This window comes from Rattus norvegicus, chromosome 11, assembly GCF_021556685.1.
Source record: "Rattus norvegicus strain SHRSP/BbbUtx chromosome 11, alternate assembly SHRSP_T2T, whole genome shotgun sequence".
Lineage (NCBI taxonomy): Eukaryota > Metazoa > Chordata > Mammalia > Rodentia > Muridae > Rattus > Rattus norvegicus.
In genome coordinates this window covers 14,595,147-14,667,235 of record NC_141544.1, presented here as the reverse complement: position 1 = coordinate 14,667,235, position 72,089 = coordinate 14,595,147, and positions in this window count along the sequence as shown.

Sequence of the window (72,089 nt, the reverse complement as noted above, 5' to 3'; positions counted from 1 at the left end):
GTGACTTTAACCAAGCAAGTGAAATATCTGTATTTTAAGAACGTCAAGCCTCTGAAGAAAGAAATTGAAGAAGACCTCAGAAGATGGAAAGATCTCCCATGCTCATGGATTGGCAGGATTTATATAGTAAAAATGGCCATTTTACCAAAAGTGATCTACAGATTCAATGCAATCCCCATCAAAATATCAGTCCAATTTTTCAGAGAGTTAGACAGAACAATTTTCAAATTCATCTGGAATAACAAAAAACTCAGGATAGCTAAAACTGTCCTCAACAATAAAAGGACTTCTGGTGGAATCACTATCCCTGATCTCAAGCAGTATTACAGAGCAATAGTGATAAAAACTGCATGGTATTGATACAGAGACAGACAGATAGACCAATGGAATAGAATTGAAGACCAAGAAATGAACCCACACACCTATGGTCACTTGATTTTTGACAAAGGAGCCCAAACCATCCAATGGAAAAAAGATAGCATTTTCAGCAAATGGTGCTGGTTCAACTGGAGGTCAACATGTAGAAGAATGCAGATCGATCCATGCATATCACCCTGTACAAAGCTTAAGTCCAAGTGGATCAAGGACCTCTACATCAAACCAGATACACTTAAAGTAATAGAAGAAAAACTACGGCAGCATCTCGAACACATGGGCACTGGAAAAAATTTCCTGAACAAAACACCAATGGCTTATGCTCTAAGATCAAGAATCGACAAATGGGATCTCATAAAACTGCAAAGCTTCTGTAAGGCAAAGGACACTGTGGTTAGGTCAAAACAGCAACCAACAGATTGGGAAAAGATCTTTACCAATCCTACAACTGATAGAGGGCTTATATCCCAAATATACAAAGAACTCAAGAAGTTAGACTGCAGGGAGACAAAAAACCCTATTAAAAATGGGGTTCAGAGCTAAACAAAGAATTCACAAGCTGAGGAGTGCTGAATGACTGAGCAACACCTAAAGAAATGTTCAACATCTTTAGTCATAAGGGAAATGCAAATCAAGACAACCCTGAGATTTCACCTTACATCAGTGAGAATGGCTAAGATCAAAAACTCAGGTGACAGCAAATGCTGGTGAGGATGTGGAGAAAGAGGGACACTCCTCCATTATTGGTGGGATTGCAGACTGATACAACCACTCTAGTAATCAGTCTTGAGGTTCCTCAGAAAACTGGACATTGAACTACTTGAGGACCCAGCTCTACTTCTCTTGGGTATATAGCTAAAAGATGCCCCAACATATAACAAAGACACAAGCTCCACTATGTCTATAGCAGCTTTATTTATAATAGCCAGAAGATGGAAATAACCCAGATACCCTTAAACAGAGTAATGGATACAGAAAACTTGTACATCTACACAATGGAATATTATTATCAAAAAGAATGACTTTATGAAATTCATAGGCAATGGATGGAACTGGAAAATACCATCCTGAGTGAGGTAACCCACTCACAGAAAAACACACATGGTATGCACTCATTGATACGTGGATATTAGCCCAAGTGATCAAATTACCCTAGATGCACAGAAGACATGAAACTCAAGAAGTATGACCAAAATGTGAATGCTTCACTCCTTCTTTAAAAGGAGAACAAGAATTCCCTTGTATTCTTGGAGGGAATAAGGAGGCAAAGTTTAGAACATAGGCAGAAGAACACCCATTCAATGCCTGCATCAAATGTGGCCCACACATATATAGCCACGAAACTAGATAAGATGAATGAAGCAAAGAAGTGCAGGCCGACAGGAACCAGATTTAGATCTCTCCTGAGAGACACAGCCAGAATACAGCAAATACATAGGCGAATGCCATCATTAAACCACTGAACTGAGAACAGGACCCCTGTTGAAGGAATGTTAGAAAGGACTGAAAGAGCTTGAAAGGGCTTGAGTCCCCATATCAACAACAATGGCAACCAAACAGACCTTCCAGGGACTAAGCCACTACGCAAAGACTATACATGGACTGACCCTGGGCTCCATCCTCATTGGTAGCAATGAATAGCCTTGTAAGAGCACCAGTGGAAGGGGAAGCCCTTAGTCCTTCCAAGACTGAACCCCCAGTGAATGTTGATTGTTGGGGGGAGGGTAGTAATGGGGGGAGGGTGAGGAGGGGTACATCCACAGAGAAGGGAAAGGGTAGGGGTTAGGTGGATGTTGGCCTGGAAACCGGGAAAGGGTATAACAATCGAAATGTAAATGCAGATGAAAAAAAATAAAAGAAAAGAACCAATGGCAACTTTTTATAGGAAGTTAAAGTGCTTTTTTTTTCATTTATCTTTTCTTTGATAAGATATTCCATTACATATTTAAGAACATTTCAACTGAATATTTGCAAGCAAGCCTAAATACTGTCACACAGTCAATTTTATTCAGAACAATGATGGAGTTACAATGAGGGTATCATTATCAATTATGAACATTGCCTTTCAGCTCTGCTCCGGAAATGTGCACTCACAGTTTATAAAGATGTTGGTAATTTAATTTTTTTACAAATCCTAAGAAACAATTTACACACAGAGCTGGAGTTTTAGACATTTCTCCTCAGAGGGCATTCATGTTTATAAATTGCTGATAGAAATTCAAGGCAATTAAGTTGTGATGACCTTGGCAACCAGGAGGTGTATTTTTCATCAGCGTAATATCACTGCTTTATTATATCCTGTATACGAGATAGCAAGTCAGACTACAATCATGTGTCGTTTCTTATCTTTCAAATGCATGTTAAGATTTTATTTCTCCCTGATTGAATTTTTGTGACAGCTTGCTGTTTATTAAGCCAAACTGAATGCTTTCTTAAAATGTCTGCTTTTCACTGAAATAAAAGCCTCACAGTTGCCAAATTCAAAACAAGCATACACGTATGCACTGGTTTTATCTCACTTTTTCTATTTTAGATGCCATAAATCAAATATTCTATTGTATTCTACAGTCTACTACCTTTGAAAATGTTTTATGCACTCTTCCACCCATCACCATATTGATAGAAAACTTTCATCCTGCATGCACTCTCTCTTTTTTCAGAGGTAACCTTTCCCAGGAATTATTGTGTTTACCTGCAAGCCTCTCTTTCCATTTCTATACACAACTCACAGGATGGTGAATGGAATTCTTGCTCTTAGTGCTCTGCCCTCCCCCAACACCAGGTTAAGACCTGTAGGTTAACACCTACAAGAAACCTAGCATATACTGTTTATTCTCAGAAGCTTAGCAATTTGGAAATGTTGTAACTTACCTAATATTCTTTAATATATTATTCTTTTCTACTCAAGCATCTAGAGCTTACCTTGTTATTATCATAAATGATGCTGGATGTTTCTTCTTTCTTGATTATGTTCCTTCAGATGATGTCTGTGGATAGTAACTCCCATAAACTGGCATCTTTTGTTCGTCACTTTGTAGCTCTTGCATCTCGTTCACTGTTTTGATGCTCAATAGAGCAGCCCAGTATCTATGAGTCACTTCTTCTCATTACAGAAACATTATGATCAGGGGAAAAAAGGACCAGTGGACTACAATTAGAGAAGAGCACATTCACCTAACAATTATTGTAGCAAATTATTATTTTTTATTTTAGTTATTGCAGGTAGTCACTGTACTTAATATATAAAATGAAATTTATTGTAGGTCCATATGTATAAAATCAAAATACATGCATAGTTTGCTACTATATGAGGTTCCAGGAATCCATCTGAGGCCTTGAAATATATTCCCTATGGGAGAGAGAAGACTGCAGTCATATTTCAGTCTATTAGCTGTGTTAATGTTTCTGTTGTATTCACTTTAAAACTTAGGACGAATTTTTTTCCAAATGACTTTAAGAGCTTCATAGATGGACTGACATCTTGAATAACTAAGCTGATTGCTTCTCAATTTCTACCATTTGGCAGTTTAACCTTTTCAGGCAGGAGTAAACTGTCTCATTCCTCTGATGTAGTGTGTTTTAGATCACAGTGACCTTACAAGCTTCTGCCTGTTGTGCCTGAGTTTCATTACATCTAAATGTCCCCTTCCAAGAGGCCTGAGAGACAAGACAAAGAAATAATTATGTGTTATACACACATATTTCAAAGTAAGAGAAACTAAAGTTTATATTTTGATAATTATTGTTGTCATGGGATAAAACCATAGATGCTCTCATACCAAAAGGCTGTCCCTTGGACTGTACCATCTTGTTCAAATAATATGTTCTAATATAAGTTTTAGATATCTCACAATGATGATTTGCAGACTAGCTATGTTGCCTTTAGTCTTATAATCAGTGCTAATTATGTAGGGTATTGGTAAATAACATGTAATTATACAACACTAAAAATGGCAGAATAATACCAGTCTAAGAACTATGTCTTTACATTTGTTAAGAAACTTATACACTGGGAAGTCCCACACCCGCGGATCCCAGCCCGCAGCAGCTCTCTGCCCCCAGACCCTGTGAGAGAGAGACCCAACCGCCTGGTCAGGTGGGCACTCCTGAGGCTGCAGAGCGGAAGAGACCACCAACACTGCTCACCCCTGCCCACATCCCTGGCCCAAGAGGAAACTGTATAAGGCCTCTGGGCTCCCGTGGGGGAGCGCCCAGGAGCGGCAGGACCCCTGCCTGAGACACCACCAGAACCTGAAGGAAACAGACCCGATAAACAGTTCTCTGCACCCAAATCCCGTGGGAGGGAGAGCTGAACCTTCAGAGAGGCAGACAAGCATGGGAAACCAGAAGAGACTGCTCTCTGCACACACATCTCGGACGCCAGAGGAAAAAGCCAAAGACCATCTGGAACCTTGGTGCACTGAAGCTCCCGGAAGGGGCGGCACAGGTCTTCCTGGTTGCTGCCGCTGCAGAGAGCCCGTGAGCAGCACCCCACGAGCGAACTTGAGCCTTAGGACCACAGGTAAGACCAACTTTTCTGCTGCAAGAAAGCTGCCTGGTGAACTCAAGACACAGGCCCACAGGAACAGCTGAAGACCTGTAGAGAGGAAAAACTACACGCCAGAAAGCAGAACACTCTGTCCCCATAACTGACTGAAAGATAGGAAAACAGGTCTACAGCACTCCTGACACACAGGCTTATAGGACAGTCTAGCCACTGTCAGAAATAGCAGAACAAAGTAACACTAGAGATAATCTGATGGCGAGAGGCAAGCACAGGAACCCAAGCAACAGAAACCAAGACTACATGGCACCATCGGAGCCCAATTCTCCCATCAAAACAAACATGGAATATCCAAACACACCAGAAAAGCAAGATCTAGTTTCAAAATCATTTTTGATCATGATGCTGGAGGACTTCAAGAAAGACGTGAAGAACTCCCTTAGAGAACAAGTAGAAGCCTACAGAGAGGAATCGCAAAAATACCTGAAAGAATTGCAAAAATCCCTGAAAGAATTCCAGGAAAACATAATTAAACAAGTAGAAGCCCATAGAGAGGAGACACAAAAATCCCTGAAAGAATTCCAGGAAAACATAAATAAACAAGTAGAAGCCCATAGAGAGGAGACACAAAAATCCCTGAAAGAATTCCAGGAAAACACAATCAAACAGTTGAAGGAATTAAAAATGGAAATAGAAGCAATCAAGAAAGAACACATGGAAACAACCCTGGATATAGAAAACCAAAAGAAGAGACAAGGAGCTGTAGATACAAGCTTCACCAACAGAATATAAGAGATGGAAGAGAGAATCTCAGGAGCAGAAGATTCCATAGAAATCATTGACTCAACTGTCAAAGATAATGTAAAGCGGAAAAAGCTACTGGTCCAAAACATACAGGAAATCCAGGACTCAATGAGAAGATCAAACCTAAGGATAATAGGTATAGAAGAGAGTGAAGACTCCCAGCTCAAAGGACCAGTAAATATCTTCAACAAAATCATAGAAGAAAACTTCCCTAACCTAAAAAAAGAGATACCCATAGACATACAAGAAGCCTACAGAACTCCAAATAGATTGGACTAGAAAAGAAACACCTCCTGTCAAATAATTGTCAAAACACCAAACGCACAAAATAAAGAAAGAATATTAAAAGCAGTAAGGGAAAAAGGTCAAGTAACATATAAAGGGAGACCTATCAGAATCACACCAGACTTCTCGCCAGAAACTATGAAGGCCAGAAGATCCTGGACTGATGTCATACAGACCCTAAGAGAACACAAATGCCAGCCCAGGTTACTGTATCCAGCAAAACTCTCAATTAACATTGATGGAGAAACCAAGATATTCCATGACAAAACCAAATTTACACAATATCTTTCTACAAATCCAGCACTACAAAGGATAATAAATGGTAAAGCCCAACATAAGGAGGCAAGCTATACCCTAGAAGATGCAAGAAACTAATCGTCTTGGCAACAAAACAAAGAGAATGAAAGCACACAAACATAACGTCACATCCAAATATGAATATAACGTGAAGCAATAATCACTATTCCTTAATATCTCTCAATATCAATGGCCTCAACTCCCCAATAAAAAGACATAGATTAACAAACTGGATACGCAACAAGGACCCTGCATTCTGCTGCCTACAGGAAACACACCTCAGAGACAAAGAAGACACTACCTCAGAGTGAAAGGCTGGAAAACAACTTTCCAAGCAAATGGTCAGAAGAAGCAAGCTGGAGTAGCCATTCTAATATCAAATAAAATCAATTTCCAACTAAAAGTCATCAAAAAAGATAAGGAAGGACACTTCATATTCATCAAAGGAAAAATCCACCAAGATGAACTCTCAATCCTAAATATCTATGCCCCAAATACAAGGGCACCTACATACGTAAAAGAAACCTTACTAAAGATCAAAACACACATTGCACCTCACACAATAATAGTGGGAGATTTCAACACCCCACTCTCATCAGTGGACAGATCATGGAAACAGAAATTAAACAGTGATGTCAACAGACTAAGAGAAGTCATGAGCCAAATGGACTTAACGGATATTTATAACATTCTATCCTAAAGCAAAAGGATATACCTTCTTCTCAGCTCCTCATGGTACTTTCTCCAAAATTGACCATATAATTGGTCAAAAAATGGGCCTCAACAGGTACAGAAAGATAGAAATAATCCCATGCGTGCTATCGGACCACCACGGCCTAAAACTGGTCTTCAATAACAATAAGGGAAGAATGCCCACATATACGTGGAAATTGAACAATGCTCTACTCAATGATAACCTGGTCAAGGAAGAAATAAAGAAAGAAATTAAAAACTTTTTAGAATTTAATGAAAATGATATACAACATACCCAAACTTATGGGACAGAATGAAAGCTGTGCTAAGAGGAAAACTCATAGCGCTGAGTGCCTGCAGAAAGAAACAGGAAAGAGCATATGTCAGCAGCTTGACAGCACACCTAAAAGCTCTAGAACAAAAAGAAGCAAATACACCCAGGAGGAGTAGAAGGCAGGAAATAATCAAACTCAGAGCTGAAATCAATCAAGTAGAAACAAAAAGGACCATAGAAAGAATCAACAGAACCAAAAGTTGGTTCTTTGAGAAAATCAACAAGATAGATAAACCCTTAGCCAGACTAACGAGAGGACACAGAGAGTGCGTCCAAATTAACAAAATCAGAAATGAAAAGGGAGACATAACAACAGATTCAGAGGAAATTCAAAAAATCATCAGACCTTACTATAAAAACCTATATTCAACAAAACTTGAAAATCTTCAGGAAATGGACAATTTCCTAGACAGATACCAGGTATCGAAGTTAAATCAGGAACAGATAAACCAGTTAAACAACCCTATAACTCCTAAGGAAATAGAAGCAGTCATTAAAGGTCTCCCAACCAAAAAGAGCCCAGGTCCAGACGGGTTTAGTGCACAATTCTATCAAACCTTCATAGAAGACCTCGTACCAATATTATCCAAACTATTCCACAAAATTGGAACAGATGGAGCACTACCGAATTCCTTCTACGAAGCCACAATTACTCTTATACCTAAACCACACAAAGACACAACAAAGAAAGATTACTTCAGACCAATTTCCCTTACGAATATCGACGCAAAAATACTCAATAAAATTCTGGCAAACCGAATCCAAGAGCACATCAAAACAATCATCCACCATGATCAAGTAGGCTTCCTCCCAGGCATGCAGGGATGGTTTAATATAAGGAAAACCATCAACGTGATCCATTATATAAACAAACTGAAAGAACAGAACCACATGATCATTTCATTAGATGCTGAGAAAGCATTTGACAAAATTCAACACCCCTTCATGATAAAAGTCCTGGAAAGAATAGGAATTCAAGGCCCATACCTAAACATAGTAAAAGCCATATACAGCAACCCAGTTGCTAACATTAAACTAAATGGAGAGAAACCTGAAGGAATCCCACTAAAATCAGGGACTAGACAAGGCTGCCCACTCTCTCCCTACTTATTCAATATAGTTCTTGAAGTTCTAGCCAGAGCAATCAGACAACAAAAGGAGATCAAGTGGATACAGATCGGAAAAGAAGAGGTCAAAATATCACTATTTGCAGATGACATGATAGTATATTTAAGTGATCCCAAAAGTTCCACCAGAGAACTACTAAAGCTGATAAACAACATCAGCAAAGTGGCTGGGTATAAAATTAACTCAAATAAATCAGTTGCCTTCCTCTATACAAAAGAGAAACAAGCCGAGAAAGAAATTAGAGAAACGACACCCTTCATAATAGACCCAAATAATATAAAGTACCTCGGTGTGACTTTAACCCAGCAAGTAAAAGATCTGTACAATAAGAACTTCAAGACACTGAGGAAAGAAATTGAAGAAGACCTCAGAAGATGGAAAGATCTCCCATGCTCATGGATTGGCAGGATTAATATAGTAAAAATGGCCATTTTACCAAAAGCAATCTACAGATTCAATGCAATCCCCATCAAAATACCAATCCAATTCTTCAAAGAGTTAGACAGAACAATTTGCAAATTCATCTGGAATAACAAAAAACCCAGGATAGCTAAAGCTATCCTCAACAATAAAAGGACTTCAGGGGGAATCACTATCCCTGAACTCAAGCAGTATTACAGAGCAATAGTGATAAAAAACTGCATGGTATTGGTACAGAGACAGACAGATAGACCAATGGAATAGAATTGAAGACCCAGAAATGAACCCACACACCTATGGTCACTTGATTTTTGACAAAGGAGCCAAAACCATCCAATGGAAAAAAGATAGCATTTTCAGCAAATGGTGCTGGTTCAACTGGAGGTCAACATGTAGAAGAATGCAGATCGATCCATGCTTATCACCCTGTACAAAGCTTAAGTCCAAGTGGATCAAGGACCTCCACATCAAACCAGACACACTCAAACTAATAGAAGAAAAACTAGGGAAGCATCTGGAACACATGGGCACTGGAAAAAATTTCCTGAACAAAACACCAATGGCTTATGCTCTAAGATCAAGAATCAACAAATGGGATCTCATAAAACTGCAAAGCTTCTGTAAGGCAAAGGACACTGTGGTTAGGACAAAACGGCAACCAACAGATTGGGAAAAGATCTTTACCAATCCTACAACAGATAGAGGCCTTATATCCAAAATATACAAAGAACTCAAGAAGTCAGACCGCAGGGAGACAAATAACCCTAATAAAAAATGGGGCTCAGAGCTAAACAAAGATTTCACAGCTGAGGAATGCCGAATGGCTGAGAAACACCTAAAGAAATGTTCAACGTTTTTAGTCATAAGGGAAATGCAAATCAAAACAACCCTGAGATTTCACCTCACACCAGGGAGAATGGCTAAGATCAAAAACTCAGGTGACAGCAGATTCTGGCGAGGATGTGGAGAAAGAGGAACTCTCCTCCATTGTTGGTGGGATTGCAGACTGGTAAAACCATTCTGGAAATCAGTCTGGAGGTTCCTCAGAAAATTGGACATTGAACTGCCTGAGGATCCAGCTATACCTCTCTTGGGCATATACCCAAAAGATGCCTCAACATATAAAAGAGACACGTGCTCCACTATGTTCATCGCAGCCTTATTTATAATAGCCAGAAAATGGAAAGAACCCAGATGCCCTTCAACAGAGGAATGGATACAGAAAATGTGGTACATCTACACAATGGAATATTACTCTGCTATCAAAAACAACGACTTTATGAAATTCGTAGGCACATGGTTGGAACTGGAAAATATCATCCTGAGTGAGCTAACCCAATCACAGAAAGACATACATGGTATGCATTCATTGATAAGTGGCTATTAGCCCAAATGCTTGAATTACCCTAGATGCCTAGAACAAATTAAACTCAAGATGGATGATCAAAATGTGAATGCTTCACTCCTTCTTTAAAAGGGGAACAAGAATACCCTTGGCAGGGAAGGGAGAGGCAAAGATTAAAACAGAGACTGAACTAACACCCATTCAGAGCCTGCCCCACATGTGGCCCATACATATACAGCCACCCAATTAGACAAGATGGATGAAGCAAAGAAGTGCAGACCGACAGGAGCCTGATGTAGATCGCTCCTGAGAGACACAGTCAGAATACAGCAAGTACAGAGGCGAATGCCAGCAGCAAACCACTGAACTGAGAATAGGTCCCCCGTTGAAGGAATCAGAGAAAGAACTGGAAGAACTTGAAGGGGCTCGAGACCCCAAAAGTACAACAATGTCAAGCAACCAGAGCTTCCAGGGACTAAGCCACTACCTAAATACTATACATGGACTGACCCTGGACTCTGACCCCATAGGTAGCAATGAATATCCTAGTAAGAGCACCAGTGGAAGGGGAAGCCCTGGGTCCCGCTAAGACTGAACCACCAGTGAACTATACTATGGGGGGAGGGCGGCAATGGTGGGAGGGTTGGGAGGGGAGCACCTATAAGGAAGGGGAGGGGGGAGGGGGATGTTTGCCCAGAAACCGGGAAAGGGAATAACACTTGAAATGTATATAAGAAATACTCAAGTTAATAAAAAAAAGAAAAAGAAAGAAACTTATACACTGTATGCTCTTTGAATAGAGGAAATTTTAAGGTTCCCATGTAGCATTGTTTATGAGAGGTATGAGTTTTTCATAGATATATGAACTATTTATTAACAGGCCAGGCACTCATTTGTTTTTGGATATACCCACAGTGTGACCCCCGAGGCCAGTGGTCTTAGTGTGCTGACCTTGAACAAGAACCTCAAAAATGGTGCAGCCCACTATGGGCCATAATCTTCCTCAGCCCCTCCAGGTCTTCGCTGACCTTGTCATCTAGACTATAAGCCAGAATCTGGCTATATGTTCCATCCTCCACATCCTTCTGACTGGTCAAGAGCTAGTGTTGGATTTTGTACTGTCTTGGATTCTGCATGATGGTGATCACATGTTCTACCTCATCCTCTCTATGTTATCTAGTCCTCTTAGCAAGGCCAGTATCTGCTTTCTACAACACCACATGAACATATTTCACCCACACCCTTAATGGCAGTGATGTTGGTGTTAAGTTCTTGCAAAATGTGATGGAACAATGTAGGGATCACTAGAGATGTGGTGGTAGCAAATGCAGCAACATGTAGGCTTCATGTAGAAGAGACAAGAGGTAGAAAATTTAATATAAAAATCGATAAGCTTCTGAACTAGAGAGATATTTCAGTGATCACTAGCCACCCTCCAAAATGGCCCTGGTTTGATTATCTGGATACAAATGGTAACTCACAACTGTACTGTCTGAAACTCCAATACCAGAGGTTCCAGGACCTTCTCCTTGGCTCTGTGGGCATTAAACATGTATGTGGCATACAGACATACATGCAGACAAAACACATCAAGCACACATTAAAATAAAATTTTAAAATAAAGAACATTTACACTTCAACTTAATTTCTAGTTTAGTTGAAGATCAAAAATTAAAAATTCTGTTTATTTTGAAATGGCTAGAATGCCATTCTCGTATTAGAGAAAAAGTAAAAAAGCTCTTGATATTTGTCTTCTCTGGTAATGAATCACTTAAAATTTTATCTGTAAATATTATTTAGTTGAACTTCATATATTCCATTTCCCTTCAGTTTAAGATCCTGAAGACAAATGAAGACAGAATCATGTGTTTCATCCCTGCTTTAGCAAGCAATATTGAGTGCCTATAAGGAATTTGGCTCCTCAAAAGACTGTAAGACCCAGAGCCTCATAATACCTCACAATACAGCCCATGAATACCTTCAACCCTAGTTTTGCTCATTCTAGGAAAAGGAGTTATGTGTTTGTCTGGGAATTGTTTATTTTCTCATTTGTTTCCATACCTCAATTTTCTTTTCCCTTTCTCTGACCAGATATATGGATTTTCAGTGCATTACGAGAGTGTGAACACATCCAAGATCAAACTGTAGAAAATTTCATTTTCACAGGAATGCATAAAACTTGGTTTTATTTTTATGTCTTCAGGCAGAGGCCAACATTCCTACATAGGTACAAGTTTATTCACCAAAGTTATGAATATTTTACTTAGAAAGGATCCAGAGAATGGTGGTATCTAAACCCCAGAAACTCAATACATGTCATTTCCTGCTCAGCTAAATTGCACTTACTCATAAAATTGCTTTGGAAAGAACATTCATTATTAGAGATAAAAATGAAAATCAGAACAATAAGCTATGAAAATATCTTGAGATTTGGCTAACATCTCATTCTGAAAATATGAAGTTATCTTGATAGCAGAGAAAGTACTATGGTTGTAAAGTTGGTGCCAATACAAAACAACTTGGAGTTAAGTCCTGGAAAGATACATTCTGACAGATTGGTTGAGAGAAAATGTTCAACCTTTAAGGTCAAGTTTCCTTCACTGGAACAAGAATGTTTACTGTGCCTACACTACAGAGGTATTCTAAATATTAAGTTAGTGTACACTAGAGATTTACTATAGTCCTTAATAGATTCTTATTTTAAAAAAGTGCTAAAAATGGTTCTTAAAAATTTTTGTTATTAGATGATAATTTGTAAATTTATCACTATAAATCAATATACTGTTTAAAAAAGAAATATAAACTATTGTTATTAAAACAATGAATGGAAACTACTTATGAATTTTTCAAATTTTAATCAAGAATTATGTCAATGAAAAATTTACAAAGTAATAAAGAGACTAGTACGAAATCAGCGAGTTAACACGAGCATCATAAAAGAATTGACACATATGTCTTCTGCCAACAATCAATTATAATATCTTCTGAGAGACCATAGGGTCGCTGTTCAATACACGGTAAAAATTTTTTTTCTTTGGTTCTTTTTTTCGGAGCTGGGGACCGAACCCAGGGCCTTGCGCTTCCTAGGCAAGCGCTCTACCACTGAGCTAAATCGCCAACCCCAACACGGTAAAAATTATATCATATACATTGGCCTAAAATTGGTTTAGCAGAAGTTAATGAAAATTATTATTTCTTTTCTTTTTCTTTTTTCTTTACTGAAGAGAATTTTTTTCTTATTTTTATGTATATATTTTATTTACATTTCAAATGTTAGCCCCCTTTCCCATCCAACCACCCACCCTTTCCAGGCTCCCTGCCCTGACTTTCCCCTACACGGGGAGTTCCAGTCTTGGCAGGACCAAGAGAAATCTTAAACATTTTGAAAAGGATCTTGAAGTGTAAATCTTCACAATTGATGACTTCTAGATGGCTAGCTGCAGATGGGAATGGGGGTGGGGAAGGACTTAGTACACTTTAAGGGGCTAGACACTGGAATTTTGACCATATTCCAATGAATATAGGGGCAACACAAATTGGGCTTGGTAATCTTGGAAATTATTATTTCTTTTAAAAATTAATTATTTCTATGAAATAAAAAGATTTTGAAAAATTACCAAGTACTCCTGTTTTTCCTTTTCATAAAAGAGCAGTGTAGTGAGTATATTGACTCTACAAAGAAAAAGTTATCCCACAGGCACAGGCAATAAAACAAAAACTTATATATTCATTAATTATATGAATATACTTGCAATATTTTGGACTATATTAGGTTTCAAAATAAATATCCATTTATAATGTATATATTAACTATTTTGAAACTACTAGTTATAACTGAAGATATTTAGGCTTCCTCAAATGGTAATTTCAAAATTTCTATATAGAATATTATTCCTGGATGTCTGAACAGGAGAAAAAAATATCCTCCAATAATATAGCAAGCCAGTTATTGTAATGCACTTCTTTTCCATTTATGATAGTTTGTTTAAAGACCTCACTACTATCTTGGTAGGGTTGGTCAATGATAGAACATCTCCCTTTGCATTACCTTGGTAACTTCATACTGCCAACTATTGTAATGATAACTTTCACTTCAATTAATTCAAGCTACAAAAATAAAAAATAATTTAAAGATTGTAGGCCTCTCGTACTTTGTAAGCTCTATTCCTTTATATAATTAGAACAAGTTATTAAATACAACCAATTGCAATTTAAGTGAATAATGAAAGATAAATTCTCTTATAATTGATTGTAGTAACCTGGGCTTTCTTTACCTTATGTTTTCATCTACACTGGAATGATTGTAGCTCTGGTGAATATATATGGCTTCCAAACAGATGTAAATATAGGAAACAGTAATTCTACCCTGTGAAACAGAAATGAACTGAAATAGAAGCTTTTCAGTTAATGAGCACCACAAAGACTCAGCCTCTGAAGGCTGATGATAAGAAAAATATATAATAAAAATGGAAGTATGTGCTGAAACTTGCTAGACCCTTGAACATCAACATTCATTCTCTCCTTCTAGTACAGAGACACTCTAGAAAGAATTCAAGGAAAATGATCATCTCTTTTCCATGGTACGTTAGGAATTTGAAGTGTTAATCATATGTAATAAAATACCAAAATTTAACAGAAAATTTCAGGATGACTCTCAAAAATTTTTCTTGAGTGTTTGTATATTGCTAAGTTAATAAAGAAGACATTAGGCTGACAGGATTGTCACTCACATAATTAAAGAATAGATTCTTAGTAGTTGTTCTCTGACCTCCATTCATGTGTCCACATACATATGCATATACAGACAGATACATACATACATACATACATACATACATACATACACATACATAGACACCAAGGGGGGGGGAGAGAGAGAGAGAGAGAGAGAGAGAGAGAGAGAGAGAGAGAGAGCACTATTTTGGAAGTGGAGAAGAAGATTTATTCAAAACAGGATTCAAGGATAGCCTGAGGAACATAGCAAGAACTTCAAGTAATTAAAACAAGGGAGTGGGTGGGCAGGTGGAGGAGCACCCTCATAGAGGCAGGAGAAGGGGAAGGAGATGGCTGTTTGTACAGGGGAAACTAGGGAGGGGGATAACATTTGTAATGTAAATAAATAAAATAACTTATAAAAAAGAAAATAAGTAAAGGTTGGGAAAGAAAATAAGTTTCATTCTCCTGGTATCTTAATAGCAAGGGTAAAAGTTCTTCCTTATTCAAAATAAATTTCAATTTTATGTTTTAGGAAAACATATGGAAGCACAGTTTAATCTGTTTTATTCACACCAATCTATGTCACACGTTTCTAGGGTATTGGACAATTGTGTCACTCCTCATTATTTCCTTTTATGAAAAATTCCTTCTACACCTATGACTTCATAACAAGAATAATTAGTACAATATGAACATCTAGATCAAAAAAAATGGTAATTGGGTTGGCCCAATTACCTCCTAAATTCATAAAAATTTTAAACAAAAAATATGAAATAAAATTATTAGTAAAAGAAAAACCAACATTAAAATTTTATCCCAATGGAGATACAGAAGAAATATGAATCGTATCACATGAGCCTTAAGTTGGTACAGTGTGAACTTGACATATGCTTATGAAAAATGCATGTGCTTTTTCAAAGGGAAACACAGCCAGACACTGAGAGCTTCCATGAAATACTTAAATTATGCTTCTTTTGTTTCCTGTGTAACCATTCAACGTGGATGAATACATAATGGTGGATTTCCAATTGTTATCTGTTCATTTCACTCCAAATATTCAGGGTTTTTTTTTTTTATTTCTCTCTAGCAAATGACTGTAGTAAATACAAGTGACATCATTTTTCCAACTTGTCCCTGTGCTTGGCACATTGAAGTGCACACCAGCTCTGTTTACCTGTGATAACTCAACTTCCAAACAAAACTCATTGCTTAAACACTTCCCAAACCTTTTTGACTCATTCTGCTCATGGTTCCCTTTGTACTTTTGACTTCACAGACTGAAGATTAAGAGATTGGTCCTAGAGCAGATCAGGTTCTCATTAGTGAAAATTGAGTTCTTTAATCAACAACATACCTTTTATAAGAAATTAAAACTGATGTTTGGAGATTTTCTCGTTTTCCAATGCTTTTCTTTTCTCTTTGTAAAGTACCCTAAAGCCAAAGCAAAGTGGAAAAGTCAGGGGAAATTATGCAATCCAGAAGTTTGTTGACAAAAGTTTTTTGATGTTTTCCAATTTATAATGGAAAGTGAACTTCCCAGAGTCCTACAAAAAGCAAGGGACTCACATTACTCTTAGTCAAAAAGTTAAATGCAAAACAGTTCAGAAAAATACTCAAATTTAAGTTTCAAACTTTTATATCAAATTCTTCACAGCAGTTTACTTTTAGGAAAACAAATGGTGGTATCTGTAAATAAATATGAAATAAAACAAAAATGTGCACAATATTTACAATAAAGGACATTCTAACTTGGTGTATTATCTTTCATTTACCCTTGCTTTAAAGTTGAAGTTTTCCCCTGCAACCAGGAGTAGAATTAAAATAAAGTTTCTAAATGTTATTTTTTTCAAAAATCCAATTTGCTGGAACTAAATGATTCAGAAATCTATATACTGAGGTCAGTTTAGGTTTCTCACCTCTATCATTAGAAGACAAGCAATGATGCTGAGTCCTTTGAACCACCTACTTTTTAATATATATAATTTGTACTTTTTTAAATATGTGTAAGCCAGTTTAGTGCCTGCTGACACCAGAAGAAATTCAGTGAATATACCAGGAGCGGAAGTCACAGTCAGCTGTGCATTACCCATGTGGGTTCTGGGCACCAAACTGGAGCCCTCTGCAAGCACAGCATACATGCTTAATCACTGAGACATTTCTTTAGTCTCGTTATTTATCTCTTTCTTAATCGGTTCTTCCCTTTTAAGGCCAAACACTACTGTTACTCTATTACCACAACACTGTTCATTTTCATTATTTGAGTAGAAAAGGCAAACGTCTGAATATTCTTATTTTCAAAAAGAACGACTTAATTGTTTTCATTAAAATTCAAATTGTTAAATTTTGCTTGTTTGCTTGCACTTGCCAAAGACCTGTGGAGACAGTAGAAACCAAAATTCATAAATGGAAGAAGATTACGATCCAAAATGTACAATGATTCATAAAAGTCTACCATAAGAAATCAGCCACTAACATAAAAATATCACTGACAAGTCTGAACATATACTTGGCCAGAGATATGTAAAGAGAGTAGTCATTTATAGGAGAAGATATTCCTAAGGAAAAAAATTAATCAGACGTGTTTATAACCCTGACCATATCAAATATCTGTAAGATAAGAATCTAAAACTCATCAACACCCTGCAAATATGTTGTAGACTTGTTGGCTGACAGCATGCAATGATGCATAATTTTACCATAGAATTTACTCAGAGTTTACCTTAGAATTTTGTGTTAACTTTACAGTCCTGATCAATGCCCAAAGGAAAACAATGTGTGCTGGAAATATTGTATTTGGGTCCAGGGTTTCAGAACTTTCAGTCCATTTTCGGTAAAGTATGTTACGTGACACATAGCAGGAAATACTTGGAACGGGAGCATGATAGAAGGCTTATTGATCATCTCATAGTTCCCAGTTAGGGAAAACAGAAGCACATGAGAACAAGGTAGAATCCCTGAGAATATATCTCACCTCTGTAATCTATATCCTTCAACCCGATGTTGATCAACTAAAGTTTCGAGTCTTCTGAAAGAGCCTATCAGCAGGTTAACCCTTAGAAACAGAAATTTTAAGAAAGTATTTCACATTCATACCATGGTTCTGTATATCCCATTGGTTTTAACAAATGTATTGTGGCAAGTATCCATGCTGGTAGTATTCTGGTAGTATTATAAAGACCATTGTTCTAAAATCTGTGTGCTTTATATATCCTGAATCTCTGACCCTCAACCCCCAGGAATCACTAGTATTTTCAATATTGCCTACCCAAGCTTTTAGCTTTTAGTGGCACAAATAATCGTTCTCTTAGACTGGATCTAGTCCCACAGTCCCAGAATCTCTAACATCCTATAATTTAGATTTTATCTGCACAGTCTCACACAATGACATTTTAGGTCTCCTACCACACATCACTGACTGGAACCTTTGAAGAAGACTCGATGTTCTCCCTACTTGTGATTTTTATTTGATTTTCTTAAACATTTTATTGGTTCTCTTTGAATTTTACATCATGCACCTTAATCCTACTCATCCTTTCCTCATATCTGCCGTCCATCCTTGCGACCTCTACCTAAAAGAAAAATAAAATCTCATTGTGGAAGCTGTAGTGGGTCACAGTGTCCCATAGTACACCCTCTTGTTCACAGTTCTTTGTGCTTTTGCAAAAAAAAAAAATTAGTCCCTGACCTCTTAGCCTACTTCTCTCTTGCTTCCTTTCAGCTGCTTCCAGACCAAGTTACTTGGTGTTCCTCAAGGTATCTGAGCATAGCACTAGTAGAGATCATCTATCGTCTGTCTGTCTGTCAGTCTATGTATCCATCCATCTATCATCTGGTGTGAACATCCATCCATCCATTCATCCATGGCTGGCAAATTTTTATTACAGTGACTCCTCAAGAGGTTTTTGGCTTCTGCTACTCTATTGATACTGGAACTTTGCTGTAACTCCTCTCAAACATCCTGTTGTTGCTCCGTGTCATGGAGATACTGCAGTTTTGGATCTAGAGGAAAAGACCATTTATGCACTCTAGCGGTTTATTGATAGGGTTGATGTTGGGGTGGGCCAATTCAAAGCCTTGGGTTTGGGCCTGAGCTAGTCACCCCATCACCTGCTCTCATGCCCTTAGGGCTGGCTCATAAGCAACCCCTAGTATCAGGGCCATCTCTACCCTTCCGCCCAGATGAGGTACAGAACCTGCTCTCAACAGTGTTGCAACCGGTGAAGGATACGACTGTTTCTCTCAGTTTCATGACACTAGGGTCAGCTCTCCAGCTTGCTGCAGATGATCAGAGATGGGGGAAGGGAAGACGGTGTATCTCCCAAAGGACAAGAGGCAAGGTCTGCTCTTCCACATCCAGTAACTGCTCTACTGTGCTGCCCAGGTGAGGTGTACAGTCTGCTCTCTGGAGTGGTACAGTGGGTGAAGCGGCTGGGCCAGCTACTCTCTCTTGTGATTTTGTCAGGAACAACTTTCTACAGCCAGTGCCAAGGGCAAAAGGTAGGGAAAGAGGTTGCACATTCTCATCCTTTAGATCATCTCACTTGAACCTCTCCCCATCCCTCATCCATGGCCAGCTCTATTATGTTGCTGAGGCAGGCAAGGTGTAGGGCTTACTTCCTGGAGTGCACCAGCTGTTGAGGGGCAGGGACAGCTCTTCTGCCCTCATGAACCCAGGGCCTGGTCTCCTGGCTGCCACATGTGGTGAGAGGCAAGGGGGTAAAGGCCTTCTACAAGTGGTAAGGCCATCTCCCACATTAGTATCACTGGAGATCCGCTCATGTACAACTCCCGAAATATGCTCTCCAGAGTATTGCAACTACTAAAGGGCAGGATTGTCTCTCCTAGACTGATGCCCCAAGGACCAGTTCTACCAAGATATCCAGTTGAGGGATGGCGTCAGTTCTGCACAACCCTCATACATCAATATTCCATGGGCAGCACCTAGATGAGGGACGCCTGCCTGGTCTTTCTGTCTCTGTCTCTCTCTGTTTTTCTCTGTCTTTCTCTGTCTCTCTCTGTCTCTGTCTCTGACTCAGTGTATGTGTGTGTGTGTGTGTGTGTGTGTGTGTGTGTGTACATGCACGTACACATGCTTCCATACATACTTTATATGTGTATTTTGTCATCATAAATGTCTGTGCATTATGTGCATGTCTAGTACTGGAGAAATCAAGAATGAGTTGGATATGCAAAGACTGTACAAATGGTTGTGAGCTGTCAATGGGTGCTATAACTTGAATACTGGTCCTCAAGAAGAAGTGTGCATTCAGTGATCTTAACCATTGACCCATCTGCCCAGGCTTTATCGCTCCTCACGAAGACTGCAGTGCAGCAAAACTGAACTTGCCACTGTCCATTCTTGTAACTTTGCTTTTGCTTTTTACTGACCTTTTTCTACCTCTTCCGTATTTCAGTAAATATTCAGAGTTTAACTTTTGACCTCAACTTATGTATTTATGTATTTTTGTTCAATAATATTCTTTATAAACTTACAGAAAATATTCTGGCCAATGTTTCTTCACTATTTCCCTCCTCCTTTCTCTCCATGTTGCTTACTCTGGAAGCAATGTAAGTTATAGTTCTCTTTGCTATTGATGACTATACACGACCAGTCACAGAGAATACTCTTCAAATAATTTTCATATTCAAATGTCTATTTTATATCACTAGACAGTATAAATAAATTTTTAGATATTTCATTTTCAGAAAAATATGATAGATGTTTGTAATTTTGACACATATGGAGGTTTTTATTAAATAAGATATAAAAGAAAATCAAATATATTAACATTTTATATACTTAATGGCAAAAAAGCATACATCAAAATAAAGACTAAGAGGGATGTTTTAGCACTGTATCACATGAGAGATATATCCAGAATAGATTCATACTTCCAATCATTAGGATACAAAGGAAAATCTACTTGCCAAAAGGGGAAAATAACTACAGACCAAAATAATAACACCAATCAGGTGATATCAATGAGGGTTTGTTTTTTAACAAGAGAAGAGCAATGGGATACTTATAACAGTAGAAGGACTCAAGCTACCTACACTTCTAAAACCCATCTCAGCATGGGTAAAGACTCAAGAAAGTTGGAAACCTAGAGTTTAATGAATGACTTACCAGCAGGCTGTAGAATGTCTTTCTCAGGCAGCTTGCCTAGTCTGAGAGTGTCTCTTAATAGTACATGCATATTTAACCTTTGTGGGAAAGGAGCCCAATTCACTTTGTCAGCTTCAAGGGCTTTCTGAAGCTTTGGAGTTAATTATTTCCAGAGTTTTAGAGAAGAGTGGGATGTTTCACATCCTTTAAGATCATTCTGAATCTTAAAAGAGCTTTTTTTCCAAGATGAACAATTTTAAGACAGAGGAAATTCCTGCAAAATGTAAAATAAAATGTTAATGGAAAACGAGTAATAATTATAGATAAAATGATGCAATTCGTAAATGGAAGAGTTCTACTTTCACAAATCAACTGAGAAAATGCAAGTAAAATCAAGAAAAGATACCCCTCTACTTATATGAGTGGTATATGGAAAAGGTTATTAAGGTATATATACACATAATATACATATATATATTCATACACATATACATTTTTTGGCATTTAAATATTACAGATACCTGGAAAGTGATTTTAGTTATAATTTTTACTTTTTTTACATAAAATAAAAATATCCTAAGATTTGACAATCGTAATACTTAGATGAACACATAGCATGTACCTAGAATATGTTGGCTGCTTCTATAGCAGAAATTTAGTTGCATTAATATTTGTATCATATCAGCTCATATCATAATGATGATGAATGAAGCAGATAAATGGTGATATGGAAGGAAAGCAAATTCTAAAAAGCAGGTAATAAATAGCAAGGAAAATAGGCAAATAAATTGCACGATTTGTTATACAAATAAAACATTTATGTTAGTATTGTCATATAGCATAAAATATCTGGTTATATTATATATATTTCATTAAATTAATAATATATTAAATGTCTTGTAATTGAATATATCCAGCTAATATGCTTCATGGAGGCATAAGGTTAAGTTTTCATTAAGTAGCCCAGGGCTACTGAAGGATTACACTTGAGCTTATCCTTATAAAAGGATCTACTCATCATTAAGGGATAAAGTTAATGTTAATCATCATAAGCAATTTTAATCTAATTAATTTTGATATTTCATAATGAAGATACTAGTGTGTGGCTTACAAAATTAAAATATAAGTGAAAAACAACAGGTTTTGTTTATCCTGTGTATGGGCATATCATACAATGTCCGTATAACACCATATTTTCCTAAAGATCATATAGCATAAAATGCATAAAATGTAAAACATAATAGAAATTCTGCATTTTATTTTGCAATTTTTATTTCCTTCAGGCAAGGTGATTTTCGACTTTATCAGAACATGGGTGAACTCTGTCAGGAGGAACATTAATAATGACTATACTCTTAGAAAAAGCCTAGAGGCACAACTTAGTTTCCTCTACAATTATTTTTTCTAGAGATGTATGAAGAAAAAGAAATCTTTTGAGGAAACAAACTCTATAAACAGTTAGTTCATTATGGACACAGAAAAATGGAAGAAGCAAGATAGAGTAACATAGGTCAGTCTTATAGCAGGGATAAAAGGTCAAAAACATCATGTTTTGGAGAATGGCACAAAGAAAACTATGAAAGCAAAAGTTGATTGAAAGGTACAAAATGCTGAATTAAAATTTTCAAGGACATATTATTAGTTGTGAGGCACAGCGAAGTCCTTGAACTATTGAGTGACAAAGGATCACACATATTTTCTGCCTACTTCTACCTAATTTATGGTGGGAGGGCATTTATTTAAAAGTTGATGTGTTATGGAGTTTTATCAAAGTTATGATTTACAAAACAAGTATATTAAAACCTAATCTCTATGTTGTGTTGTACCTGTCCAGAATTTTTGCATTCACTCCAGTTCCCAAAAATGACATTGGGGCTTATCTATTTATGAATTAATGCCTAGGCCCTAAGCTGAGCTTGTTCCCCAACCCACTTACTAACCCATTTATACTGCTCTATGCATTCCATGTGGCTGGTTACCTCCCCTCAGTTTTATAGGCCTGACTTTCTCCACATCTCTGTGGTGAATTTCTTGCATATGACTCTTTCCCAGAATTCCTATCTTTTCCTGGAAGTCCTCCTTATTTTCCCCTGCTTTGGTACTGGACATTCAGCTCTTTATTGACAGGTGACACCATGCAAGAGAGAGTATCCTTATACTGGATTTATTAAGATTTCTTGCCATTGCTATTAGTCCTTGTGGTGGATAATTCTCCATTTCTTTGGATTACCATAATGATTGTCAAGTATTATTATATGCAATTAAGTACATAGTACATAGTATTATTATACTCAATGGATACACTCACATTTCTCTCTAGAAGACATAAAGTATTTGCCTTTATTGTACCTCAGTGAAGAATCTGCCTGCATCTTTGTTGTCTTGGACAAGAAAACCAGTGGATACCACATTCCACAGGCTTATATTCACACCAGGCATAGCATATACATTACCCTGCCACACTGTCTTGAAATATGCTATAGATCCTCCTATTCAGCTTCTAGTTCATTTTGTCTTAGCCACACTCCATTTGCAACATATTGGAGAAAGCACACAAGCCACAAGTATGCATAATTAATTTTCATTTCATTGTGGAAGGTGTGTGTGTGTGTGCGCACACACACACACACACACACACACACACACACACACACACACAAATATGAACTAGTGAACCACAAAGTAGAAATGTAATGATGTTCAGTGTCCCTCTAATGTCATCAGTGCTGTCCCACCTAATGGCTAAGTCTAACATATTTTTAACATCAATTAATATTTTACCTGGTTTTGAACCTTACATATGGAAGTAGAACCATGTGATGGCTATATATACATCTCAGATTTTTGGCTTGACATTAGACTTTTTGAACATATTTCACAACTAGTAGTCTTCACTCATGTATGAGAATATTTCTCTCTATTTTTATACCACACCTCATGATTTTCATTGGTTCCAGTTTGGAAGTAGAGTACATGACTTGAACATACTCAATATATTGCTATGGATTTACATATTGGGTATTTATAGTAGACATATGTATGCTTAAGAATGTAATATTCAAGCACAACATACATGTGTTAAAAATCAATCCCCAATGTGTAAACTACACAAAGTGGTCTTGTTGAGAGTTCCAACTGTCCTGTACAAAGCAGGTAGCTTATTTTTACACTGACATCTGCATCTTTAAATTTAGTCATTATCAAAGGCAAAGCTAGACAGGAAGGCAGTTTTAATTTGAGTTTCACCCATGAATAATAAATGTTGAAATGATTTTCTATAAAATATTTTCTATGAACTATCAGCAAATTATTTTTATTTTCCCACTCATTTTTTATTGGGCTTTTTTAAATTTACAATCCAAATGTTATTCCCTTTCCCTGTTCCCGGACATAAGTCCCCTATCCCATCCCCCTCCACTTCTTCTATAAGGGTGTTCCCCTCCCCATCCACTCCCACTTCCCACCCCCCCAACATCCCCTACACTGGGGGTCTAACCTTGGCAGAACCAAGGGCTTTTCCTTCCAGTTGTGCCCAACAAGACCATCCTCTGCTACATATGCAGTTGGAGCCATTCCCTATAATTTTTAAGCATATGTATTGCATATGTAATTTTAGTAATAATGTAAGTAAAGTTATTATACAATTCTAGTAAACTAGGAATTTTCATACAATTCATATACTTTAATTTGTTTAAGGATAATAAATTTATATATTCTTATGCTAAAATGCTAAAACATAAAATATAGACAATATGTATGTCTAAGTTACATAAAATATATTAACTAAATATATTATATAGTTGTAAAACTTATGTATAAATATGTTCCATATAAGTTAATGTATATCTATAAGCATTGAAGAAGTTATTAAATTATATGCAATTATAAATATACTTACTGACTAACTTGGCTTTTACTAAAAAATATATATATACCCTTTATTTCTTACACTGCTATTGCTGTTTGTGTTTTTCATGTTTCCCTTCATTCTTTTTTTTTAAGTGTAGTTCAATATATTGCCCTGATTCATCTCAAGCTTAAGCAGTTTTGTTCTTAGCCTCACAGTTAGCTGAGACTTTAAATCCAAGCCTCAGTGTTCAACACCATTTGTTTTAATGGTGAACACTTTTGGGGTTTATTACATGTCCCTTTTCATTTTCTCTGTTGGAGAAAAAACACTCTCAAAGATTATCTTTGGAATATTTAATACTTTTGGATTTACTTGTAAAATCAAGTTGAAATTGTTATTATGTATGACATGGAACTGATCAAATATTAAATATTAAGTGAACAAAACACCACTTACTAAAATAAGATTGTTCTATTCTCACATTTGAGATGAGGTTTGCTTTGTAGCTGAGGCTGGTCTTGAAATCACATTTAGATTTAGAAAAGGCTCTCCTCAAACCAGTGACCCTACTGCCTTAGTCTCATGGGATAACAATCATGTTCCACCACATATATTGATTATTTTGCACATAAGACACTAATGTGTTTATAGATTAAAATATAACATACCTTGCAAAATGATAAATAAATCTTTTCAATGGTTTATCCATTCACAATGTACTATACTTTGATATAAACTTGTTAACAACTTATACAGCATCACACCAAAGTCAAAGAAAAGTTTATTGTAGTTGCCAATTGTACTATATTGCATCTCTAGATCAAAATAATATGGTTAAAATAAGAATTGTTCTAATTAATGAGTGTTATACATTTTTCATGTTCCTTTCTTTACTATTTCTCCATCTTTTGTAGATTTCATTGTAAAATGTTTTCAGAAACCCGTGTCAGGACCTAAAGAAACAGACTGAATACTGAGCTATACCCTTTTTTCCCAGGGCAAGCAGTACCACGTGAATGTAGGAACTTGATTCACATGGTAGGAAGAAACAAGCTACTCCTGAAAGTTATTCACTTACCTCTGTGAGCATGCTGAGGCAGGAACACACACTAATGAATGACAACATCAAGAAGTCTTTTGCATACGTGGATTCTCCACACTCACACCGAAGATCTTTGCGTCTCCCGTCTCTTCTTCAGTTGACATCAACACATTGCTGATATAGTTAAGCCAAATAATCAAGTTGTTGTCCAGTTGTTCATCATAACTTGCCGATCTCATTATTTAACTTGAGATATTATAGTGAATTATTCTGCACTAAATGCTGAGGAAAACTTTTTAAATAAGCCACAGTTAAAATGGCCCTTTAACCTGAGGAGCCTTGCCAAAGTCATTTTAAAAGCTTGCAGTGTTTTGTGGACCAAAACTGCCAGGAAAGGCAACAAAAAACCCGAGATGCTATTTATTTTTTTAAACCACAAAAGGATAATTAAAAACAAATAGAACAATCACAGAGAAATAATTCATGAAACAAATATCCAGCCGGTATTTAGCTAAAGTTGGTATAAGAAGAAGCATGAAATCGAGTGATTTATTTTTGCTGCTTTGCCTTGTTTTTCTTTTATTTAGATAATATCAAATACTGGGAATGGACTGTAAGTCAGTCAATCCTCCATCATCAGGCAGTGGGAATTAGGCTGCATGCAATTTTAGCATGATGCTTATTTGTGGAACAGTATAGTCTTGGTGTGCATGCATCTGGTTACACAAACATGACCACAAATTCTGGAAAGGAGACCTGAGGGAAAGGGAAGAAAACCAGGACACAAAAAAGGGAGAGAAAAGAGAGAATTGCATGATAGAAGTGTTTTGATAGTTAAATTTCGTTTTTATATATTTGTTTGTTTGTTTGTTTGTTTGTTTATTACTTACTCACTTTATATCCTGCTCATTATCCCCCTCCCAGTCACTCTCTCCCACAATCCTTCCCCCCAGTCCTTACTCCCTCTCTTCTTTGAGTGGGTGTCCCCACAACTTTCCCCACAATCCTGGCGCATCAGGTTTTTGAGAGGCTAGGCACATCCTCTCTTACTGAGGACCACGTCAGCTAGAGGAACATAGCCTACAGACAGGCAAAAGCTTTTGGGGTAGCCCCTGCTCCAGTTGTTGAGGTCCATATGAGGATCAAACTGCACATCTGCTACATATGTGCAGAGAGGGAGGCCTAGGTCCAGCCCCTATATACTCTTTGCCTGGTGGTGGTTCAGTCTTTGAGAGCCTCAAAAGTCCAGGTTAATTGATTCTGTTGGTTTTCCTGTGGCATTCCTATCACCTCCATTGCCTCAATCCACCCTCCTAATCTTCCATAAGAGCTCCTAAGATCCATTTCCTGTTTGCCTGTGGGTGTCTGCATCTCTCTTAGCTAACCGCTGGGTAGAGCCTCTCAGAAGACAATGTGTTGCTTTCTACAAGCATAACAGGGTATCATTAATAGTGTCAGGGATTGGTGCTTGCTTATGAATGGATCTCAAACTGGGCCAGTTATTGGTTGGCCATTCCCTTAGTCTCACGGCAGTTAAATTTTACTCTTCAATTTTAGAACTCTTCCTCAGCCAATAGGTTGGAAAACCTAGCCAGAATTAGCTGACTCTATTTTAAGAAGTGACTTTAATTACATGCAATTTCATAACTCGTCTTCTTTAAATCTGGTATTCTATTCTCTTTTGAAATGAATAATTAATTGATTTCTTATGGTTTTGAAAATATTTTTTACCCTTTTTTTTTTTTTACATCTATCTAAACTTTGAAGCAAAATGATCTGGTTCTTTTTTCTTTCTTTTTTACATTTATTGCAGTAAATCTCAGAAGTTCAGAAATACAATTTACAGAAAGAAAGTTGCACAAAAACTGAATATACTTGTGACAATAAAATCCCTAAAGCATTTGGACTACTTAATTCCTTGATAAACTGGGAATTCTTTTGTCATTATCATTATCATGTAGATAGCCAGACTTTAGTCTACCTTGTTCTGGCACATTAGTGTGGCAAAGCTCTACTCTAGATATTCCAGTTTCTTCTCTATTTTATATTAAAGTCTTTTACTTTAGAAAAAGTCATAAGCTTACTGCAGGACACCTTCTTAGAAGAGTTGAGTAACATACAGCATGTGGATGGTATTTATGCAATTTTGTTGCATAATCTTACACTTTTAATCTTTGGCATTTGAAAGGAACTCTAGCTATAGTGAGTCTATTGTCAGGTATATTTGAGGACACACTCAACATTTTGACAGGGTTTTTAATCCACCAGATGTTCATGAGACATATACAAAACACAAAATCAAGCCAAGGAATGCATTACACATACAGATACTAATTAGAGTTCATATTTAGTCTTCCACCAGATTATACTGCTTACCAGCTGATTGACTGAGAAAAACCAAAGTGATTAAGTCATAGCAGTAAGAAGCTCAGGCGCTTTCAAAGAAAACATTCAGTATAATAAGAGCACATTGATAAAATAACAAATTATTTCAAGATGCAGACATTGTTACAGCACACAATAAGACATTTTAAAATATCATTTGTAATAAATACTAAAAATTACTCATAACATCTTTCATCTCCCTCTTAGATGAACCTTTCTATCTTAACCCTTTAAATGATTTATGTAGTGTGTAGTATTTGAGCAATACTGTCAAATGAAAAACAAAGGAAAATATCAACTTTTTTTTTATTAACTTGAGTATTTCTTATATACATTTCGAGTGTTATTCCCTTTCCCGGTTGCCGGGCAAAAATCCCCCTCCCCCCTCTCCCCTCCCCTTCCTTATGGTTATTCCCCTCCCAACCCTCCCCCCATTGCCACCCTCTCCCCAACAGTCTAGTTCACTGGGGGTTCAGTCTTAGCAGGACCCAGGGCTTCCCCTTCCACTGGTGCTCTTACTAAGATGTTCATTGCTACCTATGTGGTCAGAGTCCAGGGTCACTCCATGTATAGTCTTTAGGTAGTGGCTTATAGTCCCTGGAAGCTCTGGTTGTTGGCATTGTTGTACATATGGGGTCTCGAACCCCTTCAAGCTCTTCCAGTTCTTTCTCTGATTCCTTAAACGGGGGTTCTATTCTCAGTTCAGTGGTTTGCTGCTGGCATTCGCCTCTGTATTTGCTGTATTCTGACTGCGTCTCTCAGGAGCGATCTACATCCGGCTCCTGTCGGTCTGCACTTCTTTGTTTCATCCATCTTGTCTAATTGGGTGGCTGTATATGTATGGGCCACATGTGGGGCAGGCTCTGAATGGGTGTTACTTCAGTCTCTGTTTTAATCTTTGCCTCTCTCTTCCCTGCCAAGGGTATTCTTGTTCCCCTTTTAAAGAAGGAGTGAAGCATTCACATTTTGATCATCCATCTTGAGTTTAATTTGTTCTAGGCATCTAGGGTAATTCAAGCATTTGGGCTAATAGCCACTTATCAATGAATGCATACCATGTATGTCTTTCTGTGATTGGGTTAGCTCACTCAGAATGATATTTTCCAGTTCCAACCATTTGCCTACGAATTTCATAAAGTCGTTGTTTTTGATAGCTGAGTAATATTCCACTGTGTACCACATTTTCTGTATCCATTCCTCTGTTGAAGGGCATCTGGGTTCTTTGCAGCTTCTGGCTATTATAAATAAGGCTGCGATGAACATAGTGGAGCATGTGTCTTTTTTATATGTTGGGGCATTTTTGGGTATATGCCCAAGAGAGGTATAGCTGGATCCTCAGGCAGTTCAATGTCCAATTTTCTGAGGAACGTCCAGATTCATTTCCAGAATGGTTGTACCAGTCTGCAATCCCACAAACAATGGAGGAGTGTTCCTCTTTCTCCACATCCTCGCCAGAATCTGCTGTCACCTGAGTTTTTGATCTTAGCCATTCTCCCTGGTGTGAGGTGAAATCTCAGGGTTGTTTTGATTTGCATTTCCCTTATGACTAAAAACGTTGAACATTTCTTTAGGTGTTTCTCAGCCATTCGGCATTCCTCAGCTGTGAATATTTGTTTAGCTCTGAACCCCATTTTTTAATAGGGTTATTTGTCTCCCTGCGGTCTGACTTCTTGAGTTCTTTGTATATTTTGGATATAAGGCCTCTATCTGTTGTAGGATTGGTAAAGATCTTTTCCCAATCTGTTGGTTGCCGTTTTGTGCTAACCACAGTGTCCTTTGCCTTACAGAAGCTTTGCAGTTTTATGAGATCCCATTTGTCGATTCTTGATCTTAGAGCATAAGCCATTGGTGTTTTGTTCAGGAAATTTTTTCCAGTGCCCATGTGTTCCAGATGCTTCCCTAGTTTTTCTTCTATTAGTTTGAGTGTGTCTGGTTTGATGTGGAGGTCCTTGATCCACTTGGACTTAAGCTTTGTACAGGGTGATAAGCATGGATCGATCTGCATTCTTCTACATGTTGACCTCCAGTTGAACCAGCACCATTTGCTGAAAATGCTATCTTTTTTCCATTGGATGGTTTGGGCTCCTTTGTCAAAAATCAAGTGACCATAGGTGTGTGGGTTCATTTCTGGGTCTTCAATTCTATTCCATTGTTCTATCTGTCTGTCTCTGTATCAATACCATGCAGTTTTTATCACTATTGCTCTGTAATACTGCTTGAGTTCAGGGATAGTGATTCCCCCTGAAGTCCTTTTATTGTTGAGGATAGTTTTAGCTATCCTGGGTTTTTTGTTATTCCAGATGAATTTGCAAATTGTTCTGTCTAACTCTTTGAAGAATTGGATTGGTATTTTGATGGGGATTGCATTGAATCTGTAGATCGCTTTTGGTAAAATGGCCATTTTTACTATATTGATCCTGCCAATCCATGAGCATGGGAGATCTTTCCATCTTCTGAGGTCTTCTTCAATTTCTTTCCTCAGTGTCTTGAAGTTCTTATTGTACAGATCTTTTACTTGCTGGGTTAAAGTCACACCGAGGTACTTTATATTATTTGGGTCTATTATGAAGGGTGTCGTTTCCCTAATTTCTTTCTCGGCTTGTTTCTCTTTTGTGTAGAGGAAGGCTACTGATTTATTTGAGTTAATTTTATACCCAGCCACTTTGCTGAAGTTGTTTATCAGCTTTAGTAGTTCTCTGGTGGAACTTTTGGGATCACTTAAATATACTATCATATCATCTGCAAATAGTGATATTTTGACTTCTTCTTTTCCGATCTGTATCCCCTTGACCTCCTTTTGTTGTCTGATTGCTCTGGCTAGAACTTCAAGAACTATATTGAATAAGTAGGGAGAGAGTGGGCAACCTTGTCTAGTCCCTGATTTCAGTGGGATTGCTTCAAGTTTCTCTCCATTTAGTTTAATGTTAGCAACTGGTTTGCTGTATATGGCTTTTAATATGTTTAGGTATGGGCCTTGAATTCCTATTCTTTCCAGGACTTTTATCATGAAGGGGTGTTGAATTTTGTCAAATGCTTTCTCAGCATCTAATGAAATGATCATGTGGTTTTGTTCTTTCAATTTGTTTATATAATGGATCACGTTAATGGTTTTCCGTATGTTAAACCATTCCTGCATGCCTGGGATGAAGCCTACTTGATCATGGTGGATGATTGTTTTGATGTGCTCTTGGATTCAGTTTGCCAGAATTTTATTGAGTATTTTTGCGTCGATATTCATAAGGGAAATTGGTCTGAAGTTCTCTTTCTTTGTTGGGTCTTTTTGTGGTTTAGGTATAAGAGTAATTGTGGCTTCATAGAAGGAATTCGGTAGTGCTCCATCTGTTCCAATTTTGTGGAATAGTTTGGATAATATTGGTATGAGGTCTTCTATGAAGGTCTGATAGAATTCTGCACTAAACCTGTCTGGACCTGGGCTCTTTTTGGTTGGGAGACCTTTAATGACTGCTTCTATTTCCTTAGGAGTTATGGGGTTGTTTAACTGGTTTATCTGTTCCTGATTTAACTTCGGTACCTGGTGTCTGTCTAGGAAATTGTCCATTTCCTGCAGATTTTCAAGTTTTGTTGAATATAGGCTTTTATAGTAAGATCTGATGATTTTTTGAATTTCCTCTGAATCTGTAGTTATGTCTCCCTTTTCATATCTGATTTTATTAATTTGGACACACTCTCTGTGTCCTCTCGTTAGTCTGGCTAAGGGTTTATCTATCTTGTTGATTTTCTCAAAGAACCAACTTTTGGTTCTGTTGATTCTTTCTATGGTCCTTTTTGTTTCTACTTGGTTGATTTCAGATCTGAGTTTGATTATTTCCTGCCTTCTACTCCTCCTGGGTGTATTTGCTTCTTTTTGTTCTAGAGCTTTTAGGTGTGCTGTCAAGCTGCTGACATATGCTCTTTCCTGTTTCTTTCTGCAGGCACTCAGCGCTATGAATTTTCCTCTTAGCACTGCTTTCATTGTGTCCCATAAGTTTGGGTATATTGTACCTTCATTTTCATTAAATTCTAAAAATTCTTTAATTTCTTTCTTTATTTCTTCCTTGACCAGGTTATCATTGAGTAGAGCATTGTTCAATTTCCACGTATATGTGGGCATTCTTCCCTTATTGTCATTGAAGACCAGTTTTAGGCCGTGGTGGTCTGATTGCACGCATGGGATTAATTCTATCTTTCTGTACCTGTTGAGGCCCGTTTTTTGACCAATTATATGGTCAATTTTGGAGAAAGTACCATGAGGAGCTGAGAAGAATGTATATCCTTTTGCTTTAGGATAGAATGTTCTATAAATATCCGTTAAGTCTATTTGGCTCATGACTTCTCTTAGTCTGTCTACGTCTCTGTTTAATTTCTGTTTCCATGATCTGTCCATTGATGAGAGTGGGGTGTTGAAATCTCCCACTATTATTGTTTGAGGTTCCATGTGTGTATTTAGCTTTAGTAAGGTTTCTTTTACGTATGTAGGTGCCCTTGTATTTGGGGCATAGATATTTAGGATTGAGAGTTCATCTTGGTGGATTTTTCCTTTGATGAATATGAAGTGTCCTTCCTTATCTTTTTTGATGACTTTTAGTTGAAAATTGATTTTATCTGATATTAGAATGGCAACTCCAGCTTGCTTCTTCCTACCATTTGCTTGGAAAGTTGTTTTCCAGCCTTTCACTCTTAGGTAGTGTCTGTCTTTGTCTCTGAGTTGTGTCTCCTGTAGGCAGCAGAATGCAGGGTCCTCGTTGCGTATCCAGTTTGTTAATCTATGTCTCTTTATTGGGGAGTTGAGGCCATTGATGTTGAGATATATTAAGGAATAGTGATTATTGCTTCCTGTCATATTCATATTTGGATATGAGGTTATGTTTGTGTGCTTTTCTTCTCTTTGTTTTGTTGCCAAGATGATTAGTTACTTGCTTCTTCTACGGTATAGCTTGCCTCCTTATGTTGGGCTTTACCATTTATTATCCTTTGTAGTGCTGGATTTGTAGAAAGATATTGTGTAAATTTGTTTTTGTCATGGAATATCTTGGTTTCTCCATCTATGTTAATTGAGAGTTTTGCAGGATACAGTAACCTGGGCTGGCATTTGTGTTCTCTTAGGGTCTGTATGACATCTGTCCAGGATCTTCTGGCCTTCATAGTTTCTGGCGAAAAGTCTGGTGTGATTCTGATAGGTCTGCCTTTACTTGACCTTTTTCCTTTACTGCTTTTAATATTCTTTCTTTATTTTGTCTGTTTGGTGTTTTGACTATTATGTGACGGGTGGTGTTTCTTTTCTGGTCCAATCTCTTTGGAGTTCTGTAGGCTTCTTTTATGCCTATGGGTATCTCTTTTTTTAGGTTAGGGAAGTTTTCTTCTATGATTTTGTTGAAGATATTTACTGGTCCTTTGAGCTGGGAGTCTTCACTCTCTTCTATACCTATTATCCTTAGGTTTGATCTTCTCATTGAGTCTTGGATTTCCTGTATGTTTTGGACCAGTAGCTTTTTCCGCTTTACATTATATTTGACAGTTGAGTCAATGATTTCTATGGAATCTTCTGCTCCTGAGATTCTCTCTTCCATCTCCTGTATTCTGTTGGTGAAGTTTGTATCTACAGCTCCTTGTCTCTTCTTTTGGTTTTCTATATCCAGGGTTGTTTCCCTGTGTTCTTTCTTGATTGCTTCTATTTCCATTTTTAATTCCTTCAACTGTTTGATTGTGTTTTTCTGGAATTCTTTCAGGGATTTTTGTGACTCCTCTCTATGGGCTTCTACTTGTTTATTTATGATTTCCTGGAATTCTTTCATGGATTTTTGTGACTCCTCTCTATGGGCTTCTACTTGTTTAATTATGTTTTCCTGGAATTCTGTCAGGCATTTTTGTGATTCCTCTCTGTAGGCTTCTACTTGTTCTCTAAGGGAGTTCTTCACGTCTTTCTTGAAGTCCTCCAGCATCATGATCAAATATGATTTTGAAACTAGATCTTGCTTTTCTGGTGTGTTTGGATATTCCATGTTTGTTTTGGTGGGAGAATTGGGCTCCGATGGTGCCACGTAGTCTTGGTTTCTGTTGCTTGGGTTCCTGCGCTTGCTTCTCGCCATCAGATTATTTCTAGTGTTACTTTGTTCTGCTATTTCTGACAGTGGCTAGACTGCCCTATAAGCCTGTGTGTCAGGAGTGCTGTAGACCTGTTTTCCTGTTTTCTTTCAGCCTGTTATGGCGACAGTGTGTTCTGCTTTCGGGCGTGTAGTTTTCCCTCTCTACAGGTCTTCAGCTGTTCCTATGGGCCTGTGTCTTGAGTTCACCAGACAGGTCACTTGCAGCAGAAAAGTTGGTCTTACCTGTGGTCCCGAGGCTCATGTTTGCTCGCAGGGTGCTGCCCAAATGCTCTCGGAAGCAGCAGCAACCAGGAAGATCTGTGCCACCGTTTCCGGGAGCTTCAGTGCACCAGGGTTCCAGATGGCGTTTGGTGTTTTCCTCTGGCGTCCGAGATGTGTATGCAGAGTGCAGTCTCTCCTGGTTTCCCAGGCGTGTCTGCCTCTCTGAGGGTTTAGCTCTCCCTCCCACGGGATTTGGGTGCAGAGAAGTGTTTATCCGGTCTGTTTCCTTCAGGTTCCGGCGGTGTCTCAGAGGCAGCGGTCCTGCCGCTCCTGGGCCCTCCCCCACGGGAACCCAGAGGCCTTATACAGTTTCCTCTTGGGCCAGGGATGTGGGCATGGGTGGGCACTGTTGGTGGTCTCTTCCGCTCTGCAGCCTCAGGAGTGCCCACCTGACCAGGCGGTGAGGTCTCTCTCCCACGGTGTCTGGGAGCAGAGAGCTGCTGCAGGCCGGGATGGAAAATATCAATTTTTACATTCAGAATAGACACATATATGTAACACAAAACTTCATCGAATTTCTCTATCAGTTTAGTTGTCATTTTTTGGAAGTTAGGATTTTCTAAAATTCTCTAAATCCTAATTTTAGGAATTCTTTCAACCTAACGACCCTTTATCAAAACTTAAGGGCCTTTTCATGTGGTTTTTGTGCCAAGAAGCATTTTTTTTTTACTCTTTATTAACTTGAGCATTTCTTATTTACATTTTAATTGTTATTCCCCTTCCTGGTTTCCAGACGAACATCCCCCTAACCCCTCCCCCTCCCCTTCAATATTGGCTTCCCCTCCCCATCCTCCCCCACTACCACCCTCCCCCCAACAATCACTTTCACTGGGGGTTCAGTCTTGGCAGGACCAAGGGCTTCACCTTTCACTGGTGCTCTTACTAGGCTTTTCATTGCTACCTATGAGGTTGGAACTCAGGGTCAGTCCATGTATAGTCTTTGGGTAGTGGCTTAGTCCCTGGAAGTTTTGGTTGCTTGGCATTGTTGTTCATATGGGGTCTTGAGCCCCTTCATGCTCTTCCAGTCCTTTCTCTGATTCCTTCAACGGGGTTTCCGTTCTCAGTTTAGTGGATCGCTGTTGGCATTCGCCTATGTATTTGCTATATTCTGGGTGTGTATCTCAGGAGAGATATACATCAGGTTCCTGTAGGCCTGCACTTCTTTGCTTCATCCATCTTATCTAATTGGGTGGCTGTATATGTATGGGCCACATGTGGGGCAGGCTCTGAATGGGTGTTCCTTCTGCCTCTGTTCTAATTTTTGCCTCCCTATTCCCTGCCAAGGGTATTCCTGCTCCCCTTTTAAAGAATGAGTGTAGCATTCGCATTTTGGTCATCCTTCTTGAGTTTCATGTGTTCTGTGCGTCTAGGGTAATTCGATCAGTTGGGCTAATATCCACTTATCAATGAGTGCATACCATGTGTGTTTTTCTGTGATTTGGTTACCTCACTCAGGATGATATTTTCCAGTTCCATCCATTTGCCTATAAATTTCATAAAGTCATTGTTTTTGATAGCTGAGTAATATTCCATTGTGTAGATGTACCACATTTTCTGTACCCATTGCTCTGTTGAAAGGCACCCTGGGCTCAAACCTCATAGATAGCAATGAATAGCCTAGTAAGAGCACCAGTGGAAGGGGAAGCCCTTGGTCCTGCCAAGACTGAACGCCCAGTGAAAGTGATTGTTGGGGGGAGGGTGGTAATGGGGGGGGGGAGGATGGGGAGAGGAAGCCCACATAGAAGGGGAGGGAGAGGGGTTAAGGAGATGTTGGCCCGGAAACTGGTTAGGGGAAATAGAAATGTAAATAAGAAATACTCAAGTTAATAAAGGAAAAAAAAAAGGAAAAAGACTACAATTTTAGCATGAAACAGCCTCATACCTTTGACTTCAAGCTTCTTTTAACTTTCAACAATCCAGTTTGATTAAGGAGAATAGCTTTTATTATTGCTTGGCTGAAATTCATATCATAAAATATGTGCATGCTAATTACTCTTAAAAGACACAGAAAACACTTCCTCTGATGCTGTTTAAAACTATGCACAGACACGAAATGCAAAGATCTAAGCATCACTCCTCTACCTATCCATCACCCCTGCTGTGCTATGGAAGCTCTTCAAAGTATTGTGTCCTGAATATTAAAAATGATAACTGATAAAGCACTTTAGGAGATTTGATTAAAGTAACATATGTGAACTGCACAACATAATTCCTAGCATGACTGTTCCCTCATTCAACAATGATTTTTTGAATGTTTTGTGCTTCTTTGTTTGTTTTTTGGATTTTGGTTGTATATGACTTCATGATGAGACATTGTATAGATTCCTCTTCAAAGAATTGATTATGTGCACAAAACAGTCACTTTACTTTTTAACCATAGATGAAGAAGGTTATTTAGCCAAAACTATAGATAAGGAAATATATTATAAAACACAAATCTTAAAAGCACATACTGCAAAAACATTCATCTTTTAGACTTAATGTCTTGCGAGGATATCATAAACTTTATAGTCTTCCAGAAGAGATAATGTTAAACTTTCCATTTTATGTATTATGTGTGAGACTATCGATATCTTGAAAACTATAACCAAGGAAAAGGAAAGAATTTTTATCTGTGACCCTGATCTTTTCTTAGTGCCAGAAACTGTGCTTTTGTCTGTCATTACTGGAGTACTATAAAATCACATAAGCTGTAATTAAGGAATTATGTTGGATGACATGAGCATTGATTGAATCTGGATTTAGATATAGCTGTCTCAGGGGCCTCAAGAATATGTGGTAAGGCTGTGGATTTGGGAAAACACAGATAAACTAGATAAACTTTAATTCCCTTCCCACCACTGCCATACACTTTTTCTTAAAAGAAGACACAGATGTTAATTGAGTGACCTGCATTTAATGTGGGGGGGAGTGAGAAAGTCATATATTATAAACATATAGGTATAATTAAGAAATGGTTTACTGAAAAAATTAAGAACTTCATTGGACTGTTACTTAATATAATCATATCCAGTTTCCAAGTCAAATCTGAGATATTAGATTTAAAAGAATATTTCTTTTGGAGGTGTAAGATCATGCCCTTGTGATAGGGTTGATTTCTATTGCCGCTTAGCATGGTGTCTATTTGTTTTTCATTTGTTTCTAGGATAATAATAGAACATGTTTCCCTGTCAATATGCTTATGATTGACTGACAGGCCCATGTATCTCTAGGTCGGAAAAACAGGGAAATATTAAGGAGTATTTTGTAAACTTGAGTTTCTTGATTTTTTTTTCTTTCTAGCTCTGAGAGGTAGTGCATAGACAGTACAAAGAGCACAGACATGAAATACAAAGATCTAAGCATCACTACTCTACCTATCCATCACCCCTGCCATACTATGGAAGCTCTTCAAAGTATTGCGTCCTGAATCTTAAAAATGATAACTGATATAGCACTTTAGGAGATTTGATTAAAGTAACATATGTAAACTGCACAACATAATTCCTAGCATGACTGTTCCCTCATTCAACAATGATTTTTTGAATGTTTTGTGCTTGTTTGTTTGTTTTTATGATTTTGGTTGTATATGACTTTATGATGAGACATTGTATAGATTCCTCTTCAAAGAATTGATTATGTGCACAAAACAGTCACTTTACTTTTTAACCATAGATGAAGAAAGTTATTTAGCCATGTCTTCAGTATCTAATATCAGCCTGTTAATATGCATGCACAAATACACACATACATGAATACATTCTATGAATACAAAGTGAGATAAAGCATTCTATGTGTGCAAGCATAAGGTATTTCTTTACAATTCTAAACATGTTTATGAGTTGAAAAGCAGGTATCAAGGGTGGGGACCGCACCAAATTTAAATTGCAATACTTTAATAGACTTTTGAATTTAGGATAAATATTTTCCTATCCCCCCCATTGTGAGCTGTAGGTCATTCAGAGAACACATGAACTCTTATAGCCAATATAAGGGTTTTAGTTGCTGACCAGAAGACTATACAAGGGACTTGCTCAGACTGTGTAATCACAAACCTTGCAGTTCTTGAATTTTATCCACAAAACTGTATCTTGGTGACACATTTCAATTAACAAAAACAGTTTACAGTAAGTGGAGCTACAGCAGCCAAAAGGCAAAGTTAAGACATTTAGGGACTTAGTACTGTGAACCATAATGAATTCGGTCTTTGTTCTCATTTTGACAAGAACTGAGGTATACGTGCTGGGCTGTTAGGTTAGACTGGTGCCTTTGTGGCTCTAAAATGTAATCAGTTGTGCTAAATTTGGGGCCTGTTATGCTGCCATTACACAAGAATTAAAAGTCTGGACACTGTCTTTTTAAAAAATAAACGTAACAGAAGTTTGGTAGTTGGAGAGAATATGGAATCTTAGAAACTTTATAGTTGTTAGTTTCCTGGATTTTTCTTGTATATGTATATATGTGTGTATACATCTCACATCGTTTCCTTGAAGTGAAAGAAATCAGAAACCCAAACTGTTAATGGGTATAAATACAACACAGAAAAATGTACAAAGAAACAGCAGCAAAGCAAGACATGAAAGTTTTAGATAGCAAGTATCCTAATCTACAAAATACTGAAACAAATACTATGACATGACTCCCAACAACAGTGTCAAAGGGCAGTCACTGAGCCAGATATCATCAGTATTCACCCATCATGGGACACTTCAGCTTCCCCTAGATGAGCTGTGAGGGGAGGTTGAATCAGGAATGAGCAGCCAGCTCAAGAAGGGGAGCTAATTGACAAGGTAGTAACAAAGGGTTTTTTTGTTTGTTTGTTTGTTTGTTTTCCATCTCTCACTAGTGTCAACTGCCAGTATGGTGCAAAAGATAAAGTTTAAACTTCCAGGATCATCTGCAAGAAATAGCAAACTGTTAGCATCCTACAGGAGTGTTTAGACAATAGATATGGCAGGAAGTTACCCATCACTGTCCTTGAGACAAGAGCTCATGGAGCTAATTACTTATGATAACACAATCATTAATCAGTGTATGTGTAATATGTGTAATCACAACGGGTGTGTTTGTAATATAATTAAATAAATATAAATATAAATAAATATATATATATATGAATGTGTATTTAAGAAACTTACTGTGTAGCAGGTTTCTGTGTAGACACTGTAAAGGTCTTTAGTGCCAGCTCTTTACATCTCCTTAATGCTACTTTCCCATTTCTCACCTAATCTAACCCTTCTACTTCCCCCTTTCAATTTTACCTGGGTTCTGTCCATCCTCCTTTTAAATATCTTGAAATTACAATTCCCTGACTTATCTGGGTATTCTAATTTAAATACATCCTTAAAGACTTAAAGCTTCCCTTCTTGGAAAAGCATGTGTGATGTTCATCTTCCTAAATCTGGTTACTTCAGCTTTATTCACTTTTCTGCAGATTTCATTTTTCTTTACAAGTAAATAATACTGTATCATGTTGCTAATAAATGATGCTAGGGAAACTGAGTATATACATTATTCCATGTGGGGGGTGATCTAAAATAACCATTCTTTTGTTTTTAAATGGGTGAACTTAATAAGAGAATAGCAATAAAACTTATAAGAAAAAATAGTAAGTGGTCTATTCATCTTTACTGAGATAGATAGATAGATGATAGATAGATAGATAGATAGATAGATAGATAGATAGCAAAACTATCAAAACAGGCACTTATATCATCCATCAGAAATGACTTGAGGAACTTGGATAAGAATCCAAGCAAAAATAACACCATCAAATCATGTATTTACACCATTCATCAGAAATGATTGTGGAAACTCATCAACCACTATTATACTAGAGTTCCTCAATAAGAGATTTCTAGGCACAGCAGAGCATTCTCTCCAGGGATGGGCAACATGATAATACTAATCACTGTGCAAACTATTTTGCCTTCTAGTTGTTATTTTAGAACACAATGCATTTAATAAACTTCTCTGTTAGTATTTCCCCTTTCTTTTGCAGTGTAAGGAGTCAGGCTACAAGAGAAGAGAGAATTTCAAAGGACTTTTAAAATAATGTGCTGGAGTTTACGCAATGGAACTCCCTTCACTTCCATAGTCTGCATTCAACTAGCTCAAGAAGCTAATTGCAATTTGCCATATAACTTACATTAAGTACTTCCTGAAGTCTGGATTCACCCCACATAAAAATCAATAATATAGCCAGGATGGTGGTGCCACATACCTATAATCCCAGCACATAGCACACAGTTAACAGGTTATCTCTATGTTCAAAGACAGCCTGGTCTAGAGAGTTAGTTGCAAGACAACCAGTACTACACAGAGAAACCAAAACCAAAAAATAAAAATTAAAAGTTAAAAATTAGTAAAAAATCAAATTCAAGTGAATTAATTGCCACAACCTAAGACCCGAAACTCTACCTTAGAGCAAAATATAGGAGAAATATTTCAATAACTATACATAGTCAATGATTTCCTAAATCACACTGCAATCACTCAGATTACAGATTACAGATTAAGATTACAGATTAGTGCATTGAATGCATGTGTGTTTGTCTTTAAAAGCATATGCATGTGGAGATGAGAGACAAAAACAATATAGAAAATGTACAATTTTATTGCTTTAATTTTGGAAGGACCATTCTGTCTAATCCTCTGGGGAACGGCTAACATGCAGCCATTCTATTGTTGCCTAAATGTTGTGATGATCTTAAAACATTTAAGGTTTTAAATAAGAAATTCTAAAGTTTTCAAAGTTTATAGAGCATGGAATAGCACAGAAAGATATCCTCCTCAAAGATAGTGTTCATTAAATAGATGTATAAGAATACATACAAATATAAATACATAAAAGACAAATAGAGTCAGAGTTAAGAAGATGGTTCCATGGATAAAGGCTTGTTACACAAGCATGGGGATTTGAGTTCAATCTCCAACACTAGTAATTAAAGCTGGCTACAGAAGGTGCTTATAATTGTAATAAGGACAAGAAGATCAATGGGGACTCTGGCTAAAGAGTTTAGTAAATCACTGAGTTCCAGGTTCAGTGAGAGACCCTGTCAAAAAATATTTGGTAAAGAGAAATTGAAGAAGATGCCTGACCTTGAACTCTCATCTTCACATATGTGTGTGCTCACACGCATGCATGCATGCACACACACAAACACCATGCATCCTCACATAAACATGTACAAAACCTAACTCAATCATATATATATATATATGTTTATATATATATGTATATAAAGTAAATCTACAAAATAACAGAAAAAACCCAGTGCCGTTTTTATTCCATTTATTCCAAATATGTGGTCCAGTTTGCATCTGCTTTTCATTGTCCTCCACTGTTTCTGATATTTTGTAAATAGTCTATGATTGTCATCTAAAACAAAATTAATTGGGTGTGTACTACTTTTAGAGATTGCTTGAGCTGGTCCTTAAAGGAGATAAATCATCTTTCTAGATGTATCACTCAACTAAAGATGAGTCAGGAGGATTGCCATGGGTGTGAGGACAGACTGGGAAATAATGAATACTAAACCTTGTTGAAAAAACAAAGCCATTGCTAAATCATTTTAATATTAAATTTATTAAAATACAATAAAAGAGATTAACCAACTTTTACATAAGATTAGGAGTTGGTTAGTTAGTGAAAAAGACTACTGAACAATGTTCAAACTGGATCAACTAAATTTTGAAGCTGGACTACTAACTAGCATTGTATACTTGCTTTTCTTTGCAAATTACAACACCATAGAGAACACATTTTAGTGTTGTCTTGAAATTTCATCATATCTGTTCTGAAGAAAAACTTTTCTGCTACTAGAAATCAACAGATTCATTTTTTTAAGCATGTAAGGATAGAGAAGAAAAGAGTTTCCAACCCACTCTTAATGCTTCTTCCAGCTTCTCTTCATTACGTAGCACAATGTAACTCGATTGTAGGTAGATTTGGTTTTTAGGAATAGATGATCTCTTCTAAACAACTACTGTATGATAACATTTGAAACAGTGACGATAATCACGTGTTTTTTAATAATTTTATTTTTCTTGGATATTTTATGTATTTTCTTTTTCTTTTCTCCATCTTTATTAACTTGGGTATTTCTTATTTACATTTCGATTGTTATTCCCTTTCCCGGTTTTCAGGCCAACATGCCCCAAACCCCCCCCTCCCCTTCTACAAGGGTGTTCCCCTCCCCATATGTATTTTCATTTCAAATGTTATCCCCATTTTCCCCTATCCCATACCTCCTCCTCCCTCCCCCTGCCTCTATGAAGTTGCTCCCATTCCCACCCACCGACTCCAACCTCAACACCCTAGCATTCCCCTACATTAGGGAAATGAGCCGTCACAGGATCAAGGGATTTGCCTCCTATTGATGCTGGATAAAGCCATCCTCTGCCACATATGTGGCTGGAGTCATGGGTCCTTTCATGTGTTCTCATTGCTTGGTAGATTAGTCCCTGGGAGCTCTGGTGGGGTTTGGTTGTTTGATATCATTGTTCTTCCTATGATGTAAATTTCTTCTGCTCCTTCAGTCTTTTCTCTAACTCCTCCATTAGAGTCCCCTTGTTCAGTCCAAAGGCTAGCTGCAACCATCCTCATCTGTATCAGCAGGTCTCTGGCAGAACCTCTAAGGAGACACCCACATCTAGCTCCTGTCAGCAAGCACTTCTTGACATCAGCAATAGGGGCTGGGTTTGCTGCCTGGATATGGGATGGATCCCCAGGTGGGGCAGACTCTGAGTGACCTTTTCTTCAGTCCCTCCTCCACTCTTTGTTCCTGTATTTCCTCCCTTGAATATTTTGTTCTCCCTTCTAAGAAGGAAGGAAGCATCCACATTTTGGTCTTCCTTCTTGAGCTTCATATGATCTGAGAATTTTTTCTTAGGTATTCCAAGCTTTTGGCCTAATATCCTCTTCTCAGTGAGTGTATACCATTTTTTTTAAACTTTGGATAGTCTAATTTGGATATGGTGACGAATGTCTGTAATCACAGTACTTGGGAGGCTGAGACAGGAAGTTTTGAGCATTTGAGTCCTGTGTTACATGGTGAAATATAATCTCAAAAACATTTTCAAATAAAAATGAAATTTAGAAAATTTATAATGCTTGAATATCTCATAACCATGTGTCCTTTTTTAGGCAGTAATTGTCTGCCGAATGAAATTAGCATATTTCTTACCAAGTGGCTATCTTGCGACAATTGAACTGACTCTAATTAGAGGTAACAATGCTCAGTATTTTCTTTGAAGTGGGATGGGGATATTGTCAGGAGCACACATGTCTCCTAGTCAAAATAAAAATCTATTAATACTGAAATAAATTTAAATGCCATATTCTGTGGATCTCTGATATTTTTGAAGACTATTTATATATAGTATATCTGGACTGTTAGACCTTAGTTATTTACTATTTGAGTAATATTCAAAACACTTTATTATAGTGTATCTTCCAGACATTACATGGCATTATAGAATAATAGAAGAAACGTATGAAGTAACTGATTGAGGCAAACTTTTCTCAAACTCACATAATTACTGTTCATTGTGCTTTTGTGCAAAGAATAGCTGAATTTTAATCTCTTCAAGGGAATTCTATACACTGTACAATTTGGTACCTAAAGTCTTCATGTTGGAACTTAGATCTTGGTTACCTGTTAATCCTCCGTATGAGCTGGTTCATACACTCTGACCCACTTCTGAAGATGTTTCCTCTTTTGGATTATATATAAAATGTATCAGGAAATGTCTGTCTTTGAAAATTTGCCTATAAATTTTAGCAATGCTTTTATCATCTGTCTCCGACATACTTTTCAAGGGAGCCTCATTTCTACCAGGGAAAGTCTTTATAGTGAGGAGATGAAAGAGAGAGTGGAACTTTCATTTGAGTTGCTTACTTGGAAAACAGAAAGTGAAGACAGATTTTAATCAATCATGGAATTTTGTGTGTTCTCACTCAGAATAAGTTACAGTTCTTATATCCCTTTGAGAGGAAAAGGTTGGACACTGGATTAGCAAAAACAACAGAATGAAATTGAGTATTTCTTTTAAAGAACTCCTGCTGATGCTTTTTGCTTATGAAGGGTTTCTGATCTGCAGATTACAGCTGCTGTGTCAATTACTCACCCTCTGTTCGTTTTGTAGCTTCCATTGGAAGGGAAGTCTTTTATTCATTTTGGAATTCTGTAGCTGATTCCATTGCCTTTGGGCTATCCTCAACACGGGTTAAGTACTATGTCACAGAGGGAAATTGAAGTCAAAATTAAGACAATATTCCTTAATGCCATCCTTAGTGAACTCAGCATGAATCAGGCACTATGATTTTCCCGTGATGTTAGTGACAGCTGTAAAGGCTTTTAACGTAATTTCTGTAACTTATGATGTCATGTACTTGTTTGTCTACTTTTCTACTAATTTTTCAGTTTTGACGTAGTCCCAATTATTATTTTAGTATAGTAATTAACGCATTTTTCTTAAGAATTGGAAAATTCTTTAGAAATCCCACTGTATATTTCAATTAGGAACATACCATCATTAAGCATTTTGGTGATTATGGTGATAAAAATCTGAGGAAAAAAATCATCTTTCTTAAAATGAACAACTTGAAAATGTGCCAAATTAAAGATTACATTTATTTTATAAGCAATCGTTGCCTTAATTTAATTTCTCTGTGAACTTATGGCTATCAGCTAAAATATATTTTAAAATAGACTACTGTTAATTTAGCCTTACAAGTATGGACATCCACGATATTATGATATCTGCTAATCGTTAATGTTTTAAAAATAATAGGAGTGATTATTTTATTTGGAGACCTATTAAAAGAAAAATTTGTTCATTAAATTTTATTTCATGCATTCATTTGTATCTGAATTTTTATGAGCATATGCATTTTATCTGCATGTATGTCTATGAAGCAACTGCATTGCCTGGTCCTTTTAGAGGCCAGAAGTAGATATTAGATATCCTAAACCTGGAGTTAGCCATGATGTGGGTATTCTGAACAGAAGCTGGGTCCTCTCCAAAAAGCAACCACTGGTCTAAACTACTGAGCCATGTCTCTAGCTCTACAATGTATTCTAATTACTCTCAAGCCCCAACCCATTCTGTTTTTCCCTGTTATATCCTTCTTGCTCCCTATAAAACCCTTTGCCATATTCAAGTATTTTGGGTTTGAGTTTTTAATAAGAGTCATCTCTGAGACCATGGGTTTAAAATTCTCTATCAGGACAGGCTGTACTCACTAGTGGCACATGACTAAAGACAAAGATATCCCTTCCCCGTATCTATCAGCAACCAATGGAAGATAAAGAAAGAGGGGTGTTCATGACAGCCTATTCTCATCCTTGACTGATTGTTGACAGGACCAATCTTGGGCAGGGCCATTCCAGCTGCTGTGAGTTAAAAACTGCAGTGACTGTGTCATGCCAATTTGGCTCTTTCAGCTCCTTCCCTACCTTCCAGTTCTACACTGTTCCCTTAGTGGGAGTGACATAAATGTCTTATTTAAGGTTGAGTACTCACTCTTTACTTATTCTCAGTACCATTAGCAACTAACTGTGGGTCTGTGTAATCTTTGCCTTCACTAAAAATGAGATTATTCTGATTGAGCCTGAGGGTATAATTTATTTATAATCTAGATATTTAGGTGGTAGTTTCATGCCAGGTAAGTTTATCTCAAGTTCTCCCTTAAGGCCTATGGCTTTTCCCCCTTGACAGGTCTACAGTACCAGACCCAGATTTGTCTTGTGGAACAGGCCTTAAAGTCAATCAAAGTATAGTTTGTTATTCCAATAATGTTGTGCCATTGCTGCTTTAGTGGAAATATCTTGCCTAGTGTGCCAGTATTAAGGAGTTTAGGCTTCATGCCTGAGTCTACTATTGATGTATGTTCTTTTCCAGTTGTCTGCAAACACCTTCAACCACCTTGAAAGCTAGTAAACATAGATGAAATTTCTAGCAGCGTTCTAGTTTGATTTCTCCATAGTTTGCAATCAAAGTGTATGGTGTCTTATCACCCAGGTGTGATGAACAACTAAGAAAAGTGGATAAAGTCTATACTATTTTGAAAAGCTTTTGAGTCTTCCTGATTAACAATTCACACACAAAACATGTTCTACCTTTGGCACTGGCCTTTTGTATAGCAATTTGTGGATTATAGGAGAGCTCTTAAAATTATGTTTTACAGTTAGTTAGATTACAAGTTAGTAAATTTTGTATAGATTTTTCATACACCATTTTACAACCCCTTTGGAATGATTAACTTTCACCAATAATTGCATATCAGTTTTTATATCAGTGACCAAGTCTCCAAAATAATTTTCAGCTTCTGTTCCTTGAAATGAAAGAAAATCAGGGGAAAAATCACTTTTATTCATAGTCAAAGGTGCTTTGGAAAGTTAAAGAAAGGAAAAGGAAAAAAATGACTAAATTCCAGCAAATGAAGCCAAGAGTATGGAGTTAAGAGGGAAGAAGAAGAATTTACTCCAGGTCCTGAGAATGAAAGTTTCTGTGAGGGCTGGAGAGATGGCTCAGCGGTTAAGAGCACTGACTGCTCTTCCAGAGGTCCTGAGTTCAATTCCCAGCAACCACATGGTGGCTCATAACCATCTATAATGGGATCCGATACCCAATTCTGGTGTGTCTGAAGACTGTACTTACATACATAGAATAAAAAATTATTTTTTTAAAGAGAAAGTTTCTGTGAAGAACATGCTTGCAATGATTGACATTTAATAATGTCTACAGAATGTATTCAAACAAAATTAGAAAACACATGATTGTATTAGCAGATCAAATTAATGATTTAGCTATTTAGTTCCTATATAATGTAAGGAAACTTTCATAAAGCTATATTAACATATAAACGTAACCATGCTTACAACTTTAAAGAGGTAGATGTATTACAAAATAAATTGTAGTTATTATAAATGTATACTTTGGTAAGATTTGATATAAAATAAATCTGTTAATCCATGAAGAATGAAAAGATCAGCATATCCATTATGATAAGAATGTGTTTTTAGTTAGACCTCATTTGGTTACTACTCATACCATAGCCCTGTCCAAAAATGTAATGATATGTATGCCCTTACATCTTTTTGAGTGCTTTAAATAATTTTCTACTTCAAAAATATTATATCTTTTATATATGGTCTCAAATGTTTTTGTATTATGAGTTCCATAAAATTATATTTGTGTCCACAGAATAGTTAGATGCCTTTTTCTGTTCTATATATTGGTATCTTGACAATTCTCTCCAGATTATTTTCTTTTTTTTTTCCGTTTTTTCTTTATTAACTTGAGTATTTCTTATTTACATTTCGAATGTTATTCCCTTTCCCGATTTCCGGGTCAACATCCCCCTAACCCATTCCCCTCCTCTTCTATATGGGTGTTCCCCTCCCCATCCTCCCCCCATTACCGCCCTCACCCCAACAATCACGTTCACTGGGGGTTCAGTCTTAGCAGGACCAAGGGCTTCCCCTTCCACTGGTGCTCTTACTAGGCTATTCATTGCTACCTATGAGGTCAGAGTCCAGGGTCAGTCCATGTATAGTCTTTAGGTAATGGCTTAGTCCCTGGAAGCTCTGGTTGGTTGGCATTATTGTTCATATGGGGTCTTGAGCCCCTTCAAGCTTCCAGATTATTTGCAAATTTAGTAATCTTCACCCGAAATTTTTAAAAATATTAACATAAAAATAGGTTGAATTGTTTTCAATAATTTTAGTGTTTATTCTTTAAAAATTACTTCTATTTATTATTGTGCTCTTCTTTCTGTTTTTGATTCAGAAGAAAGCATTTTCATATTAACCATCTTTAATATTTCCTGGAAGTATATGCAGAATTTATTTACTTGAGAAACTTTCCATTTTTATCTGTTTATATCACTATGAATCTTACTCTATGCACTACTTTAAGCATTTGACAAATATTTGTATGATGTAGTTTTTATTCAGTTTAGCATCTTATTTTATTTTGATGTGTTCCACAAACCACAGAGTATGCAAAATATCTTCATAATGTCTACATATCATTCTCATTCATTCTTAACGTCCTGACTATACTGTGAACATACTGTGAGCATGATTGAATCATTTAAAGTATGGTGAAACTTGTTGCCCATAATATGAATTGTGGAAAATAATTCATTTGTTAATGAATGTTTCCATAATGATTTGTGGAATTGTGTGGTATTTTGTTACTCTCAAATAGGTCATATGTTTCAATAGTGTTGTTATTGGTTTCTATGCTGTAATAAAACACCATGACCAAAGCAAGCTGGACAAGACATACTTCTTCCAGAAAGATTATGCATCCTATTCCTCCCAAAATGTCCCACCAACTGAGGAACAAGTTTTTAAATATATGAGCCTATGGAGGCCATCTCATTCAAACTACTCTACATTGACCATGAAAAACACCCCAAAAGATTTGCCTACATTGCAATCTTATAGAGGTGTTCTCTCAAACACGACTGTCTTCCCAGATACGTCTAGGTTTGTGGCAATGTGACAAATCCAACCTGGACATGTTTTTTTCACAGATACCTAAATATCTTCTGGTTGGCTAGGAATAACTCTAAAAAAGTCATTGAAAAACGTTTTTATATTCTGAAAGCTACTGAAAATTGAACTGTTACTGAATAATCTTCTATTTCTATTAGGTTTTAGTTTCTACAAAAAATATGTATAGATCACCGTGTCTTGCTCTTAAACATTTACTTTTCATCTGTGACTTTATATTCATAATGTATTTGAACTGGATATATTATAGATGACATACTGAGTGTTGTTCTTTGGTCCTATCTCTGACTCAAGAAAAAGTATACATAGCCTTTGTTTGTGGTGTGATCCCTGAAAGGGATGGTTTCACAGCACATCCACCATTGCTTTCCTTTGTTTAATTTTGCTCCATGTCTCCTTTATCATATTTCCCTTCCTTATTACTTTTTCTGTGTGATAAAAAATTTCAAACTACTTAATCACTTTTGTTGCATTAGCTGTAACCTTCAATAATTTTTATTTATATAGCTGCTTTAAGCATTACTCATTGCCTCAGGGCTTATGGTTTTATTTGTTTTAGTAATTGAAACATGATTTTCTTGACATTTGGTTGGGAGACTAGACTTTAATGGATGAGCCATCTTGTCAGCCCCTACCACATTGCATGTTTTTATTTTTCTCTCTGTGTCTCTGGATACTGTACCCATGAGTGTCTTATCTTATTTTAAGCAATATGAGTGCCCTACATATAGTGGAATCTTCATCTTCTTCAGGACTTTTTGCTTGGCTGTTTCTTTGTTTGAGTTTTTGATTAGAGCTACTTATATAGCCCTTGCTGACCATAACTTAGTATGAAGAAATAGGATGATCTTGAACCCCTAATCCTATTGTTTCTATTCCCCAAATGTCGAGATTAAAAGCGTGTGCCATGACCACTCTTGCTTTCTTCATGCTTAGGGTTCACTTAGTTAACAAGGTTTCTCTTTTTCAAGGCCTCCCATTACACTGACAGTAATTCTTTAACACTATGGAGCACCTTAACATTTTATGGTTCCCTATTTATTTTTGCTACTTTTTCCTTCCATAATTCTAAATTCAGTAACATTTTTCTGAAATGACTTTATGTATTGAATTTTTCATCTTAGATATTCTGGTTTCATTGTCCAGAATTTTTAGTTTGATTTTTTTACCTACTTTGTGTTGCTTTAACCAAGCTCAATTTTCATTTTAATTCTGGAATATATTCAATTGTTTAATATCAACTGCAGCTCATTCAGTGATTTCCTTAAACCTTAGATTAATTTGAACTGCATCGTATGTTATATTTTCTGTTTAATTACATTCATAATGATTTTTGATTATTATTTTTACTGCATGTCTACACAGATTTCAAATATTTATATAAATATTTGTCAGCTTTGGGATGATGCTAAGTAATAATTTGGAGATAGTGGGCTCCTTTTCCTTGGGGTTTTTAAAGTATATAACATTTGTTGGTTAAATCCAGAGCAGCCGTTACTCTAGAATGAGTTTTTCCCAATACCAAGCTGATTTTTCTGTGCCTGATATCTTGGGGACTGTGCTTTTCTCAGCTGGCTAATGCAAAGAAAACAATTCTCAGTCTGTGAGTTTAGAGTAATACTCTTTCCAATCCCTGTCTTCCGTTCTCTCCCTAGACTCAGTTATTTTCCACTCACTCTTGTACTTTGTGTGTTTGGCTGTAGTCTCTGTACATATGTCAAGTTGTATCTCTCCAACTCGCTGTCTCTTCTGCTGCCCTTGTAACAGCACTGCCTCGCTCTCTTTAGACACTAAGATCTTTGTTTCAAAGTCTGGAGAGTTGCCCTGAACTGTTTGGATTCCCTCTCCTTGTCCTGTGACTTGGACAACTCACCTACAAAACATTCTGGGACACTTGCAGAGTTCGTGTCTTATATTTTCCTTCTGGAAGGAATTCCTGGGTGCCTGGTGTTGCTCTGTTTCTTGACTAAGATCCATTGCTGAGAAATCATTCATATCTTTGAGAATTTTTCTGGTCTAAGTTGCATTTCACAGGACAGTAAGCCAGAAGTATTATACTTCTTACTAGACATTTAAAGGATTTATTTTCAGGGTTTAATATGGAATGAGTTTTTGTTTAGGTATACTGTGACATCACTCTCGATATACTCACTGAACTTTATAATAATTCCATATACATATATATGCATATATATATGACAAACTTAGTATTTTGTAAATATTATTTTCTTAGATTATTCTGTCACTTTCTATGTTTCTCAAAACATAGCTTTGCAAACTCCTAAAGATAATGTCTTCTCTTAGGAACAATATGTTAAGATTCTGAATTTTGCAATAAACCTCCTCCCAGTTATGAAGAGAGTTGTGATTCCAAATTACAACAAACTGAAAATTAATTCCATAAAGAGCCAACCCCCAAAAAATTAGTTGATAGTTCTTATTTTTAAGCACCTAGAATATTTTTATCTTTCCCTGCCCATAAGTGGAAAATTTTCAAGTTCTAACCATTGATTAAAGTTTTGATATTATTTCATTGATAATTTTATTTTTCTTTCCATAGTTTGGGGTAATATAGTCAAATGAATTTTTTTAAAAAACTAAGTGCTATTTTCTAATTTTAGCGGATAAAATGTGTCTTGTGGGGCATCATTTAAGTAGAAAACTTTTAAAAATCAAATTGTTTAAATAACTATTAGACAAAAATAAATTTATACGCATATGTAAGTGGGTAAAATGGGGACACGGATAATCAATTTTGAACAAATGCTATGTTTAATAGAAAAACCAAACATTAATAATATTAAAATGACTGATTTAAAAGAAAAAATGCATCCAAAACCACAACGCAAACAAATCCTACTGAAGTGAATGGCCACCTTATATTTATTTGATCTACAGAAATCTGAATTTTTGTCCCTTGTAGAAATGTTTTCAGCAAATGTAAAAATAGTTTCTAATAGGTGAATATCTGAGAGAAGAACAAGTATCTTTTTTTTCCAAGCTGCTTTTGATGATGCAGTTTTAATGTAATTTTATCATCAACAAACACAATACAATGTAAGCAACTTTTGCTTCAAAAATCATAAAGTAGAAGATCGCAGTTTAGCTTTGCCTTGTGACACAGACCTGTAATTGTTCATGATACTGACGGAGGGAGATGATGTGCTCAGGGACAACCCATGGAGCTAGGACAAGTATGAGCAAGTTATTGAGATCCTGTCTCAAAAATTAAAGGTATAAAAGAGCTATAGAAAATTTCAGTGTTCAAGAATTCACCTAGGACATTGTAGAAGACGTGAATATAAATGTAACTTTTATTCTCCTACAGTAAGTTTTTGTCTCTGAGGCTTACTGACTCTGCTAAACTAGGCCTAGTTCTGGAAGCTTCTAACTTCTGTACAATCTAATCTAGGCCTCTGAGACTATAGAATAAGCTCGCCCTGTCTAGTTCTTTCTGAACTCTATTGACTGGCTTAACTCAGCTGTTGGCTCAAACACCTCTCCAAGCCAATTCAACCTGACTTCTCTAGCCTTCTGAATGAACTGCTATGCTTGCCCTCATGCTAACATTGGCAATATGTTCGACAATTCTGGCTCCTTCTCATTCTCTATCTTGTTCAGTCTTCACCAGGGCCTAACATGTTATCTCTCTCTGCAACCTGTCTTTGTACAACTATCCCAGTAAAATGCCCTCCTTCCTCTCTCCCTCTGAGCTGTTCCCTCTTATGTTGTCTCTTTCCTTTCTGATCCTGTGAAAGTTGGGCGTATCCTATTCTGTCAAAACCTTCTCTGGGTTTTGTCTGCCTCTCAATTAGTTATCACTTTCAAATATGTGTGTTTCCTTCTACAAAATAACATTACCTTCATTGTTTGGGACTAAGGGTACTGAGTGCATGTTTGTATTCCAGCCATATCAATCAGACCTAGAAGGTCTTTGGATGTGATAGGAGCAGCCATGTTGCTGGGCTAAATTTCTCTCCACATGATGTCCTAGGTTGAGGCCAAATAGAGGAAATTGATAATAATAACACCTGACTTGGAAAAAGAAAGAGAAGGAGAAAGAAGAGGGGTAAGAGAGAAGGAAGACAAATGGAGTAGGAATAAGGGGGAAGACGAGAGGGAAGAAGAAAAAGAAGAGAAAGAACTAGCAGAAACAGAGCAAAAAAAGGATTGCAGTAACATGTCACTGATTGACATAGAAAATGAGGGCGAACCATGTGAATAGATGGTAGAATAAACAACCCCATTTTTCTTAGTGTAAATACAGATTTCATTCTGTTTTTCATAAGTGACCAAACAGATGGCTTTTGAAAGCATAAAGAAATTCTATAGCTTTGTGCTCAAAAGCAGTAGAGTGTAGATGATTAAAAAATACTTTTCCTCAGTGCTCATTGAAATGAGCACTGAATTCAGAATAAACACCAAAATGTCCTGTTCATTCTGAAAGAAGACACACACACACACACACACACACACACACACACACAAACACACACATGATTTATTAATAATTTGTTTCAAGCTAAAGTCCAAATGGATCAAGGACCTTCACATCAAAGCAGATACACTCAAACTAATAGAAGAAAAAGTAGGGAAGCATCTCAAATACATGGGCACTGGAGAAAATTTACTGAACAAAACACCACTGGCTTATGCTCTAAGATCAAGAATCGACAAATGGGATTTCATTTAATTGCAAAGCTTCTGTAAGGCAAAGGACAAAACAACAATCAACAGATTGGGAAAAGATCTTTACCAATCCTACAAATTATAGAGGGCTTATATCCAAAATATACAAAGAACTCAAGAAGTTAGACTGCAGGGAGACAAATAACTCTATTAAAAATGGGATTCAGAGTTAAACAAAGAATTCACAGCTGAGGAATGCCAAATGGCTGAGAAGTACCTAAAGAAATGTTCAACATCTTTAGTCATAAGGGAAATGCAAATCAAAACAGCCCTGAGATTTCACCTCACACCAGTGAGAATGGCTAAGATCAAAAACTCAGGTGACAGCAAATGCTGGTGAGGATGTGGAGAAAGAGGAACACTTCTCCATTGTTGGTGCGATTGCAGACTGGTACAACCATTCTGGAAATCAGTCTGGAGGTTCCTCAGAAAATTGGACATTGAAAAACCTGAGGACCCAGCTATACCTCTCTTGGGCATATACCCAAAAGATGCCCCAACATATAAAAAGGACACATGCTCCACTATGTTCATAGCAGCCTTATTTATAATAGCCAGAAGCTGGAAAAAACCCAGATGCCCTTCAACAGAGGAATGGCTGTAGAAAATGTGGTACATCTACACAATGGAATATTACTCAGCTATCAAAACAATGATTTTATGAAATTCATAGGCAAATGGTTGGAACTGGAAAATATCATCCTGAGTCAGGTAACCCAATCACAGAAAAATACTCATTGATAAGTGGATATTAGCCCAAATGATCGAATTACCCTAGATGCACAGAACACATGAAATTCAAGAAAGATGACCAAAATGTGAATGCTTCACTCCTTCTTTAAAAGGGGAACAAGAATACCCTTGGCAGGGAATAGGGAGGCAAAGTTTGGGACAGAGGCAGAAGGAACACCCATTCAGAGCCTGCCCCACGTGTGGCTCATACATATATAGCCACCAAACTAGATAAGATGGATGAAGCAAAGAAGTGCAGGCTGACAGGAACCGGATGTAGATCTCTCCTGAGAGACACACCCAGAATACAGCAAATACATAACCAAGTGCCAGCAGCAAACCACTGAACTGAGAACGGGACCCCTGTTGAAGGAATCTTAGAAAGGACTGAAAGAGCTTGAAGGGGCTAGAGACCCCATATGAACAACAACGGCAACCAACCAGAGCTTCCAGGGACTAAGCTACTACCCAAAGACTATACATGGACTGACCCTGGGCTCCAACCTCATAGATAGCAATGAATAGCCCAGTAAGAGCACCAGTGGAAGGGGAAGCCCTTGGTCTTGCCAGGACTGAACCCCAGTGAACGTGATTGTTAAGGGGAGGGCGGTAATGGTGGGAGGATGTGGAGGGGAACACCCACAGAGAAGGGGAGGGGTTAGGGGGATGTTGGCCCTGAAACAGGGAAAGGGAATAACAATTGAAATGTAAATAAAAAATACCCAAGTTAATCACGATAAAACAATATAATTTGTTTCATTCATTTATTTGTCATTTAATCAGATATCCACCTGGTTAGCCTTGTTATCCTCTTTGTTTCAGTCACTTTGTCCTTATGCTTTTGTATAAAAAGCCCAGTTCATCATTGCATACAGTCTACCTTCAGCCAGCAAAGAAGGTCTCAAAGGAAATTCCAATCACCATTTGGCTACCAAAATGCAAGAGCTGCAGGAAGTGAACATGCATGGCAATGTTGTGTTTTCCAGCTTGAACCTTTTCCTACCTTCACTTAAGAAATTCTCAGGGTTAATCCCATCATTCCTCACATTCTGATTCTCCTCACCCATTTGAAGAGGCCCAAGATTCCACTGCCATCCATCATCAAGTAAGTACACATTCCCACACTGCACTGCATGTCCATTAATCTCCTCAAATCTCTTAACTCCCAAACCCTTTCAACTCTGCCCTTTACAAAGCACCTCTGTCAACAGGGAAGCACTGATAGGCCTAACCTTGCTCTAAACGTTCCCTTGGTCCCCTTCCTTTAAGGGAAACTGGCTAGTTTATGAAAAGTAGCACTTCCTCAGAAACTCTTTTAAGGACCAGTTTGGCCACGCATGGATTTCACTACCACAGCTTTCCACCTTTTCTGCATACAACTTCCCAAATATTACTATCATTTCTGCATGCTTTTCAAAACAAAAGGAAACATACATAAGACATACAGCTTCACCTCCACATCTTCCACTCTTACTCTCAGTGCTATCTTTTTCCTATATAGGTCTCACAGCAAAACTTACTAAGGAATCTTTATCATATTTTACTATTTATTCACTTATTTGTCACAAATAGATTACCAGAAGTTCTTTCTGCTTTTTATAGAACAGAGTTTCCTAAGTTTGGAAGACTTGAGTTCTGGATGCTTACAAGCTCAACTTCCAAACCCAGATGCACATAACTCTAAGCTTTGTCAACCAGCTGTTATGCCTAAGCACTTGTAGCTGGAAGTTTATTGCTCTAAATGTTTGAAGTAGAGGATTATTGCTCTGAGCTTAGTATACCTGTGCCCAGTGGCAAGAGCTTTCACGTTGAGTGTTGGGGAACATAGCTCTTTAACCTTTGACAGTTCTCCTAAGTTCTGTTAGTAACAAGGTATTTCCATCTTTGAAATGTTGGCACTCCCATTTGGTTCTTCAGAGCACCTCATCTTCCACAGTTTTAGCATTTCATGTCCTTCATTTTCTCCATGCCCCTGTTGTCCTTCACAATTTTAATTCCTGCAGAGTTTCTTTTATTCTCTTCCTGGGTCCCTTCAGCCATCTCTTAGAGTTATTATTCAGAGGTTTGGGTATGGGACCCATACCATTCTGAATTCTTAGCCATATTTTGGTGATATAGATATGACCTTTTGCATTTTAGGCCCTTAGCATATAGTGACTTTTTATGAACTGTTAAGCTATTTTTTTTACACTAGTCATAGTCATGACATCTGCCAGAGTTAGGAGCTGAGGTTGTGTTTTGTCTGTTCATCAGGAAAGCAGCTCAGTCTGCTTTATTCATAATAAAGAACACATTTGCCAAGCATTCATTCATGACAGTCCTTTCAGAATGATTCATACAGTAATACTTGATGCAGTATACAGAAATAAAGTCTCATGGAATAACCCAAAAATAGTGTGAAATAACTTAAAAATAGTCTGTCTGCTCATGTGGCAGGAAGAGGTAAGAGGTATGGTTATGAATGGAGTATAATTCCATGGATATTAGTTCTATTTTACAGGTTTAAGATCCACCAATCATATAATTTAAACATAAATCAATCATGAGCCTTTCATAACAAAGAATCCATTACCTTACATGTGGCTCATGTCTATATTCAAGAGATTGAGGAAAGTATGTCCCAAGTTCCAGGATAGACAGGGCAATAGTGAAATACACTAAAGAAAAAGTAAAGACTACTCACAGGTGTCACAACCTACCAATCACAGTGGACTGCTGGCTATATTCTTGGGAAGAATATTCTTTCCATCATGAAGAGGGTGAAAAAGAGTTCTACAAATTTATGTTAGTTGGAGTGAAATGTTCCAGTGTTAACACAAGTTACCTACAAGTGTACAAAATGAATACAAAACCTCTTGAAACAAGAGTGTTGGCCTACATTGTAGCTGTTGTTATAAAGATCCTTGCAGCGAGAGGTGGCTTTCTCTGGATGTTTCATAGAGTGTTCAAAATAAATGGATTTTCATGATGATAGCTCAATAGATTGTCAAGGAGAAGTCATTTTTGTTGATAGCTGCCTAACATCCATCAGATGCAGGGGATGGTGCTCTAGCAGATGCCAATGAAGAGAATTAATTTAACATAGTACAACCACAACTAAATTTATTTGCAAGAAAAAGTAAAAAGTAAAGACTTCTTAGAATGATCTCATGATCTATCATTAATTTTCATACTCTTGACTTCACTTAGTGATATTCTACTCTTGGACAGATGTTTATAGGAAGAGATGGATCCTTGTAGCTCTCTGATTTTGTGGTCAATACTGTCAGTTATTAATTACATTCTCTCCTCATTCCACTATAGTAGGACTCCAGGTTTGTCACCTGTAGGTCTATTCATTGATCAAAGAATAACATGCTGCTAAACCCATAATAAAATACCACCTGCAATCCCTGTTCTTCTGAACCATTGGCATTCCTCCCATGTGACCTCTCAGTCATTGCTTCCCCTTCTCTATTCAGTCTCTAAATGACATTACAGAGTTTCCCTTGATCTTGAAGTTTTCTTCATCTACAAGTCTCTCATCACTTCTATGTTACCTGCCCTAAATCCTGCAACTTCAAAAACAATCACTATGTAAACTCTAAAATCCTAATTTGGTTTTGCCATTTCCAATTCTAACACACACCTTTTACACTTTGGACAAAAGATGCTTTCTTCTTCATATCCAACTATACACTTATTGAGTTGTCTTTAGGAGTTTAATAGATAGCTATGGAGTAGCTACTCTACTTGTAGTCTGGTATTGAGTTGTCTTGTGGTAAAAGCATTATTCCATTTCAGTGAAATATTTATATCCTGTCTACTTGAAGAGAGGAGACATGCTTGCCAAATTTTCTTTTCTTACCATTAAAGTTTACGTTACTATCATCTTTCCCCCAACTTTATAATCCTCTATTTTTTCTCTCTATCAATACAATTTGTCCAATAAAATATTTCAATCCAATATGGACTGAAAATCAAATTGTATTTTATGATATATTTGTGTCTGGCTTAAAATCCTTGTCAAATGCAAAATGACCTACAGTATTCATGCAAGCTTATATACTATCATCTCTTTATAAGACAATTACTTTCTATATTTTCATTATTTAATTTTGTTTTCCCTTGAACATGCTCCAATCTGCTGCTTTCATTGTTAGTTCTTGTCATTTAGGCCTCAGATTTAATTCCAAGCCAAAGTTCCTTCCCAATAATTCTTACTCTAAACTATGTTTCTTGTATATCATGTTCAATATCATTTTCAGCATGTTGAATTGTGCATGTCACAAAGGTAAGCATTTGATAAATACTTGATGAATGACCAGCAGGACATTGTAAATGCATGTCTAGAAAGTCATGTAATGAATCACTGTGGAATATCATGGTGTGTTTATTGTGAGGGAGGGAGCAAATATGAACAAAGCATTTTTGTTTAACACATAGCTAAAGGTTCCCTACCCAAATCTATCTTAATCTACATGAAGGAGTAAAAGATTTGTTAGGAAGAAGAAAATATTTTTCATGGAAAAAATCATCAATTTTTATTTACCACTGTTTTCTTACATTTAGAATCTGACCTAATCTAAGTAAAGCTTTATACTTTAATTTTTAAAATAAAAATAAATGAATGTTAATAGTGTTTTCCACACTAGGATTAAGAGACCTACAACGGATTGTACTGTTTTACTAAATTACAACCTTATGGTGGAATGATTAAAATCAATTTGGATCTCTTATCATTAAATGGAGTTATATACTAACCCTGACCATAGAATTCTGCTTACAATTAAATCAGAAATTCTTCTTAAGGCTAAATTTTATTTGCAAACAATCTATAGTTTTATATACAAATTAGTGATATAGCTAAAGCTATCAAAGTATTAACTAGTATCTCAGGGCAATCCACAATGTTCAGAAACTTTTATTATTTTGAAAAGTGAGTAAGTTACATATTGAAAGATGTTACTATGCCCTCTTATTAGATGAGAAAGGTAGTTTTCAAGATATGTACTAGCGGGGCTGGAGAGATGGCTCAGCGGTTAAGAGCACTGACTGCTCTTCCAGAGGTCCTGAGTTCAATTCCCAGCAACCACATGGTGGCTCACAACCATCTGTAATGATATTTGATGCCCTCTTCTGGTGTGTCTGAAGACAGCTACAGTGTACTTATATATAATAAATAAATCTTTAAAAAAAAAAGATATGTACTAGCAACCAAGATGCTTTACTTTTTCTCTATGCTTATAGGCAATAATTATACAGGGAAAATGCATATTTCCTTCAAATCATGAGGATTAATTTAGTTAATGTCATAAAATTGGAAAGTATTACAATAGAATACTTATGCATTTATGAATATAATAGAATCCACTGTTTCTTCCACTATTTAGGAAAATGCTTCTACTCATTGATATTTCTATCACCGCTTCAACTTGGTGATTTTTGTCAGATTACAGATTACAGATCCATCTTCTGGCTCCCATTAGAAAGGGTTGCATGCACAATTAGGATGCATATTTGTATACCACTGGGAGGAATTATAAAATGGGAATTTTAAGGAAACAAGTAGTCCTTCCTGGAGAGTGAGTGAAAGTCTTGGATTCAGAACTTCCTGTGATGGCCATCGGGCGGAAGTTCATCTGAATAAACAGGAACTAACCTTGAACCCAGAAACTTTTCTGTTCTTATCTGTGGTTGTCTGTGAATTTCTTTATCCCTATGACTTTGGGTAATTTATTTAATGAAATAATGTATTCAATTTTGGCCTAAACTTATTTACATCGGTTTTATTTTTTACTTAAACCAGTGTTCTGAGAACTATTTATTGTCAAACATACAGAGCAAAATTAACTCATTTGAAGAGAAAATTAAAATACAACAAAACTATCTTTGCACTATATTTATATTAAGAGGTATTTGGGTGAGCATGGTGGTGCATGCCTTTAATAGTAGCAGCCTGGGACATAAGCTAGTGGATCTCAATGAGTTCAAAGCTAGCCAAGGATACATAGTAAGAACTTATCTCAAAAATTAAACAAACAAAGAAAACGGGGTTCTTGGTGAAATGTCCAACTTGAGCAAGTTGTGACTGCTTTCAACAAGTAAGATATGAATTTCTAGAGATAGCTGAATATATCTGTACTACATTGCTACTTCCTAGGATAGACATACCATGGCTTGGAATAATACATTTGCTCTGCAAGCATATAGACTAGAGTAGGACCCATGCAAAAGGATGCTAATAGATTGTCCTTTGTAACTACAGCACTTTCCAGACAAAGACAAAGGATTTGTATAGACAGCTAGACTAGTGTAATATGCAAGCTCTAGAATCGGGTAGAGATCCTGCCTCAAAAAAATATAGTAGAGAGTGACTAAAAAACACAATCAAGGTTAGCGTTCAGCTACACCCACTTGCATGCGTGTCTGCATGCGTCAGTGCACACATGCATGTGTGCATGCATACCTGCATGCTGCTCCTGTATGTGTGTGTGTGTGTGTGTGTGTGTGTGTGTGTGTGTGTGTGTGTGTGTGTGTTGTGCCTGCCTACACTTGGAAGAAATGAAATTTTCTTCCAGAGTGTAAGCAATTTAGATTGATAGGGTTGCTGATTATCAGCCCTAAAATGCTGATTTCTAGAAACTGACTCTAAAGAAGTCAGGAATTTCTATTGAGCATGAAATTTTTAGTTCTCCATTGGTGCTTCACCTCCCTGGAAAACATAAGAGCGATCTTTAGTGCAATTATTATAAAGCAAAAATTGACACCAAACATACCTTCCTAAATTGTCTTAAACCGTATTTACCAAGTAAATCATCCAAAAAATTTTAAGGATGATTGCTAATTCGTTTCCCACCCAATGTTAATCATAAAAATTATTCAACATAAGTATGATTAAAAATAAAACTGTCATAAAACTGATAATCAAGTTCAAAGTTCTAGCACCTTCTCTCTCTCAGTACTCAGTGTTTGAGCGTCGTTTACTGTTACTCAGTCTGCAGTTACTCTATTAGTCAAGAGATGTTAACGAGAAATTTTTTAATAGATTATTTCTCCACCATCAGTGCAATAAGCCAATTTAAACCAGATTAGATTATATTACAGGAAGATTTATTGGAAAACTGCTTTCAGGCAGGTGAGTTCACTGGTTCCAAAGAGGTAAGGCCAGGGAAGTCGCCATGGGGAAATGGGAGGGAAATTGAAAGAAAGGGGCAAGCATTCAAAGAGAAGTCAGTCAATCAGACAGACAAACAAACGGACAGACAGAGGGTGTGGGAAAAGAGAGAGAGAAAGAGAGAAAGAGAGAGAGAGAGAGAGAGAGAGAGAGAGAGAGAGACAGGAGAGGGAGGGGAAGGGGAAGGGAGGGAGAGGGAGGGAGAGAGAGAAAGAGAGATGTGTAGATTATACGGGGAGGAACCTCTGGGGGAAATGTGTAGATTATATAGGGAGGAACCTCAGAGGCAAGGGCAACCCAATCCCTGAAAGGTCATTGTTGGGGCAGGATATGCCAGGTAGGGACTGAGGGATGCTGGGAAAATCTGGGAGGCCAGGCATGCTTTGGTGTGTAAAATATGTACCTCATTCCCTTCTCCGTTCTGAAACCAAATACTTTTTAAGGGAATTATCAGGAAAAAAGACAAAAACAGTTTAGTCCCTAGTTTGCACCATATCAAAAATACAATAAAAGCTATACATTTCTCTTTCCTTTTTTATTTTACTCTGAAACATATTCAAAACTGTATCAATCTTGTCACATAGGCAAAGATCAAGACCCTTGTGATAACCCTCCTGTGAAATCCTGATCACATATGCACTCTGCACAGCATACATACATACATGGACCATTTGAATGCTCCTTTTTGGCAACATTGCTGTTCATCATCTCATATGCTTGGAGAACTTGCGCTCACCCTCCCTCTCTCTGCTGAACGTGGAAACTGCTTTATAATTGAGCCTTTAGCTCTGTGCTACCTTCTTTTGCATTATTTTCCATGAACAGGCTCTGGAAAAAACGTTCACCACTTTTACACTTCAAGAACTATCCTAGGCATTAGATGGAAATAATTGGTGTTTAAGCACAAAAAATTTACTAAAGAAAGTATAATAAAGAGTGTATCTGGAGAAATATCTCTCCACACACTCTATGACATCAAAGAAAACCATTCTGGTGTTTTGTTAAAGAAGAAAATAATAACCAGTAAATTTCCTTAAAGTAACTAAATTCACACTGTTAGATACAATTACATTTTACACAGTTTACTATAAGTTTTGCAGAATATTTTAAAGTTAAACATTGAGATAAACCTATTCTCCAACATAAAAATTTAATTTAATTTCAATTGAAAGGATTTTAATATAATTTTACAGCTAATAAGGAATAAGCTTAGTACACAACTGCAAAATTTCAATATATATTCCATTGTTAGATATAAAGTTACTAAATGCTTTCACATCAAGTATCTTGTTGGGAAAGAAGAGATCACCATGCATGACTTAGAAATGGTCTCTAGCATTTTCTAAAATCTATTGATCCTGATGTTATTCTCAGATTTATCATAGACAACCACTCTCACTTGATCAAATCCATACTGCATTTCACAGTATATAATTTGGTTTGTTTAAAAGGCAATTCCCCGGGATTGGGGATTTAGCTCAGTGGTAGAGCGCTTGCCTAGGAAGCGCAAGGCCCTGGGTTCGGTCCCCAGCTCCAAAAAAAAGAACCAAAAAAAAAAAGGCAATTCCCCATATACTTGGTTTGATATTTTGTTTTCCCTATGGGGATTAAGGGATAGCTTATCTCTGTCTGTTTCAGAGTTTTGATTTTTTCTTTTAGGCACTGCCCAACGATACGACACATTTCACAATTCATTAAATTGATCCCCTAAGGTTTCTTGTACTAGAAATAGTAACTTTCAGATGAATAACCAATCTGAAAGAAGGGTAGAAATGTTGAAGACACCATGAAATTTCATTTTATCTCTCAATAACAAAGCTCTCTGGAAGCATATTTCTGTCCTTTTGCCATTACACAACATCAGGGTGATTTTATTCTGTAAGAAAACTCCATTTTGAAATGCTTTTAAACATCTACTTTACATGATTATTAAAATTAAATTAGTGCACAGAAGACAGTAAACAGAAAATGGCCAACAAGTAGTAAAAGCATCATTATTCATCATTAGATAAAATCTCTTCCTACATTGTAGGAAGCATCTGGATGATGCTGAAATCAAGTTTTGGAATGTGTACCCTTCCCTCCCGCCTCTAAAATATTTGAATTAGCTTGCATTTGCATGAAGGAGGGAAGGTCTATGATTATCTTTGGGGCAGGAGATCTTAAGAATACTGATAGAATGTTAGATAGTATCCCCATTATTTCAGAGCTGATCTCTATATGTGCAATTTGCATGTGCTTTGCATGATGCGTGGACGAGCATTTTTAAAGCTGTACTGCACAAAAAGATCCATTGAAAAGATGGCATAATCATGCTATCTGAAATCATTTATTTTTAGCTTACAAAGTTTCAATATTTGTGAGACTATTTTGTCAAAATATTATCATGTAAAATTCATGATTCAGACTTCTAAAACCACTGTCTACATCACTAAGAGAAATAAAAAGAAACAAAACCATTTTCCAACTGCTTATCTGAATGTTTGTATATTGCTAGAGGAGAAAACCCAGTGCATTTTGGGAATGCTTTGCAGTACCCTGGATTGAACATGGTTTGTTTACAAAAGTACAAATTGATTGCCAAAATGCGGTTTAAGATAATGATGTGGAACAAAACATTCTTAATACTGCGAAGTTCCTGACTTCAGTTCATTTCCTCCTTTCCTGTTTTGATAATTAGTGTATATCCATAAATTTAAAAATTGTTGGAAAATTCATTTGCTAGGTATTGTGAGGAAAAGACGGTATAACTAGCATAACTAGCATATATATTATATATAAATATACAGAGAGAGAGAGAGAGAGAGAGAGAGAGAGAGAGAGAGAGAGAGAGAGAGAGGAGAGAGGGAGGGAGAGAGTGAGAGAGAGAGCCTGAGGATGTTTTATTTAGGTGCATGGGGCTGATATAACAAATTTTTACAGACCCGGTAAATTATAGTGGTCAAAATTCTCTCACAGTTTGGATAATGGGAACCCCAGATTAAGTGACCAGAAAAACTTGTGTCAGGTAAAGATCAGTTGCCTCATTTTTTTTATTAACTTGAGTATTTCTAATTTACATTTAGAGTGTTATTCCCTTTCCTGGTTTCCGGGCAAATATCCCCCTAATCCCTCCCCCTCCCCTTCTTTATGGATGTTCCCCTCTCCATCCTTCCCTCATTGCCGCCCTCCCCCCAACAATCTAGTTCACTGGGGGTTCAGTCTTAGCAGGACCCAGGGCTTCCCCTTCCACTGGTGCTCTTACTAGGATATTCATTGCTACCTATGAGGTCAGAGTCCAGGGTCAGTCCATGTATAGTCTTTAGGTAGTGGCTTAGTCCCTGGAAGCTCTGGTTGCTTGGCATTGTTGTTCATAAGGGGTCTCGAGCCCCTTCGAGCTCTTCCAGTTCTTTCTCTGATTCTTTCAACGGGGGTCCTATTCTCAGTTCAGTGGTTTGCTACTGGCATTCACCTCTGTATTTGCTGTATTCTGGCTGTGTCTCTCAGGAGCGATCTACATCCGGCTCCTGTCGGCCTGCACTTCTTTGCTTCATCCATCTTGTCTAATTGGATGGCTGTATATGTATGGGCCACATGTGCGGCAGGCTCTGAATGCGTGTTCCTTCTGTGTCTGTTATAATCTTTGCCTCTCTATTCCCTGCCAAGGGTATTCTTGTTCCCCTTTTAAAGAAGGAGTGAATCATTCACATTTTGATCATCTGTCTTGAGTTTCATTTGTTCTAGGCATCTAGGGTAATTCAAGCATTTGGACTAATAGCCACTTATCAATGAGTGTATACTATGTATGTTTTTCTGTGATTGGGTTACCTCACTCAGGATGATATTTTCCAGTTCCAACCATTTGCCTACAAATTTCATAAAGACTTAGTTTTTGATAGCTGAGTAATATTCCATTGTGTACATGTACCACATTTTCTGTATCCATTCCTCTGTTGAAGGGCATCTGGGTTCTTTCCCGCTTATGGCTATTATAAATAAGGCTGCTATGAACATAGGGGAGCACGTGTCTTTTTTATATGTTGGGGAATCTTTTGGGTATATGTCCAAGAGAGGTATAGCTGGATCCTCAGGCAGTTCAATGTCCAATTTTCTGAGGAACCTCCAGACTGATTTCCAGAATGGTTGTACCAGTCTGCAATCCCACCAAAAATGGAGGAGTGTTCCTTTTTCTCCGCATCCTCGCCAGCATTTGCTGTCACCTGAGTTTTTGATCTTAGCCATTCTCCCTGGTGTGAGGTGAAATCTCAGGTTTGTTTTGATTTGCATTTCCATTATGACTAAAGATGTTGAACATTTCTTTAGGTGTTTCTCAGCCATTCGGCATTCCTCAGCTGTGAATTCTTTGTTTAGCTCTGAACTCCACTTTTTAATAGGGTTATTTGTCTCCCTGCGGTCTAACTTCTTGAGTTCTTTGTATATTTTGGATATTAGGCCTCTATCTGTTCTAGGATTGGTAAAGATCTTTTCCCAATATGTTGGTTGCCGTTTTGTCCTAACCACAGTGTCCTTTGCCTTACAGAAGCTTTGCAGATTTATGAGATCGCGTTTGTCAATTCTTGATCTTAGAGCATAAGCCATTGGTGTTTTGTTCAGGAAATTTTTTCCAGTGCCCATGTGTTCCAGATGCTTCCATAGATTTTTTTTCTGTTAGTTTGAGTGTATTTAGTTTGATGTGGAGGTTCTTGATCCACTTGGACTTAAGCTTTGTACAGTGTGATAGGGATGGATTGATCTGCATTCTTCTACATGTTGCCCTCCAGTTGAACCAACACCATTTGCTGAAAATGCTATCTTTTTTTCCATTGGATGGTTTTGGCTCCTTTGTCAAAAAACAAGTGACGATAGGTGTGTGGGTTCATTTCTGGGTCTTCAATTCTATTCCATTGGTCTATCTGTCTGTCTCTGTACCAATACCATGCAGTTTTTATCACTATTGCTCTGTAATACTGCTTGAGTTCAGGGATAGTGATTCCCCCTGAAGTCCTTTTATTGTTGAGGATAGTTTTAGCTATCCTGGTTTTTTGTTATTCCAGATGAATTTGCAAATTGTTCTGTCTACCTTTTTGAAGAATTGGATTGGTATTTTGATGGGGATTGCATTGAATCTGTAAAGTGCTTTTGGTAAAATGGCCATTTTTACTATATTAATCCTGCCAATCCATGAGCATGGGAGATCTTTCCATCTTCTGAGGTCTTCTTCAATTTCTTGCTTCAGAGTATTGAAGTTCTTATTGTACACATCTTTTACTTGCTTGGTTAAAGTCACACCGAAGTACTTTATATTATTTGGGTCTATTAAGAAGGGTGTCATTTCCTTAATTTCTTTCTCAGCTTGTTTCTCTTTTGTGTAGAGGAAGGCTACTGATTTATTTGAGTTAATTTTATACCCAGCTACTTTGCTGAAGGTATTTATCAGCTTTAGTAGTTCTCTGGTGGAACTTTGGGGATCACTTAAATATACTATCATATCACCTGCAAATAGTGATATTTTGACTTCTTCTTTTCCGATCTGTATCCCCTTGACCTCCTTTTGTTGTCTGATTGCTCTGGCTAGAATTTCAAGAACTATATTGAATAAGTAGGGAGAGAGTGAGCAGCCTTGTCTAGTCCCTGATTTTAGTGGGATTGCTTCAAGTTTCTCTCCATTTTGTTTAATGTTAGCAAGTGGTTTGCTGTATATGGCTTTTACTATGATTAGGTATGGGCCTTGAATTCCTATTCTTTCCAGGACTTTTATCATGAAGGGGTGTTGAATTTTGTCAAATGCTTTCTCAGCATCTAATGAAATGATCATGTGGTTTTGTTCTTTCAGTTTGTTTATATAATGGATCACGTTGATGGTTTTCCGTATATTAAACCATCCCTGCATGCCTGGGATGAAGCCTACTTGATCATAGTGGATGATTGTTTTGATGTGCTCATGGATTCGGTTTGCCAGAATTTTATTGAGTATTTTTGCGTCAATATTCATAAGGGAAATTGGTCTGAAGTTCTCTTTCTTTGTTGGGTCTTTGTGTGGTTTAGGTATAAGAGTAATTGTGGCTTCATAGAAGGAATTCGGTAGTGCTCCATCTATTTCAATTTTGTGGAGTAGTTTCGATAATATTGGTATGAGGTCTTCTATGAAGGTCTGATAGAATTCTGCACTAAACCTGTCTGGACCTGGGCTCTTTTTGGTTGGGAGACCTTTAATGACTGCTTCTATTTCCTTCGGAGTTATGGGGTTGTTTAACTGGTTTATCTCTTCCTGATTTAACTTCGGTACCTAGTATCTGTCTTGGAAATTGTCCATTTCCTGCAGATTTTCCAGTTTTGTTGAATATAGGCTTTTATAGTAGGATCTGATGATTTTTTGAATTTCCTCTGAATCTGTAGTTATGTCTCCCTTTTCATTTCTGATTTTGTTAATTTGGACACACTCTCTGTGTCCTCTCATTAGTTTGGCTAAGGGTTTATCTATCTTGTTGATTTTCTCAAAGAACCAACTTTTGGTTCTGTTGATTCTTTCTATGGTCCATTTTGTTTCTACTTGGTTGATTTCAGCTCTGAGTTTGATTATTTCCTGCCTTCTACTCCTCCTGGGTGTATTTGCTTCTTTTTGTTCTAGAGCTTTTACGTATGTTGTCAAGCTGGTGACATATGCTCTTTCCTGTTTCTTTCTGCAGGCACTCAGCGCTATGAGTTTTCCTCTTAGCACAACTTTCATTGTGTCCCATAAGTTTGGGTATGTTGTACCTTCATTTTCATTAAATTCTAAAAAGTCTTTAATCTCTTTCTTTATTTCTTCCTTGATCAGGTTATCATTGAGTAGAGCATTGTTCAATTTCCACGTATATGTGGGCATTCTTCCCTTATTGTTATTGAAGACCAGCTTTAGGCCATGGTGGTCTGATAGCACGCATGGGATTATTTCTATCTTTCTGTACCTGTTGAGGCCTGTTTTTTGACCAATTATATGGTCAATTTTGGAGAAAGTACCATGAGGAGCTGAGAAGAAGGTATATCCTTTTGCCTTAGGATAGAATGTTCTATAAACATCCGTTAAGTCCATTTGGCTCATGACTTGTCTTAGTCTGTCTATGTCTCTGTTTAATTTCTGTTTTCATGATCTGTCCATTGATGAGAGTGGGGTCTTGAAATCTCCTACTATTATTGTGTGAGGTGCAATGTGTGTTTTGAGCTTTAGTAAGGTTTCTTTTACGTATGTAGGTGTCCTTGTACTGGGGGCATAGATATTTAGGATTGAGAGTTCATCTTGGTGGATTTTTCCTTTGATGAATATGAAGTGTCCTTCCTTATCTTTTTTGATGACTTTTAGTTGAAAATTGATTTTATTTGATATTAGAATGGCTACTCCAGCTTGCTTCTTCTGACCATTTGCTTGGAAAGTTGTTTTCCAATCTTTCACTCTGAGGTAGTGTCTGTCTTTGTCTCTGAGGTGTTTTTCCTGTAGGCAGCAGAATGCAGGGTCCTCGTTGCATATCCAGTTTGTTAATCTGTCTTTTTATTGGGGAGTTGAAGCCATTGATATTGAGAGATATTAAGAAATAGTGATTATTGCTTCCTGTTATATTCATATTTGGATATGAGGTTATGTTTGTGTGCTTTTCTTCTCTTTGTTTTGTTGCCAAGACGATTAGTTTCTTGCTTCTTCTAAGGTATATCTTGCCTACTTATGTTGGGCTTTACCATTTATTATCCTTTGTAGTGCTGGATTTGTAGAAAGATAAATTGTAAATTTGGTTTTGTCATGGAATATCTTAGTTTCTCCATCTATGTCAATTGAGAGTTTTGCAGGATACAGTAACCTGGGCTGGCATTTGTGTTCTCTTAGGGTCTGTATGACATCTGTACAGGATCTTCTGGCTTTCATAGTTTCTGGCGAAAAGTCTGGTGTGATTCTGATAGGTCTGCCTTTATATGTTACTTGACCTTTTTCCCTACTGCTTTTAATATTCTTTCTTTATTTTGTGCATTTGGTGTTTTGACTATTATGTGATGGGAGGAGTTTCTTTTCTGGTCCAATCTATTTGGAGTTCTGTAGGCTTCTTGTATGTTATGGGCACCTCTTTCTTTAGGTTAGGGAAGTTTTCTTCTATGATTTTGTTGAAGATATTTACTGGTCCTTTGAGCTGGGAGTCTTCATTCTCTTCTATACCTATTATCCTTAGGTTTGATCTTCTCATTGAGTCCTGGATTTCCTGTATGTTTTGGACCAGTAGCTTTTTCCGCTTTACATTATCTTTGACAGTTGAGTCAATGATTTCTATGGAATCTTCTGCTCCTGAGATTCTCTCTTCCATCTCTTGTATTCTGTTGGTGAAGCTCGTATCTACAGCTCCTTGTCTCTTCTTTTGGTTTTCTATATCCAGGGTTGTTTCCATGTGTTCTTTCTTGATTGCTTCTATTTCCCTTTTTAATTCCTTCAACTGTTTGATTGTGTTTTCCTGGAATTCTTTCAGGGATTTTTGTGACTCCTCTCTATCGGCTTCTACTTGTTTATTTATGATTTCCTGGAATTCTTTCAGGCATTTTTGCGGTTCCTCTCTGTAGGCTTCTACTTGTTCTCTAAGGGAGTTCTTCACGTCTTACTTGAAGTCCTCCAGCACCATGATCAAATATGATTTTGAAACTATATCTTGCTTTTCTGGTGTGTTTGGATATTCCATGTTTGCTTTGGTGGGAGAATTGGGCTCTGATGATGCCATGTAGTCTTGGTTTCTGTTGCTTGGGTTCCTGTGCTTGCCTCTCACCATCAGATTATCTCTAGTGTTACTTTGTTCTGCTATTTCTGACAGTGGCTAGACTGTCCTATAAGCCTGTGTGTCACGAGTGCTGTAGACCTGTTTTCCTGTTTTCTTTCAGCCAGTTATGGGGATAGAGTGTTCTGCTTTTGGGTGTGTAGTTTTTCCTATCTACAGGTCTTCAGCTGTTCCTGTGGGCCTGTGTCTTGAGTTCACCAGGCAGGTCGCTTGCAGCAGAAAAGTTGGTCTTCCCTGTGGTCCAGAGGCTCAAGTTTGCTCGGGGGGTGTTGCTTATGAGCTCCCCGCGGTGGCTGCCCAGTTGCCTCATTTTAAGAAAGAGAGAGAGAGAGAGAGAGAGAGAGAGAGATCTGTGGTCTTTTATAAGAATACAAATCCCATACACAGGGGCTCTGTTCTCATGTTCAAATTATTTCCCAAAGGCTTCCCTTCCTAATACCATTTCTTTGGAGGTGAGTGGAACACAGATTGAATCCATAACAACCTGTTGCTAAATTTGAAAATAAGAACACTGTGTAGGTATAAAAGTGAAACATCTGGTCTAATTGAGAGTGGATTACTTGGGACAACAGAAACACCTGGGTAGGAAGCATGCAGATGAAGAAAATCCTCAGGAGAAATCAGTTGGTGGGAAGAAACAGAACCCTGGGAGGACCTGAAAGGGCTGGAACCGAACTGCCAAAAGGCAACTATTTTCAACTTTTTAATGCATGTTTGAGGTTTCTTGGGTAAAAGAGTAGGCCTCAATGAGAGAAAAAGGCTGATGAGAAACATATAAAGTTAAACTTTCTGAATAATAATATTATATGCAGGAGTTTCCCAGCCATTATCACTGTCCCCAAGGACCATTCCCACTTCATGGCATTAATATTCATTAGGTGCAACACCATATGCTGCACAGCAGGGTGCAGTGCCAACAGACTGTTTGTCATAAAGCCAGATTTAATAAAGCATTGTAAAACAAACATTATGATGACAAATAGAAAATGACAGGCTAATTAAGAGAATCGTAATTGCCATTTGTCCATAATAGCACTCATGAAGTTGTAGCTGTCTCCATGCTTGCATTCTTCTTGTTCGGTATTCCTTCTGTATCCCTTCCTTATTAAATGGCTCTGCGAGAGAATGGTTCCACATGTGATTTAAAACCTTTAATGCATCGTTTCTCTCTCCCCTCCAGAACCAATTATGTGTTAATGAATAGCTGTGTGCCATCCATGCCCACAGACATTAGCCTTCAATTCTGAAGACATGAAAGGATGTCGATAGAGTTTGCATCCTGATAGCCAGGTGAAGTTATATTCATTCCATTGCTGACTCCAACTATCACTTGTATTCCTTGACTAATAATTTGGAGTCAGTATTTTCTAGTGTGTAAGAAATCTATCCTGAATTTCTGAACACACTGGTACTTTGGTTTTCTTTTTCTTGGATATTTTCTTTACTTACATTTCACGTGTTAACCCTTTTTCCTGTTTCCCCTCCTGAAACTCCTTCTCCCCTCCTTCCTCCCCCCTCCCCCTGCTTCTATGAGGGTGTTCCTCCACTCACCCATCCTCCTAGCCAGTCCAACCTCCCTGCCCTGGCATTC